The sequence below is a fragment of the Podarcis bocagei genome (genome assembly GCF_964188305.1).
Source record: "Podarcis bocagei genome assembly, chromosome: 11".
Taxonomy (NCBI): Eukaryota; Metazoa; Chordata; class Lepidosauria; order Squamata; family Lacertidae; genus Podarcis; species Podarcis bocagei.
The window spans coordinates 17,134,651-17,203,598 of NC_138136.1; the positions used below are offsets into that span (position 1 = coordinate 17,134,651).

Below are 68,948 nucleotides of genomic sequence, written 5' to 3' on the forward strand. Positions count from 1 at the left end.
TCCTTTAGTCTATCTTCGAGTCAGGGGAGAAGCATTTCATGCACCCTCCACACAGCAGCGTTTGCAGGGCCTGTTAAAAGGTTGGTGGCAGGAGCCCCTGGCCTTGGAGTGGTGGCCTGTAGGTCAAACTCTTGGCCAAGGTAAAGTGGGAGGGCACACTGTGTAAGTTCATGCTTTACAGTTTCCTTTCATTGTACCTCATTGCCCTGCAGCTCCTCAGACCCTGTTGGACTGAAAGGGTTACATGCTAAGGCCTATGCCAACTTTTCCTACATCTGAAGTTCAATAAAGTTGTGGCCAATTTGAACCCATACCTTGGTCTTTTGTCTCATGCTTGGGGAGGGGGCTGGGCTCCACGGACAGGGTTCAGCGCAGGTGCTCGCAATAACTGCAGATGTGCCCTTCTGCAGAAGCATATCTTCAGAACCATGCTGGGAACAGCAGTATGTGTAGCTAGGCAAAGGTCCAGTCGTGGCCGACTCTGGGGTTGCGGCGCTCATCTCGCTTTATTGGCCGAGGGAGCTGGCGTACAGCTTCCGGGTCATGTGGCCAGCATGACTAAGCCGCTTCTGGTGAACCAGAGCAGCGTACGGAAACACCGTTTACCTTCCCGCCAGAGTGGTACCTATTTATCTACTTGCTACTCACACACTAATTTAAAATACCAAATTCTTTGCTTAATTTAAACTAGAATCGTGCAGGTTCTTAGCTGCATAAAATTGTGGTCAAGGTTCCTGATGTCTTCAGGAAGTGCACAGGTGGGACTTGAAGGCAATAACCTATTGCTACCATTGTTCCCCACAACTAACTTTAGAGCTCTAAACTAGGTTATCTGTAGAGAAGCGCCTTCACCTGTATGTTAAGATCAGCTTTGGACTGGGTTACCAGACGTCCCCAGATTTGCAAATCTGTCCCCAAATTTCTCCCCCGGAATGTCCCCAGATTTGCAAATCTGTCCCCAAATTCCTCCTCCGGAATGTCCCCAGATTTGCAAATCTGTCCCAAAATTCCTCCCCCGGAATGTCCCCAGATTTGCAAATCTGTTTCTCCCAAAAAGACACCTAGCAGATAATGTAAGGAACATAATAGACATTTTGGAAAAGCTAGAGGTGAATATAAATACTAAAGCAGTATTGATTTTTGTGGACGCGGAGAAAGCCTTTGACAATATTTCTTGGAGTTTTATGATAAAGAATCTTCATGGGATGGGGGTAGGCCAAGGTTTTGAGAATGGTATGGGTGCAATATATTCTGAGCAAAAAGCTAAGCTGATTGTAAATAATGTAATAACTGAGGAACTTAAGATAGAAAAAGGAACACGACAGGGGTGCCCAATTTCCCCATTGCTTTTTATTTCAGTTCTGGAGGTGCTGCTGAATATGATTAGAAATGACCAGCAGGTCAAAGGTGTACAGGTCGGAGCTAAACATTACAAGTTAAGAGCATTTGCAGATGACCTAATATTGACTTTGCAAGAGCCAAACACTAGTACGAAAAAGGTGCTAGAAATAATCCAACAGTTTGGCCAGGTAGCTGGATTTAAGCTGAATAAACAAAAAACTAAAGTTTTAGGAAAAAATTTAACAGATATGGAAAAGGAGAAATTCCAAGAGGAGACAGGGTTGACGGTGGTCAAGAAGGTGAAATACTTAGGGGTTTATCTGACATCTAAAAATTTGAATTTGTATAAGGATAACTATGAAAAATGCTGGTCAGAAATTAAAAAAGATCTAGAAATATGGTCAAATTTGAAATTGTCAATGTTAGGCCGAATTGCAGTGATTAAGATGAATGTATTGCCTAGAATGTTATTCTTGTTCCAGACCTTGCAGATTCTTGATAAGATGGAATGTTTTAAGAGGTGGCAGAAAGATATCTCGAAATTTGCCTGGCAGGGCAAAAAGCCCAGAATCAAATTTAAAATATTGACAGATGCTAAAGAAAGAGGGGGTTTTGCCCTGCCGGACTTAAAATTGTACTATGAGGCAGCAGCGTTTTGCTGGCTGAAAGAGTGGATGCTCCTCGAGAACACAGACATTTTGGATCTGGAAGGTTTCAATAATGCATTTGGTTGGCATGCATATCTATGGTATGATAAAATTAAGCTGCATAGTGCCTTCAAAAATCATATTGTCAGAAAAGCATTGTTTAATGTTTGGATAAGATACAAAGATCTGTTGGAAAACAAAACCCCCAGATGGATGTCTCCGGTGGAAGCTAAAGCAGTGAAGAAACTCAATATGGAGGTCGGATGGCCGAAGTATTGGGAAATTTTGGAACAGGAGGGAGATAAATTGAAATTACAAAGTCATGAGAAAATGAAACATAAAGTACGAGATTGGCTCCAATATTACCAAATAATGGAGGCTTACAAACAGGACAGGAAAATTGGCTTTCAGGTGGAAAAATCAAAATTAGAGACTGAATTGTTAGAACCCAATACTAAGAATTTATCAAGAATGTATAACTTGCTGTTGAAATGGAATACACAGGATGAGACAGTTAAATCGGCTATGATTAAGTGGGCACAGGACATTGGTCATAACATTATGTCTGCTGACTGGGAATGGTTATGGAACACCGGTATTAAATTCACGGCATGTAATGCCTTAAAGGAAAATATTATGAAAATGGTTTACAGGTGGTACATGACCCAAGTCAAGCTGGCAAAAATCTACCATTTGCCCGATAATAAGTGTTGGAAATGCAAAGAGACTGAAGGTACCTTCTATCACCTTTGGTGGACGTGCCCGAAGATCAAGGCCTTCTGGGAAATGATTTATAATGAAATGAAAAAGGTACTTAAATGTACTTTCGTTAAAAAACCAGAGGCCTTCCTCTTGGGCATTGTTGGCCAATTGGTGTCAAAGAGGGATAGAACTTTCTTTTTGTATGCTACAACAGCAGCAAGAATACTCATCGCAAAGTATTGGAAGACACAAGATCTACCCACTCTGGAAGAATGGCAGATGAAGGTGATGGACTACATGACATTGGCTGAAATGACTGGCAGAATCCGTGATCAGGGGAAAGAGACGGCGGAAGAAGAATGGAGAAAATTTAAGAGCTATCTTAAGGACTATTATAAACTTGATGAATGCTAGAATGTTGAGATTTTTAGAAAAAAGGGATACAGTAATATAAGATTAAATTATAGAAAAGATTAAGATGACAGAGGTTGGAGAGGAATATTTAGAAGTTGCTAAAAAACTACGGACATTGGGATGCAGAAAGGGGGGGTATGGGGGAGTCCCGGAAAAGAGGTTTATGAAAAAACGTTATGAAATTATACGTGTTTGTATGTCTTTTTAAATGTTTGTTTGTTTTTTAAAAATTTGTAAAACCAATAAAAATTTTATAAAAAAAAAAATAGATGCAGTCAAGGTTAAATTGTCAAACAGCAGTGCATTTCAAGAGCATTTATTTGCAATCATAGTTAAATACCGTGTTCTACAATTCAGAATTTTGTTATTGTCTTTTGATCCTTATTCATGTTTTTGAATACTGCTTATAGTTTTCCTCCTAATATATAAAAATTGTCTAAATCAGATTTGCAGATCTGCCTCTGGGAAACGTGGCAGCGGCAGCCTCAGCAGCCCGGAGCCAGCCTGGTAGCGCAGTTGGCTCTGGCTGGCTTCAGGAGCTGCTTGCTGCTGTGACACTCACCATTTTTCCTCTCTGGAAGTCCCCATAGGATGTGTCTTGTGCGTAACACATCATATGGGGACTTCTGGCAAGGAAAAATGGTGGGCGACACTGCAGCAAGCATTAAGCAGCTCCTGAAGGCAGCCAGAGCCAACTGCGCTACCAGGCTGGCTCTGGGCTGCTGACAGCCACTGCTGAAGGGGAACCAGGGACGTCTGGCGGTACAGGTCTCCTGCCCCCTTCCCCCTTTGTTTTGACTGATCATGGGAGGCTCGGGAGTCGTGGCCAGCCGGCCGTTGCCCAATTTTTTAAAAACTGTGCATTTATGTTTCACAGGGTGCAAAAGAAGTGCTTTGCACCTTTATCAATATGCATGTGTGCTTGGGCCCAGGCTCTTTTGCCTCACCATCCCCACTACTGACTCCCTGTTGTTACTCAGCTTCAAAAAAAAAGTGTCCCCAGATTCATTGAAAAAAATCTGGTAATCATAGCTTTGGAGGCCTCAGCTTCTATCACCACCAATAAGATTGGCATGCACTAAAGGCAATGCCTTCTTGGTGGTGTCCCCTGCTCAACTATGGAACTCCCATTCCAGCAGTCCTTAAACACTCAATTGGTCAGGGTGTCCTTTCCCTAAGGGCCTTAGCGTTGTTGGTTTTTTGACATTTCTGACCTGTTTCATTTTATTTATAAAGGTATTGTATCCGAGAGATTTGTCTGGCATAACTAGTTTTTGAGAAACCCATGCTGTGTCTTACTAATTACAGCATCCTTTTCTATTACAGCTCAAAGAGCAACTGTTTAAATATCTATTCTAGGACCTTTCCTGGTAACAATGTCAAGCTCACCAGTTGGTAGTTACCTAGGTCTTTCTCCCCTCCTTTTTGAAGATGGGGACATCATTTGCCTGCCTCCAGTCTGCAGGGACCTCACCTGTTCTCCAAGAATCCTCAGAGATTATAGACAGAGGATCTGAGATTAGATTCGCAAGCTCCTTAAGTACCCTTGGTTAAACATACCATTTCCTATTTTCAGTCTGAGATTAAACAGTCCGGCAACAGCTGTATCACCAGAGGTGCATGTGAGTCATGTATCAGTGCTGAAATGTACATTCAGCTGTTTTAGGTATAAGTTACCTGATCTTGGAACAAGATCTCAATGGACTGCCTACGCAGGCCATTAGCAAATTATTCAATGGAGTGGGTGGCAAAATAAGAGAGCAATCATTCTGCAGATTGTGATTGGGGTGTACGCTATAAACAAAATACTAATGGCTGCAATTCTATGATTTTCAGATGGATTCAGTGGAGCAAGCCTTCATTCATATGCTTGGCAGGTCTAGGAATTGTGTCTGTAAGGTATTTTACATTTGAATGACGCCACTGAAATTTGATATAGTCAATAATAAAAACTAATTGAGAGAGAACTAAATGTACTTATGGGGAGTCAAACGATACAGGGCTAAGTTGGAAGGAGTTCAGGTTGAGTAACTTGCGCTTCACATTCTAAGCCCCCACGGAAAGAAGTTTGTCTGTTAGCTACATATGCAACACTTTAGTAGTTGTAATGCGTTACATCTATTACAGCAAAATTGGACTAATCACTTCGATACATAAAAGCTTGCCTTAAAGTGCCTTATATAGACGAGGCCTGACCTTTATGATACAAATTTCATTTCATTTCACTGTCAGCTCTTACATTTATTAATGCTTAACACAAAGTATTTCAGAAATATTACCTGACAATTTCACAGTGCATTTTATTCATGCCAAGGTTTCATCTTCGCTACCATTGGCTTGGCATATTACAACTGCTAGAGAGCTATTATTTCAATATGAAGGTCACACACACACACACCCCTGCCTGTATAACGAACTGTAAGCTTCATGTTTTCTAACTGTCTCATCTAAATTCAATACATTACTGACATAATATGTTTTCCTGAGTCTTTTCACACCTGGTTCATTTGGCAAACTACATGTTCTGGTGATTATTTCATTATCCATGGGGGGTAGTCTTACTCCAAGCATTGTTCAGAATGTTCCAAACAATAAAAAGACCATTGGAATGATGCCAAGAATTTTAAATAGCATCTATGTTCCATCAAATGTATTTAGTCCCTTAATAAGAGTTTCTCTTTATAAACCTTGGTACTGAAATGGAAAAAAATCACCATCATTTCTGCTATATATTCAAAAGTTCCCGTAGAAACTGATCAATAGGAAACTGGAGGTTTTGATGAAAAAGCTATGGTCAATTTCCAATTCAATTCTATCGTTGCCTTACTTCATCAGACTAGCATTCTGCTGTATTTCAGCTGCTAAATGTATTTAATTAATCCTGAGCCTGTCAGTTGCATATCTCTTGATAATTATTGCAGTTATGTTAAATTTTAAACAATTCTTTGGCTGTCTTTCATTTCCATAACTATTCTATATATTGATTCAAAGTCAAGACCATTGCTCTTGGTATTATCTACCTACCTACCTACCTACCTACCTACCTACCTACCTGTTCATACAATTCTATGGACAGATAACAAACTGAAATTGAAATTAACCATTTGTTATCACATTTCCAAAATATATGAAGGGTGCTACAATATTGTTGCATGGTTTTTCGAATGACAGCTTCAATATGTATAATGCTTATTTTGCATTTATAAGCAACCGCAACTGAGCTCTCCTAGGACACTGAAAAGCTAGACAGCTAGAAACTAATAATTATTTATGTTCAATCTTGCATCATATACATCATGTAAAATGCTTGAAATTTGCTATTAACCCCTCAAATACAGTATTAATTTTACAAAAAAACAAGTTTGGGTTGATAATTATTTAGAACAAGAGCCAGCAAGTGAAATACAAGGGAAAGTATACAAAATTATCCATTTTATTAAAATATTTATCCCTTGTGCTTCCCCCCCCCCATTGTTTATTTACCTCTCATGCCTTGAAGAAATCCAATCACAGTGTATGATCAGCTTCAGGGTCAGTAGCCCAAAAGTAAGTAAGTATTTATTTAGCTGTTTACTTGTAAACCCCTTGAGTTTTGGATTGGTTCTTTACCTTCTCTAGATTCCAAACTGGCAACATTTATGCATTTCTAACAAAATCTATTTATTGCCTCCCAAAAAGGTGGGGGGAGATGGCAGTGCAAAGGAAATATACAATATAGTTGATAATCGTTATTTCAGTAGGTTAAACTTGTTCAAACTCACACTCTTAATTTCTTCCATAGCTCTATTTTCCAAATATGTAAAATTGTCAATTTCTTCATCGCTGCCATTTCCCTGTTTCCCTGTTTAGTATTTCCAATGCCTTGCCTGTATATTTTTTTCATTAACTAGCCAATTTCAGAAAATGCAAATTTATCAGCATTTGGAGTACCTCTAACTATTCCCCGGTGTATATATTTAAAATAAAACACTCGGCTATGCACCAGTTTGTGCTAGTTCTGCAAAAAGTGGAATACTGAGTAGCTTCTTCCCTTGCTACAACACATACTCGTAATGTGATGTGTGTTGAAGACAAAATTGTTATTTTTATGTCAAGCAGGGGGGGGGGGGACTTGCAATATTTCACCAGCGCAGAAAACAATACAAGCCTTTTGGAAACAGTAGAAATTATTATCTGCCACCAGCAAGGGAAACACAAGGAAAGAGGAGCCTTAATTTATAGAATACAAGTTGGAAGATACCCCAAGTGTAAGAAGATGGGAGGTCCAACCCCTGCAAGGCAGGAATCTTGAAATGCAGGCATATTTTGCTCCCCATGAGGCTCAAACCTGCGACTCTGAGATTGAGAGCCTCACGCTCTACTGACTGAGCTATGCCACCTTAGGGCTCATCAACACTTACTTTTGTTCTGCATTTCTAGACACAGGTTTCCAGGACCATGTTTGAGCCTTTCTTCTTCTTCTTCTTTTTTCTTTTTTGCCCTGGCTCTTTTCCTGTGAAAATCTGCTCACTACCACAGAAAACAATTCCACGGAAAAACTTGGGAATTGCCGTTTGCTCCGCTAAAGATCAGTGGAGACTGGGTTTTCCTGGGGAAAGCAGGGTAGGGGAGAGTGAAGATCTATGCCTAGAAAAGTATGGATGACACCTTAATGTGGTTGACTATCAGTCTCTCTCTATATAGGAAGATTCCTTTTTTTTTTTATAAAATTTTTTATTGCGTTTCTTTCCATAGGTAAACAAATTTGTTTGAACAACAATATACAAGAAACATTTTCCATATATATAAAAAAAAAACATAGAAAAAAGAAAAGATCATCACAAAATTTCTTCGACAACTTTTTTGGACCTCCTCGCATCCTCTCAGCATTGCGTTCATCATTCTAACCAATTCAGCAATTTATTATCTTATTTCCCGACTTATTGTACCTTTGTATTTATTATGTTACCAGTTTCCAAAAATTTGTAGTTTAATTTTAACACTTTTAATAAACATAATATTTTGTTTCTAATTTGTCTCATTTTTTCCCCTCAATACTTACTTTATCATTTACTTAAAATAAATTGCAGAAGCATAACGTTTCTTAATCGTGCACAGTCTTAGCACTCAAACAACTTATAATGTTTTTGCAAATAGTCCTTAAATTTTTTCCAGTCCTCCTCCATTGTTTCTTCGCTCAGATCTCGAATTCTGCCGGTCATTTCTGCCAACTCCATGTAGTCCATCAGCTGCGTCTGCCAGTCCTCCAGTGTGGGTAAATCTGGTGTCTTCCAGAACTTTGCGATAAGAATCCTAGCTGCTGTGGTTGCGTACATAAACAAGGTTCTGTCCTTCTTTGGCACCTTCCGGTCCACCATGCCCAATAGAAAGGCCTCTGGTTTCTTAGAAAAGGTATATCTAAATACCTTTTTCAACTCATTATGTATCATTTCCCAAAAGGCCTTTACTTTCGGGCAGGTCCACCAGAGGTGAAAGAATGTTCCTTCTGCCTCCTTGCATTTCCAACACTTATTATCAGAAAGATGGTATATTTTAGCCAACTTGACTGGGGTCATGTACCACCGGTATACCATTTTCATAATGTTCTCTTTCAAGGCACTACATGCCGTGAATTTCATACCGGTGTTCCATAACCTTTCCCAGTCCTCAGACATGATGTTGTGTCCTACATCCTGTGCCCATTTTATCATAGCAGATTTAACTGTCTCATCCTGGGTGTTCCATTTAAGCAGCAAGTCATACATCCTCGAAAGTACCTTAGTCTTTGGTTCTAGTAACTCCGTCTCCAGTTTCGATTTCTCCAACTGGAAACCCACTTTTTTGTCCATTTTGAATACCTCTTGAATTTGAGCATAGTGTAACCAATCTCGCACCTTACCTCTTAATTTGTCCTGGCTTTGGAGCTTCCAATTGTCTCCAACTCTTTCAATCAGTTCCCAATATTTTGGCCAATAGGCCTCCATATTGGGCTTTTTTTTAGAAATCTTGGCTTCCACAGGTGATAACCACCTCGGGGTCTTGTTTTCTAATAAATCCTTGTACTTCATCCAGACGGCAAAAATTGATTTTCTGACAATATGGTTTTTGAACAATTTATGAACCTTCGCCTTGTCATACCACAAGTATGCATGCCAACCATACACATTATCAAACCCCTCCAGATCTAGGACATCGGTGTTTTCCAACAGGAACCAATCCTTCAACCAGCAGAAGGCTGCAGCTTCATAATACAACCTTAAGTCCGGCAGGGCAAACCCCCCTCTTTCTTTTGAGTCGGTTAATATTTTAAATTTTATTCGGGGCTTTTTGCCCTGCCAGACAAACTTAGAAATATCCTTCTGCCATTTTCCAAAACATTCCATTCTGTCCACGACCTGAAGGGTTTGAAATAAAAATAGCATTTTTGGCAAAACACACATCTTTATAGCTGCGATTCGGCCTGACAAGGTAAGTTTCAATCTTGACCAAATATCCAGATCCTTTTTAATTTCCAACCAACATTTTTCATAGTTATCTTTAAAAAGATTTAAATTTTTGGTGGACAAGTGTACCCCCAGGTATTTCACTTTTTTAACCACACTTAGCTCTGTCTCTTTCTGATACCCCTCTATCTCTGTAGGTGTCAAATTTTTGACCAAAACCTTAGTTTTTTGTTTGTTTAACTTGAATCCCGCCACCCGACCAAACTCCAGGATAAGTTCCAAAACTCTTTTTGTGCTAGATACTGGCTCCTGTACTGTCAAGACTAGGTCATCTGCAAAGGCTTTCAGTTTGTATTGTTTCGCTCCGACCTCTATACCTTGCACCAACTGGTCCTCCCTAATCATATTCAGCAATACCTCCAGAACAGAGATAAATAGCAGAGGGGATAAAGGGCACCCCTGTCGTGTCCCTTTTTCAATTAGAAGTTCATCCGACACCACATTGTTCACTATCAACTTGGCTTTTTGCTCTGAATAAATTGCTTCTAGTCCATTTTCAAACCCCCGTCCCACTCCCATCCCCTTCAAGTTTTTCTTCATAAACATCCAAGAAATGTTGTCAAATGCTTTCTCCGCATCAATAAAGATTAAGGCAGCCCTTGTGTTTCTAATTCTCAACAATTCCAATATATCAATAATGTTCCTGGTATTATCAGACATGTGTCTACCAGGGAGAAAGCCTGCTTGGTCCTTGTGAATTACTTCGTTTAAAACGTTTTTAAGTCTACTTGCTAAAATGTCTGCAAATATTTTGTAATCCACATTCAGGAGTGAGATGGGACGGTAGTTCTTGAGCTGAGTCTTTTCCTTCTCTGACTTAGGAATCAATGTGATGAATGCTTCTTTCCACGTTTCCGGTGCCCTTCTCCCCTCCATAATCTGGTTGCAAACCTCCAACAACGGTTGTATCAAACAATCCTTCAGAGTCTTATAATATTTGGAGGTGAGACCATCTGGGCCTGGAGATTTGCCAAGTTGCATATTTTGGATGGCACCTTCAATTTCCTGTTGAGTTATTTTACTATTGAGAATTGATCTTTTATCTTGACTTATTTTAGATAGTCCATTTGTCCTCAAGAATTGGTCTATTTCCGATTCTTTCTGAGGCCCCTGTGCATAAAGTTCCTTGAAGTATCTGTGGAAGCACTTTCTTATTTCTTCTGGTTTCTGAACTATTTTTCCTTGAATCTCCAGGTTTGTGACTGTGTTTAACTTTTGTCTTTTTTTCAATTGCCAAGCTAACAACTTTCCACATTTATTTGCTGATTCAAACGATCTTTGCTTCATTTGTTTAATTTTCCACTCAATCTCTTGATTAATCAATTTCGAATATTGTGCTTGATGGAATTTAATCTCTCTTAGCACCTCTTTTGACTTCGGATTAGTTCTCAACTTTTTCTCTCCTTCACTTATTTTCTCAAGAATTTTTTCCTTTTTTCCATTCCAAAATTTTTTCTTTATTGTATTCTGTTGTATCAGAAACCCTCTCATTACAGCTTTGCTTGCGTCCCAGATTATTCTTTTCTCCACCGTAGTGTTCAAATTTATTTCAAAGTAGTCCTTTAGCGTTTTTTGGGCCTTCTTAACAATCTCTTGATCTCTTAGCAAGGTGTCATTCATTCTCCATCTGAAGGATCCAGTTGGGAAAAGTCTCAATTCCATTTTTAAGGCGTTATGGTCGGAGCAGGTTTTTGGGCAGATTTCCACTTTTCTCGTTTTCGGGGCCAGCCCTCTAGATATCCAAATTTGGTCGATTCGTGTCCATGACAAGTGGGCATCAGAAAAAAAGGTTCCTTCTTTACCCAAGGGGTTCCTTGTCCTCCAGATGTCAATCAAGTCCATATTGTCTGTCATTTCAAAAAAGGTTTTAGGGAGTCTGCCGTCTGTTGTTAAATTTTGATTTTGAGATTTGTCCATATTTGTAGACACCACCCCATTCATATCTCCCATCACAATAATATTAGAATAGTCCAGGTAGTCCATCATTGTCTCATGCAGCTTCTTATAAAATTCTGATTTTCCATCATTTGGCGCATAAACTCCTAATATCAAAATCTTTTCCCCTTGTGTTTGGATTTCAATTGCGAGAATTCTTCCATGATCATCTTTGAATAAGAATTTTGGTGATAGGTTCTCCTTTGCATAAATTACAACACCTCTTTTTTTGACTTTGTCTGATGAGATAAATTCTTGACCAAGTCTTTTATTAATTAATACTTTCCTATGGAGCCTGGTCACATGTGTTTCTTGAAGGCATATTACATCCAATTGTTCTTTTTTCAAAATATGGAATATCCTCCTTCTTTTTTCCGGAGAATTCCCGCCATTTATGTTCCAGCTAAGTAGCTGCAGAGACATCTTGTTCTATTTTAAACGTTCTTAAGATGGGGTGCCTTCCTTTTGCTCAGATCCCGAGGGTGCAGGCGTTGGCCCGCTTTCAGGCAATATTGGTGCTGGTACAGCTGGAAGCCAATCCACTCCTTTTTGGAGATCTTCTCCGTGGTCGTGAAGGAACTTTTGGTTATCTTCAGGTGTTCTAATTTTAACCTTCCTTTCTTTGTAGGTGAAGGATAGTCCTTGTGGAAACTCCCACCTATAGGGAATTGCGTTGTATCTCAGCAATTTTGCTAGTTCTGAATAGGTGGCTCTAAGATCCAACAGCTGTTTCGGGATATCTCTATAGATTTCCACCCTTTTGTCTTGTATTTCAATTGCTTTTTTGAAATGAAGACCTAGGATCTTATCCCTCTCTTCCTTTGATCTTAAAATTATCAAACAGTCTCTGGATCTATCTTTCTTTACCACTCTTCCCAGTCTATATGCCGAAACAATCTTAAAATCTGTGTCTTCCTTTAAACCCCAGAACTTCGAAAATTCTTGTGTTAAGTATCCAATCAAATCTCCTTGCTCAAGTTCCGGGATGCCTCTCAATTTGATGTTACTCTCGCGATTTTTCAGTTCCACCATTGACAGATAAACTTGTTGTTCACTCACCTGTTTGTGCAGGGGCTTAACTTCTCCTTTTATTTCTTCCACTTCTTTTTGTAGAGCTCCCACTTTCTGGATTGCTTCTCCAGCCAATTCCCGATTTTCCGCTGTAGCTCCTTGCAAGTTCTCTATAGCTTGTGTATGCTGGGAAACTTGATCAGTCAATTTTTGAATCGAGGAAGTTGCTTTATCTATCTTCAGAGACTGGTCGTCCACCTTCTGGTTTAGACTTGATAGTTGCTCCAATATTTGTTTAAGTAGTGTATCCGACCCACCTGCTGCCATATCTTCCTCAGTGGACTTCTCAGTTGTTTCCCTTTGTTCCCTTTGGGTCACCAGTACAGCTGGAACCGACGATCGGCGTCCTTGGGTCAATGTTGTTTGTAGAAATTGTGCTGGCTTTCTTTCCTTTTCTTTCTCCTTAGCCTCTTTAGATTCCTTAGCTTTAGATGCTCTTGTTCTCCCTGCACCACTCATTACACATCTGTCAGTGTTCAAGGTCAAATTGTCTATTGTTCCATGGGAAAGACAAATTCAATTATAAACAACCGGTAAAGTGGAACTCAAAACAAAAGTCAGTTCCCAGGATCTTATAATCCGAAAGCCCTGTAGGGGGAGTGCCACCAAGTTTCAAAGACAAAGAAGGAAGTAGTCCGCCATTAAAGTTCCAGAAATTTTTGGCTCAGTAAGTTCAATATCCAAAAGTCCCTTCAAAAATTCAAAATTCCCCAGAGCACCTTTTAAAGTTCAACAAAGTTTCACAGGGGGTGCTTGCAACAATGTCCCAACCAAACTTTCCTGCTCAAATGTATCAATTATACTCCAGCAAAGTTTTCACAAAATTTGCAACTGTTTCCGCAGTTTAGCACAGTCTCTCTCTCCGGCAGCCCGACGATCTGACTCTTTAAAAATCACCCCAGGGGGGGGGAGGTAGGAGGAGACCCCCCGTTACTCGTTCTTTTATGATCAAAGTCCCTTTCCACCTTCAGTTCAACAGTAAAAAGGGCAGATTTAATAGCACGAAAAAGTTAAAGCTTCCCAAAGTCCCGTTTCAAACGCTTCCGCTTTTAAAAGCGTTGCTTTGATCTTGTCAGCAATGTCGGAAGACGGACTTCCCTTTTTTTCGTCTCCCGCTTTCAGCCAAATTTACGAAATTATTTGCCAAATTTTTGTCCCCTTTACTCACGGGTATGTTACTTGTAGTTGGTGTTGATTTTAGGAAGAAGGATCAGCGCTCATCTGTAACAGCCGCGCGGCTTCACTTCCGCGGAAAGAGCGATGAACTCACAGCACCGCCACCCCTCCTTCACTCCGGGTCTCCTTACGGGGTCCCTTCTGTGTTTTCGGAGCAGCTTCTGGTGCCCGCCGAGTCCCACGGCCACGGGCTCACTCTACCCGTGGTTTATCTTGATGGGTCGTCGCTATGCCGCAGCGAACGACCCTTTTCCGCAGAGCCCCTCTTCAGAGCTCGAAGAGGACCGCCATTACAGTTTCGCGCCGCCCCCGGAAGTCTCTATATAGGAAGATTCCTGCAGGGAAGAATCATGCCCCAGCAGGTGACTCAGGGTTAGCATTAAACACAGTTGGCTCTGTGGCACAACTGGATTTAGGATCTAGCACAGGAACGTGTGCCAGTTTTGAGAGCGTTAAAAAAAAGGCCAAGCCTATCAACTAAATTATTTTTCAGGTCTGTGGTTCTTCAGATTGGTGGGTATTCTCTCTGCATCAACGCCAGTAATTGGCTGCCATGGCAACTTGGCCTGCAGTTTTCATACCAGGCAGGTCATAACAAACCAGGGAGGGGCAGGGGGAAGATGTATTATGCACTTTTTTTTTATTAATATCCTATTATCTTGTACCTGTTTTAAGCCTGTCCTTTTCCAGTTCTCTTAACTGTTTGATGTATTATGTTCCTCAATTGCATCTCTATTTTTCCTATAATTCTTGACCCTTATTTCTTTCTTATTGTAGGTCTAGGGCTTTGTGTACTAACCCTTTGTACTCTTTTCCTTTGGCTGTTATTATGATTTAAATCATGTATACCAAGAGCAAACTTATTATCCTAGAATGCATCCTTATAAAGTCAAAATGCCACCATCTATGTACAGTACAAGAGAGAATGTCCTTGTCTCTATTACACTCTCATAGAGATACATTGGGGGGAAGCTTCACTATCATTTTGGCACCAGATAAACCTATTCTTATTCTTCAGTCTTATGGGTGACTTTAATAATATTGTTAATTGATACCTAGTTCAAGCTTTGCTGGAGTTTTTTTTACAATTGTTATTAAAACAATGCACAATAGTGATGCAATATGTTATGCTTTAACCTAGAGTCACAAACCAAGCCCTACTTGTGTCTTCAAAACTACCTTTGAAGTTCGTTTAAATGCTTTTTAAAAATAATCAAGAACATGGCTTTCCCTATTCAGTCTTAATTTTTGTATTAGTGCAAAGTAATCTTATTTTATAATATAGAATAAATTACAGAAGACCTGCATGACTCTAGTCTATTTTCTTGAAAGACCTTTAGACCCCTAATAAATATTTGTTGTTGTTGTTACTACTACTACCCACCCTCCACCAGGTGAATAACCCCACCCAACAGAAAAAACTGCCACATGCAATGTAAAACCATGATTATGTTTAACAAATCACAAGTTAACCGTGAGTTGCTCTACAGATCAAGCCATGGCTTGTTTCTATGAAGTGTGGTTCATTTTCATCTCCTTTTGCCTCATGCCTTTGTAGTTTGGTGAGCTTCTGTGGTAGGGTCAAATAAACCATGGTGATATGTAATGCCAAGCCAGCAAAACAAAACAATGTTATAAGACAACATACCAAAGTTTCAGATAGTGGTTTGTTTGCAGTAAACTAATCAGAGTTGAACTGATGGGCAGGGTTCATACATAACACTAAGCTATAGTTTAGCATTATGTGCAAACCAGGCAAGTTGGAGATATCCAACATTGGACATACTTAGAGTAGGCCCATTCAGTAAGTCTACTCTATGCCTAATGTTGGATATCATCCAGATATATACTAGCTATCCTTAGTTCAGTCACTGCTATTTGCCAGTTAAATCAATTAATCACTATTAAACAAAAAGACTGCCTTTATCAATTATTGTTTACATCACTATATATTAGCTATGAGTTTTATGCACTTTGTCAAACTAATAGAGGTTAGACCAAGTCTAAACGAGTGTGCCACTAAGCCAGGCTTCCTCAACCTCGGCCCTCCAGATGTTTTTGACCTACTCCCATGATCCCTAGCTAGCAGGACCAGTGGTCAGGGATGATGGGAATTACAGTCTCAAAACATCTGGAGGGCCAAAGTTGACAGAATCAGAGATAGAAAACGGCCATAATGCATGGACAATGGCATACCTTCACCTTGGTAAGAAATAAATTTTGCAAGCCTAAGTTAGATACTCCATATCTGAAGTTGTTAAAAACTAGAGTACCATCAGTAATTACTTTCAGCTTGGTATTTGAAGGAGTAGCACATGCCACTACAAGCCTGTATCTGCAATGAAGTCATGAAATATGCCTATTGATTCTTTTCATAGTTGTGTACAGACTTTAAATTAAAAATTGTTAGTGGTAGTGGATATAGGTCAGTTGTCCCTTGTAGTCCCTTATCTTCACAGTTTCAATGCTGTAGAAAAGATGGAAGAGACAAGTAAAAAAACTACCTTTATTTTTTCTTCTTCATCTGTTACATATTTTTAAACAGGGATGTGTTTTATTATTCAGACATTCAGGCAATGTTGATTTCATTAGTTTAGACAGGGAAAAAGCATATAAATGCAAACATTGTTGGCTTAACCTGAACATAACTGCATAACTTACTACTGACCAGTTGTGTGTTGCGAGGACAAGGTCTTCCTTAGCATTAAAGTGGAGTACTTAAAAATATTGCTAAATAGCCATGACTAGATTCTGGTCTTTGCAGTAAACAAACAGGTTTTATATTTTTTTAATCTTCAAGTCCATAATTGGATTATGTGTAAGGAGTTCAGATCATATAAACACTGTACAGGCCAAAGAAACCCTTGAAGATGAAATCGAACAGGTGTATGATAGGATACTGCATGTATTTACAAATATTATGAAGAAAAATTTGGTCAAATACTGCAAAGAAAGTGTTCACATTAGGATGGCTACCTTCTCAGCTCAAATAAAAATTAAAAACTCTCATTGGGAGTTTAAGACATTATCAATAATACAAACAGGTAGAGTGAAAACTTTCGACCAAGTAATATAGTCTAAGTTTTAATAGGCCAGGTTCAAGCTTGTATACCAAGGATTTACTAAAGTCATTAACAGCAACAGTGACAAACAATGACCAGATCTGCACAATGTGTTCTTATGTGCACCTAATTTCAAGACAATGCACTGCACTTTTGGCTGTTAAGGGGAAAAAATAAATTACAAAACAATCCCTGTAAATGCAATAATGAATCCAAAGGTGTGCATTTATCGATTTTAATACACATTTTGAATGTTACCACAAGATATTAAAAATAAATAAGTATGCCCAAAGGCATGCACTGATAGACAAAGTTATTAAAAGTTAGCTCTAGGAGGCTCTTTTTAAAAGGAAACAAACCATTGAGTTTTGGTCAACAAATCTGTCTAGCCATTTTACTTCCTTTGCTCCATTCTCCACATGATGCTGGCAGCTAAACATGACAAAAGCACACCTCTGTCATTATGGCTTTAAATGAAACAATGGGGGGGCTGCCTTTTCTACTGAACAGTTCGCTTGTTCATAATACAGGCACTTCAAGGAGCTATGAGGAAAGTACCTGACCAAGGCTATTAACTGTTTCTTAGTGTCGCAATATTTCACCAAAGCGTAAGAAAGTTCCAGGAACCCCCGGCTGTGATCAGGAACTAAGGACTAGCATTCATTAAAGGCAGTATTACATCCAATCCATTTCTTCTCTTAAATCAAATAGCAAAATAATTTACAAACATACCTAAATTTTGTTACATGGCACATCCAGACCTTCACCTTGAAACTTGTTATTCAGCACTAGCTTTTGATTAATTTTTGTTGAATGTATTCCCCGATTCATGTTCACAGTTATTTCCTTGTAGTGTGTTTTTTCATAACTCCTAAGCATCTTTCTGTTGAAGTTTCAGCCTTTGTGTCGGACATAACTGGAAGCACAACTTGCATTATACAAACATTATTTCTGTACAAGCACTATTGCCACTTCTACTACACTGCATTTCAATTAGAGGCACAACAAAAGCTGAGTTTTAAATCCAGATTTTACCAACAGTGATTCACCTGCTCCCCTAGAAACCACAGCACAGACTTTTGGCATCAGAGGACTCCTTCTCTTGCTTCTGTCTCAGTACCACTGGGGCAGTGACTGTACCATGTTTTCTGATAGGATTTAATGGTAACAATTTTGCAAATGCAGTACCTTCAAAGCAATGGGGGAGGGGGAAATCAATGCAAGTGTTACTGACAAAAGAAATCTTAAAGCAAGACGTATTTCAAATGTTTGGGTAGTTATGCTTTCATGTCCATTGTTCTCTGAAAAATCACCTGCTTTCGGTATGGCATCAGAAAAACCTCAGCACATGCCAGGTTTACGAAATATCTGGTCTTCAGCTAATCACTGCTAATGTTTTCTATGACAGTTTAGTTTTGCTGGAGGAAAGAGCAGCATTTTTTCCCCATTGGTCCAGTATCTTAGTGGTCAAATATATACTCATGTGGACACAGATTTAAAGCTTCCAGAAGAGATGATCCAAACTAAATATGTTGAACCACCAAATCAAAGCAAGTATGAGGACCTTCTCATCGAAACAGGGGTGCCAGAAAAACGTGTGGTCACTAATCACGATATAGCAGATGAGCAAGTAAGTAATTCCCCATGGTCTGCCTTCTTCCAAAGTCATTTGTGACGCTGAATGGTTTTCCTTTTCCTTCGCTTGAAAAAACAGCAGCACCTGCAATTGTGAAATGAAAATGGTCTTACATGCAGAACAAGGCATCTCTGAAAGAAATATCATGCTAATCTAAATACAGTTAAGAAAATTAAGCCAGTTCAAAGCAGGTTAAAGACAAATCACATCGACTTATAGGGAAATAAGTGTAATAAAGCAGACTTCTAAAACATTTCATCATCTGATATCTATGCAGATGGTGCAATGAAGGTGGTATAGTTATGTGGAATCAACATCTAGGAGGAGAAAAATAAGTACAACACAAGACAACAGATCCCTGTACATTGGTTTCATTAGCTACTAACAAACAGTATATGAACTAGGCATGGCAATGTTTGAACATAAATCTGTAGACATCAGTGGGCATATTTTGTGTGGCTTTGGGGGCTGGTTTATCTGTTGTTATTTTTTAAACATGTGATGCCGTTGAATCTTTTGCTTTTGACTTAAGCAACATGTGTCTGAATCAAGAGAATGGCTTGTAGGAATGGCTTTCACTTTTTAAGGTTTTGTTTATATAGTGAAGAATTACTTATATAGCCTCTTTTACCATTTGATAGTGTTCATGCCATCAGTAAGTGATAAATGCTGACAGTTACACTATAGCATTATGGGTAGCCAAACAGGAAAGAGAGGTGGTGGATGTTTGTACCAGTTTATTCACTGGTGTCATAACGTTCCATCCAACTCTCTCAGGTCTTTATACAGAACATGGAGCAGGCAATGTCCCCGCTCTAGCAAAGGAATAGAACAAGAATGTGTTCCTGCCTTTGTGCAAGCAACCAAGCGGCTTAGGCATTAAAGTGTGAAATGTCAAAAGATGAACATTACAGCAAAATCCTGAATGTCTGAGTAAAAATGACACTGCTAACTTCTAAAACATTGCAAAGTTGGGGATCTCTGCCCCATGTCCGTTCAGTATTCTTTAACATCAATACAGAATTGTAACTGCATCCTGTAGTATGCTTCAAAATAAGTCCCAGGATGACAAGCAAAAATCCCCTTTTCCCCTTTCAACAGCCTATACAGACTATGCTACAGAACATGAGACCCATTTCTAAGTATTAGAGAAAAGGCCACTGAAGACACAGTATTGTCTTAAGAGACACGGGTCGTACAACTGACCACACTCTCCCTTACTGAGTGTGAATTCCCTCTGTTCACTTAAACTTGGCACCACCATTAATCAGGGTTCATGCTAACCCCAGTAAGGCCAGCAGAGGAAAAGTGGGAGGCAAATTCACACTCAAGAAAAGCTGCCACCAGCCAGTGTACTCAATGATGAACAGGAAGGTTCAAAGGGTAAGACAATGTATGGTTTGCATACATTATATGATCTGCATACTCCCCTTCATTCGAGGATCACAGGGTGGCTTACAATATAAAAACACAAAAAATACATACCATCGTAACAAAGAAAAACACCACCCTTCACAGTTTAAAAGGCCATAGACTGTTTAGTTGGCCAAAGGCCTGGAAAAGGAATGTTTTTGCCTGGCACCTAAAGATATGTAACAAGGGTGCCAGGAGAGCGTCTCTGGGGAGAGTATCCCCTAAAAGGGGAGCCAACACAGAAAATACCCATTCTCCTGTTGCTGCCCTCCCGAGCTCTTGCGGAGAAGGCACACAAAGAAGGGCCTTATATGATGGTTGCAGGATCCAGGATGGTTCATATGAGGAGAGGTGGTCCTAGAGGTATTGAGTTCCTCAGCGGTTTAAGGCTTTCTAGGTCAAAACCAGCACTTTGAATTGGGCCTGGAAACTAACTGGTAGTGCAGTAGGAACAGCAACCTGGCTGCTGAATTCTGCACCAACTAAAGTTTCTGAACTGTCTTCAGAGGCAGCTCCATGTATAATGCGTTGCAGTAATCTAACCTAGAGGTTAACAGAAGTTAAGCTATCCCTGTGTCCAGATAGGGGCGTAGCTTGGGGCACTAGGCAAAGCTGATGAAAGGCACTCTGCGCCACCAAGACCACTTGAGCTTCACACAACAGCAATCGATCCAGGAGTACTCCCAAACAGTGTACCAGCTCCTTCAGAGGAAGTGTAATCCCATCCATCCAATCTAGGGAACCACCCATTAACAGTGCCTCAGTCTCGTCATGCTAAAATGACAGTCAATTTTGGAAGGCTTGCTTGAATGAAGATATTATGCAAATCCAAAAGTGATTAACTTTGGATATATTAATAGTAGCCCAATTTCTGATTATAGCCAACTGAAAATAGGCTGAACCCCAACCATATCAAAGGGGCTTAATAAAATCTGGGTGATTCTGAGAAGCATAATTCTAAGTATTGTAAATTCAAACATTGTTTAACCTCAGTGGATTTGACTAATCTCTACTTTAAGTGGTTTAGTACTGTGTATTTTATTCCTGCTTTTTTGTGTTTTGTTCTACTGTTTTATTTGTGACTTTGGGTGCATTTTTATTTCATTTTATTTGCTAGACCACCTTTGTTATTAGGTGACCCAAAAATAATCTAGTGAAATAAAAAAATATGAGGAACAAGGAGGGCACACCAGGTTTGGGAAGGCTGATATAAACAATTATCAAAACACATTACGATAAGACTTGAAGAAATTGATGCTAATACATGCATAACACTATCCTCAACATCACCCTGTTTATTTGGACAAATACACATTTCATAAAACGTTGTAACTGCTTTGTTTGCATTAAAAAGATATTCACACAACTGTAGAATACCAGTTGCAGCCAATGATATGCTCTTAACTATAAATGGTCACTAGAGGGCCTCGCTTTCCCATGTATAACACAGTTACTATTCTGAGGCGTTCTACTATCTATCCCCTTTGAGGCCGAAATTCCAAGTCTGTGAGAAAAGTAGATATATACTCATGACCTGTAAGACAGAAGCAGGCATTTATAGTCTACATGAACTTATACTGCCCTAGTTCTAAAGGCTATAAAATGATTTAGGACTTAATTGCTTTGTGCAAACAGTAGTTAACTATTTTCAGGACCTTTGTTCTCACTGCAGGCAAATGCATGCAAAACTAAACTGCCCTGTGCAATGTCACAGGTCTATAATATAGTTGATTTAACAACTTGTCTGCTCCCCACCTACAAAGTAAAGTGTCAAATCTTGCCGAGGCTCAGCGCCAAGGCATGGGAAAGGAAATCTCCTTTTCCCTTAACATCTCTGTATGTGACCTTTCCCATCATTTACTTTTAAGATGTGCCTGCACTTCAGGATTTTCCAGGTCTATTTTATAGGCTTTTAATTTCTTGTTGCTTACATCAACTTTGGCTTTGGTTGTCTAATTGTTTTCAGGAGCTTTTCCTCCTCTCTTAGGCTTACAGTCATCAAATTCTGCTGGGGTAACTCATCTGTTTCTTGGAAAGCATGCTAACCTTTTAAACAACAACAACTACTGAATTTCTATATGCCTGGAAAACATGATTGTTCCAGCCAAATGATGGGGGGTGTGGAGATACAAATATGCATCAAAGAGCTGCAAAATAAAGCCACAAGCCAGGCTTATCTAGATGAGACAGCCTCAAAGTACTTTGCAGGAGTACAAAAACAGCTCAGTGAGGACTGTGCCTGCTCAGTGGGTGCAGAACACACTGCCTGTTGTAAAGAAGGTGGTCCTAAAAACATGGGGAAGGGAGAATGAAATATTCTGGAAGAGAGCATGGCTGACTGTAAACATGAATAGGAGCACTGCACACTGCAACATTTTATTGGTTTCACATGCCCCTTCTGTCTCTGATATTCAATTTGATATTTCCCACACCATTAAATAGCAGGCAGTAAACATTCCACTCCTATTCCTATGCCTCTAAGGGCTGGTCCAGGCCAATTCCCAACAAGTAGGCAATATTTGTAGAAAGCAACAAAAACAGACAGCATAGCTCAGGCTGAAGGGGGAAGCAGACCCCAGATGCACTCTTGGTGGCAGCTACTGATGCTCTTTTACCGGGCTTGTTGTCAGTAGTTGCCAAGGGACCAACCTCCTGACATGAACTCCAAGAAATGCCCAACCAGGCTGAATCCTGTTGCCAGGCCTACAACTGATTTTTTAAAAACTCAAAAAACCCCAAAGGGAATTTCACAAAAAACTCCAAAGTATTTAGAATTCCACCTGAAATATATGTTGCGTTTCAAGGTGACTTCCTTTCCAGGTGAACAAAAATTTAGATACCGATTGTAAACTATGGTAGCCGAATTGATTTAGAGCTAAGAAAGCCAGTCAACAATTATTTATATTTTCCAAAGGACTCCAAGTGTGAATATTGAAATACTACAGAGACTATGACAACAGGGATAACAGTGGGTTGTTAGTAAGCTTATTTGTCCATTTACAACAAATGAAGGACACACACGCATACAGAATACTAGAAGATATTCCAAGAAAGAAAACAAAGAGAGAGACAGATTTAGGAAGCAGAATTTTAAGAAAGGGCTACCCGGGGGGGACGGGACCCTGAGAGGATGAAGTGAGAGCATAAAGAGCAACATTTGGTCCTTTGTCATTTCCTCCTCCTCACATGCAGAGCCACACACCTACGAATCTCCTATTTCCCACGTTTCCTCCCACTTTATCTCATGTAATTACTAATGGGTGGTGGAAAGGTACGGTGACAGACAGACAGGAGCAGGTGACTCAAATCAGTTACCAATCAAACTGCCAAGAAGAGGTCGGATTGAGCTAACAAATAGATGTAAAGATTGGCCAACATCTCCATCCTAATAGAAAAAGCAGCTAACCCACCTACCCAACTCCCTCCCCTTCCCCACTCTTCTCAGTACTGAGAAATGAAGCAAAGGATAGTAGCTGTCAGGAAGGCATGCTTCCTAGTACTGTACATGCTTCACCACTTCAAGGAAAAGGGATACAACGTGGGGAAGGAACGCAGAACATGGGCATTTCTCCAGCATCTCAAATGAACTCCACCTCACTGCTCAGTCTCAGAGAGAATAAAGATGAAGGATTATAGCTCAGAGTAGCTGTTTTGCATGCAAAACATCCTGGGTTCAATGCTCTGCAACACTAGGTAGGGCTGGGAGAGATTCCTGCCTGAAACTCTGAGGAGTCACTGGCAGTCAATGTAGACAATATTGAGTTAGATGGACCAATGGCCTGACTCCTATGTTCCTTTCTAGCCTTCAGTTAATCTCTAAACTGGATCAATGTTTCTATAAGATACAGTGAAATTGCCTGGGAAGAGGGAGCTCCTTTCATTAGTGAGAAGAAAACTGGTGGCTTAGGCTGTGAGGCTTTGAATCAGGGTGTCTGAATGAATTCAAGGCAATTTAACTCATGATTTGAATCAGCAAGAAGAAGAAAGTATGAAGATGAAGCTTGCCGCTGATTCTGCATCAAAACAATGCTGTAAATCTGACTACTAAACTATGTTATTTTACAGTTAGTACTTTTACACTTTTCATTCTTACCACTAGACTTTGCATCCCTTTGCCACACAATATATGCACTGCAAAGGTTTTCTTTGTTTAGCCTAGAGACGGAATGCTTCTAAAATATTCTTATATAGTCTTTCTTATAACCAGCACTTATTTAATACATTAATGGTGCAATCCCGTGGGCATTTCTCCCTATTGCACTTAGGCAGTAAGTAACCTGTCACTCAAGGAACTACCCTTTGCAGTTTGGGAGGGTTTTTTTCTAACTCCTCAGTGTTGGTGGGGGTTTTGGAACAATGTGAGAAGTTGATCCCCCCCCCCCCAAGCTGGTCTCCATTGATGTCTTCCAATCTAACTCTAGGACATAATCATAAACAATATCCAAGGTTATGGAAGGACTATACCTGCCACTGACTCTGCTAGCATTACAACACCTATTTGCACAGGCTTAAAAAAAATTGCTAGCATTAGTTTGTTGTTTTAAGGAGTCCTGCTGACTCCATAATGTATTTTTTTATGATTGAGCTACCATTAAGTTTGTTTTATCTGTTCTGCACAGCTCTTAGGTCATCTGTACTTTAATTGATTAGTAACCTGCCCTAAAATCTTGCTATAGGGCTGAATAAAAGTATATTAAATAAACAAATAAGGTGAAGCAAAAGCTGTGGAACTGCACATGAACAATTTCCACATGTACACAATAGTTCACAGAGACTTGACATATACACAGTTCAAGAAGAAATGTTCTGTAGTCATTTGCACTTCCCACTACTGTTGACATCAACATGAGCAAGAGCCAGCATGAAAGAACTTCACACATTCATCCCAGGTTTGTGCAAAGATAAAGCTAGCTGAGAGCTCATTTGTACTGAAAAGGGATGACTGCGATACCATATGTGATGCATGTAAGGATGTCATCAGTGATAGGATCTTTTCGGTCAGTGCGACAATGCTTCTTTTGAAATGCATCTTTGCCTGCTCGTTCTGCACTGCATGGAAATTTTTCCTAGGCAGGCGCAAAACTTTCACTTCAAATTGCAGCCAGGGCACACTATTTTTCTGACAAGATTTTGCACAAAGTCTGATTATCATTCCCAGTTCTAAATAGGATATATTATTGGTCCATCCCTCAAAGCGTTTTCTTCTCTGAATGAGATGAACAAAGCAGTATTTTCACTTTTATGATTTATTTTATTTGTCATGACTATTGTGTACCTGACGCCATGCTTGTTCTGCAGCTTTACTGAGGCAGGTTTACACAGCAATGTATTTTAGGCTGTGACCTCTACCAATATATTTATGTTCACTTGTATATTATTATAGCTCATGTTTAAACAAATACACTGGATTATGTTGTTTTAACCTTAATATGCCTCAAGAAAATGCCCCTGTGTCTCCCAACTGTCTGGTACAAATACCAAACAACGTAAGTTTGACAAGCTCTTCCACCACTTTAGAAAATCTGCCATTTAGTTACAGGGTTAGTAAATCAGTATGATAAAAATTAGCTTTGTGCACAGATTGCATTCAGCAATGAAGTCAGGGAACACGCAAAAGTATGAATTTGAGAAATGCAAATGTACACAGGTTGAGCTATCAGTTAGCAAATAATTACCAATGACTAAACTTTCATAATTATCTGCTATAACTTAGTGGCAATAGTGCTTTAATTGTTTATGATGTTAGCACCTAAAAAAAATAGTCTGCCCTCTATAATGGCATACCAATAGGTAAACTACTGCATATAATCATTGACATTAAAACAAAAATTTAGAAGTATTAGATAAAAGTACACCAAGATTTGAAAAACAAGCAGAAACAGAAGCAGGCAAAAGTGCTCCTCGATAAGGTAGTAAGTTTCTCATGTTAAAAAAGACCAATAGCAAAAGCCATTAGAATTCATTTGTAATGGTTTTCCAATTGTACTTTGCTCTTGAGAGCTCTTTTGTTTTTAAAATGCTCTGGAGCCTTTTTCTGCCTGCCTGCACTTTAGAACTCACCACATGTTCAACACTTTCTGGCAGCTAATACAAAGAAAATACAAAGGGGAAAGAGAATCAGAATGCTATCCATTGTAAAAGTGCTGCATTTTGCATATATAACATAACACCGAAGTTATCAAGAACCGAAACGATATTTTACAGTACAACAAATGCACAAACTTTGCTTCTTTGCTATGCAATTTGCTTTGCAAAATTTTCAATGAGGGTATAATTATACCCTAAAAGTGTCCCATGCTCACATGCAGAGGGGTTATTTTAGGTGTCAATAAAGCCCTATTCCTTTTACCACTACCACATCACTGGCGTATGAAGATCTTGAGTTATTTGGAGTTAAGAGAAAAGGGTACTTACATGGGTTTATGAAAAGATGCACCCACCTCCAATTTACTGTATTAATCAGGTGGAGGAGGGAAGAAATATGCTCTGTTGAGTCCCTAGAAAAGTGGCAATAGTGCTTTAATTCCCTAGAAAAGGGACTCAAGCTGCAGCCTTCCCTAGAGAATAGCTGCACTCATTTGCATTCTTTTGGGTAAGTAGTTTTGAGAGCTTTCTAAGTTAAAAAGTGACAAATACAAGCAGCGATTGGATATGAAGCACTTCAGCTCAACACGCACGGTCACATGTACCTTTGGGGGCCCTGTGATTTGAAAAGCTGCGTCTAAAGCGCACCATGAATGCCCCTACTGGGTAGTACTATGGCACTGCCCATTTTAAGCAACAGAAATCCCTCCCGTGTCAAGTATTTGTTCCCTCCAATCAGTCCTATCTTGAGAACTAGGTACTGAAAAACTAAAATGCTCCTATGCCTTGGAGGTTTTGTGGAAATAACAAAACCTCAATTTTTAACAAGTTTAAATGCAAAACTATTGAAGCAGTTTGTGATTTGCTAGTTAAAGTCATGAACTAAAAATAGTGGAAATTACACTTGAAAAGACAGACTAACTCACACATTCAGTACTACAATATGTGATGGTAACATAGCGATTATTTTGTATAAGATAATACGTACTTTGTTTCGTCCATTACTTCCACTTCTGTAGGGGCTGTGATGGGTGCATTTGAACGTCCTGCAGTAGGATCATCTGTGTTGAGCTCTCCATTTGTTGAGCTTACAACCTGCAATTACAAGTATTTCCAAAAATCATACACTAGTAAATTCCCATATTTGGTGCAATATTTGTTTCACAGCATAAGGAGCTGAAATTAGTATATTAATGCATTACTTCTAGGTTATAACTATTTTTCCATTCAAGCCTCGTGCATAGTTTTACTAAACTTTCTCCAACTGCTTGTAGAAAAAGCCATCTACAAAAAAAATGACTAGTTAAAGGAGGAAAAAGTGAAGATTTAGCAATAAAGGATTTGCCGTAAATTGCAACAGCTATTACTATGAAGTACAGCTTTAACTTCAAGCATTGGCAACATTCAGTGGCGCCTCCTGTGGCATCTTGTAAATGCCAGCTGAAAACTTTTCTATTCTGCCAGGCCTATGCAGGCAATGGTTTCCTGGTCTTTTTCCTGAACTTTATTGTTTTTTCACTTGTTTTAAACTTTGCATGTTTTTATGTACTCTTGTTTTTACAGTTGTAAACTACTCTAATATACTTTTGTAATATAAGAGTATATAATTATTTTTATAAATAAAATAAATTCTACAAAAGGGAGAATGAAGGCTTGTCCTATGAATGTCTTGTGAAGGGCCATTTTAATGAAGGTACATGCCCACAAAAACATAATGAATATGATACCAAACACTCTTCAAGCCTTTTCTGCTTCTGAGTATACTTTCACCCTAATAAACAAGCGGTGCAATTTCTAACAAAGGGCGGAATTAAACATCACACTATACCAACTTCCTGTGTGTGCAAGAATTTCGCATGCCAGATGGAATGATCTCCTCTCTCCCTTTCTGTGTGCCGTTCTCCCACCCCGCCATAGCCAATTTCTAGGGCGCAGCAATGGGCCCCACTGTGAAAGTAGAAGTCCTTTTGCACAGGGCTTCCACTGGCAGGAAATGTTGTGTTAATCCCATCCATAATATCCAAACATCTGCTTTGCTTGCTACATGCCTCATGGTACTACCAAAGATCAGGAAAAAACTTTGGGGGGGGGTGTATTTCAAGAAATAAAATTGATATAAACCTGACTTGTTCCTTACAAAAACCACAAAGCATCAGCCAGTTTTCAGTCTTGCTGGCTACAGGGGTCTGTTTCACCAACACATTCTGTTGAAGGAATGCTCTTCATGAAACAGTACCCAACAGGACTGAACCTCACCACCCAGCTCATCATTAGACATCACCTAGTTGATGGATAGGGAAATGGCAGGTCCAAGATTGGTCTGTGGACCAGCCCTAAAGCAACAGCAAACTGGGAGCCTATAGTAAAGGTAAAGGGACCCCTGACCATTAGGTCCAGTCGCGGATGACTCTGGGGTTGCGGTGCTCATCACGCTTTATTGGCCGAGGGAGCCGGCGTACAGCTTCTGGGTCACGTGGCCAGCATGACTAAGCCGCTTCTGGCGAACCAGAGCAGTGCACGGAAACGCCGTTTAGGTACCTATTTATCTCCTTGCACTTTGACGTGCTTTTGAACTGCTAGGTTGGCAGGAACAGGGACCGAGCAATGAGAGCTCACCCCGACGCGGGGATTCGAACTGCCGACCTTCTGAACGGCAAGTCCTAGGCTCTGTGGTTTAACCCACAGCGCCACCCGCATCCCACAAGGAAAGAAAATACAAGAAAAGAAAAGCCTATAGGCATGTCTAAAATATTTAGAAAAAAAACCCCAAGTGAAATCTACCTCTCACAATAAATGTCTGGATAATTTGCTGGGGGGGAGAGAGAACCATTTTTAAAAAGACCTTTTATAAGTGTTTCAAGTTACTGCAACACAAGAACTGTGAAAGAGACAATTCATCAGAGCTATTCAGCTGACATTTTCAGGAACTAAGGCAAACTTTTGTAAAACAGGAATGTAGGAGGCTAGCTAGTGAAACACTAACAATGAACGGTATGTTTCTTCCAGAAATCAAAGCAAGTGAGAAAAATGGACAGTCAGAAGAATTTTCTTTTTTATGTCTCACATTGACAAGTCAAATAGTGTTAGACAACCAACAAATTTCTCTCCACAACTTGAATCATTCATTTGCTTTAATGGGAGCTAAATAGACAGAATAAAACTGAAGACAGATTTCCCAAAGCTCCATAACCACATGTTTGGGACTTTCAAAAAACCCTAATCACTACCAACAGATGCTTTGCTATTCTGTACTTACTAAAATGATAGGTAAATGAGATCAGTGAACTATTTTGAATGCATAAGGTCAAGGGCTAAAGCTTTCCATTTTAAGATGCTTTCAGGTGCTTTATAACCGCCGAAGTTAATAATGTAGGCCAATATCTTCCAACACGATAAAACTATTTTTGAGGCAACAGTACATACCGTCCACAAGAGTGAACACAAAGAACATTTTGCCACACAAGGCTGACCTGCTAGTGATGATGGCAGGTCCTCAGGTCGTAGGAGAAGGGATGTGTTCTGTTTAGAAGTATACATTTCCATGAAAGCAACACTAGGTTCCCATTCATAGTTCAAAGAGACAACCTATCTCATTGCTCTGGTACTGGGACCTGACCGTCTCATGCCGACTCTTGTGTTTGTTTAGCACTAGTAGCAAGCAATACTGCTGTGCCAGTAAACAATGCTCTCTGCCTGATTCATCTATACTGCAAAGAAGATTATAAAGAATGGATTTGCTAACAGCCTCTTATGTAGGATCCTAAATGTTTGCATGTTGAACAAGCAAAAACACAGCACTATAAAAAGGTTACTGAAATCAAGTGGGATAGAACTGCATAGCTATACTCTATTTGCTGGAATAGGCTATTTTTTAGCTGCAAATGGCACAAGCCTCTCCTGTGCTGAAGTTAAACCAGAAGCACATAGGCTGCATGCTATTGGAATGTAGTCAAGATTAAAGTTTCAGGTGTCACTACTGAATTAGTTTACTTAAAAGTTTTTCTTCCTTTACAGAAAACTTGTATTTGAGATCTCCCACAAGTTGCACATTTTTATTTCAATATTATGATTCATAATAGCTATTCACAACCTTAAACTCCAATTTTGACTATGAACATTTTATTTGGAAACCCAACCCAACCACTCATTTCAGATGTTACATAACGAAAGATAAATACTCCAAGCTCAAACCTAAAATGGTTCAGTTTGTGTGAAGGTAAATTTATTTATTATCCAGGAACCCAAGAACACCCAAGAAGTTCACAAGGTGAGCTTTTGCAAACATAAGCAGCAAGCCCAACAAGATGTTAAATTTATGGGCTTAATTCTTTGTATGCTTTGTAGAAGGCTCCTGTAGCAGTTTCTGGTAGCTGTAGTCAGGAACTGGAAACATCTAAGCCATTCAGGAACCTTCTTCAAAGCTCACAGCAACAGAACAAGATTTAAAATATGTCAATGAGTCATATCCAAGGACATCTCTTTTGTAATTTACTACCTAATTTGAGATGCCCCGAAAAATACAAACCATCATGATTCAACACGGAATAAGGAGTGAATGGGATATGTTTTTAATTATTTGCTAGATTTATATTCCAGCTTGCCATAAAAAAATGTCCATGGCAGCTAGAACTGAAAACGCAATAAGAACTTAAACCTAGACTTATTGCATTGCACCTACATATTTCAATGATTCTGATGTAGTCACATATCAGTCATGGCACCATGACTGGACTAATTTCTATAGACAACCGCTATAAGACTCCAAGCATGTATGGGAAAACTCACCAATTCACTGCACAAGCACACAAAATCCTGACCAAACGAATATCTTGAAGAATAGTGCTTATAACACATTTATATTACCAAATCATTTATAGGAAGATCTGCCACAAAATATTGCAGAAACTTCAAGATTAGCAACTTGCAATTTGTTCCTTTTCCATTAAAGCAGGTCATGGAGGTGTCAGACGACAGCGACAGTCATCTCATTCCCTATAATCACCATTACAACACTAGCTTAGTTCCCACCTTTGTCACTATGGCTGTAGCAGAGAACCACTTAACAGACTCTACTGAACAAAAGCAATGAGATCTCTATATAAATGCTAAGTCAAAATGATTCATTTGTACTACTGTGAGGAGTGAGAATGCTCTCACCAAAATTAGCAGCAAAAATAAATGGTGGCATTTGGTGTTTTACAATGTCCTTCATGAAGATCAGCAGTGCCTGACAGTTTACCAGTATCAGAAAAATACTTGTGAGTGCACTTGTAAATTACAACAGGCATCCCTTTTCTTTACACGGATGTTCAACTCATGTTTGTTTTTTTTAAAAAAAACCCAATCTTTCCTCTCAACGAGCCAGCTTTGGGATATTATTATTATAGTATTGGATATGATAGTAGGTATTTTGGATTGATAGCTGCAATTCCCTCCTGGCAAGGGAAGTGGATCCATTTGGATGGGCAACCCTTAGAGACTGATGGAAAACATTCCTTCTGAGCTTCTTCTCTGGCATTGTGCAGCCCAAGTGGCTCCTTGGTATTCTGAAGAGCTATGGGATTTGAAGCAAGCTGGATGACTAGAGTGCAAGAGGTACAAGTCTCACCATGAAGCCAACCAAATGCCCATAACCATGCATACCATGTGGCAGTGCAAACAGCAAAGAAGTCACATTTCACAGCCTGCATTGCATCATCTAGTGGGCAGCAAGTTGAACTATCTTGCATGGTCTGGAGGTTACAGACACACTGGCTGCTGTTAACAGACCGGTGACCATTTCAGTGACCAAAACTGACACTTTTACAAGCACCAAATAATGTTCATTTTGCACTTGCAAATAATAATTCACTTTGGCGCTCCATGCCCATTGGCATTAGGAGGGTAAAGGTAAAGGTAAAGGGACCCCTGACCATTAGGTCCAGTTGTGACCGACTCTGGGGTTGCGGCGCTCATCTCGCTCTTTAGGCCGAGGGAGCCGGCGTTTGACTGCAGACAGCTTCCAGGTCATGTGGCCAGCATGACTAAGCCACTTCTGGCGAACCAGAGCAGTGCACGGAAACGCTGTTTACCTTCCCGCCGGAGCGGTACCTATTTATCTACTTTGACGTGCTTTCGAACTGCTAGGTTAGCAGGAGATTAGGAGGGTACCCACACTTTAATGTTTTCAGCAATTGCTGAAACCATTTTTGTTTAACTAAGTCTACCAAACATGTAAATGTAACAAATATTTTAATCTGTTGTTTTGTTTTATAATGTGTATTTTAAATCCTGCTCATTTTATACTGGGGGGGAAATCAGGCTCTCTAATTTTTAACATCTGCTTTTATCATTCATTTCAATGCATATTTTATATTTTATGCAAACTGCTTGGAGATTTTGATGATTAAATGGCAAATAAATTTTCTTAAATAGTCTCTGCCTGCTCACTGTGAACTATTGAATCCCAGTTCTGTCTCAGCAGCCATGAAAATCGCTCAGTGTGGGAAAAGCATTTCGCTTCTATTGTTGTCTAGTACTTGAGACAACAGCATGCTTTAGCTAATCGTGACTATGGCTGGACAAAAATATGTCAAGAAAGTACCTTCTTTCTGTATCAGTGATTTGTAATTATCACAGTGTCATTCAATAATAAAAAGGAAGACCCTCAATTATCCTTGTATAAGCATTAGTGAAACGAAGTACAAGGGTTGGTAGGATTATGGAAACAGCAAGATTAACCAGTGGACCAATATGATTGCAATTAAAGAAGCAAGAGCTACTCAGGTCCTTATTTTAGATGGGGGAAAGGGAGAGCAGAATCTTAGAGAGCTTCCCATCTGCCACTCAATTTTCATGAGGAATTGGAAGCCCATTGAAAAGGGTGAGCGGATTTCAATGATTAGCTTTTATGCATACTCATTCTGTATTTACTGTGAGAAGATTGCTCAATTTTGTCATCAATACCACTAATACGAATTCAATCCCCTCTGTTATGATGGAGCGATAGATACACTTGCAATGAGAAAAAGCAAGCAGAGTATAGATTCACAAGCTACTTTTGAACATGCACTCCAATTCAGTGAGAGCCTTCTAAGTGGAAGATGTGAAGGAGATGCATGTGTTCAAACCTCAGCACTGAAATACTTTACATCCAGACCCTGCGTTAACAAAGGTCACTCCTGCAGCACCCATGTACCACTTAAGAGTTCATCTGTTCTTGTGGCACTAACATATCAGTTACATGAGGAAATGGAAAATGCAGCAGCCAGGCATCCCATTTCCTGGCTGTTTAACAAGAAACACCACTAAAAGAACCAACAGCACTAATAATATGTTTGGGGTGGAAGGACATCTGCACAAGCATATTAGATATATAATAGCCTACTATACCAAAACTTATTCCTGGTGGCATAAAGTTTCTTTACGTACATTCCAGTAGCACAATATTTTGCAGATATTCTAAAGTCCAAATTCATTTGGCTCCAATGTTATTTCTATCACTACCACTGAGTGTCATTCCATCTGTCAACTCAGTCAACTATACCAAACACTCCCCCCCAAAAAAAAAATTCCAGATGAGTATTTTTCTACAAGCATTTGTAGAAACGAAGTCAAATTTTGTGTGATCTTTTTTAGTAGGGATATTATCACAAAAGGAGCGTGGTTACAAACTTGGTTATGAAGTAGAATTTTCAGCAGAAAACTACACACATGGCGCGTGTGTCCAAGGATATAAAGATGTGGAAATATTCATGCAAATAACAGAAAATACCTGTACCGAGCCACCATGTCTGTCAGCTGCTAGGTGAGCTCTCAAGTGATGGGGATTGGCCTGATGGGGGTCCCAAGCTGCCCTGTGGTCTGTCGACTGCCAGTTATACAATGCATTAAGCATGCATGGAAGAGGAGGAATAAGAACCCAGAACATATTAAACACATCATGCGGCTAATCAGCTGTATTCTACATTAAAATAAAAAAATCACAGGAACACAAGGGCATCTATGCACATGTAGCATTATGCATACATATGTATTTGAATACAGAAAGACACATGTTTAAAGTTTTTTTAATATATACAAAAAGTAAGTAATTGAAAATGTTCAACAAAAACTTCAAACATGAAACCCCATGCAGAATAGGAATACTTGGGGACATTTGGGGCAGGATAAACTTTGCTTTCTAAAAAGCTCACTTGAATGAGGCATTCTTAAAAACTGAGATCTACAGTACTTCCATAGCATGCACACTCAATACAATACAGATTGTCATAGATACATTGAATATTTGAAAGCTAACATTTAAACCTGCCAAAACTGTTTAATCCAAAATTTAAAGCAGAAGTTAACATGAGAAACTTAATGTGGTGTTTACACTAATGTACTATTTAATTTTTCTATACAAAATGTAAGAATAAAATGCAATTATTTTGACAGATCCACATTTTTACTTGTGTGTCAAGTCTATTAAGTACACTGAGTCTTGAGCCAGGCTGCACAAACCTACTCATTTCATAGGCACAAGTTACTCTCGGTTTACTTTTGGAAAAAAGCTATCTGTCCTGCTGAAGGAAATAATAGAATAGATGTAACCAGGCCAGGCTGCTGCCACTAGCTTTGGTTCAAAAAATACTGGCAACTTTGAGCTACAGTTAATATTTGATAGCATATGTATTCTTAATCAGCCCTTGTTGTAAAGATAATAATATAATTCAAATAAAAATGACAGAGCAACTTCAAGAAATACAAAATATGTGGGGACAAATTCAGCGTAAGGCTAAGCAGATTACTCCACCAGAGCAGGCACTTCTGATTGCCTGATGGAACAATCTGCCCTCTCTCCCCCACATGCAGTGTTCCAAGATTTCTTTAGGGGGAGGTGGATGCCCCATTGAGTTAGCTAGCATGGGCTTCCCCTAGCAGGGTTTGTTAGCTGAATCCCACCCACAAACTCTAGAGAACTCCATGAACTATGGGCAAACACTGAACCAATTGTTTCAGGAACAGCTATAAAATTATATTATACACCTCAACACTTAGATGCTTTTGGTCACGGCCGCAACTCAATTAGAATTTTTAGCAACAAGTATAATACCTGAGCTAGAACCATTCCCCATCTGTATGTTTGACTTCTATAGAGCTCTTGCTAAGAAAAGATAGCTAGCAATGAGAGCACAGGGAAATCTAGGTATTTCAAAACCTTTGCTCACACCTGAAGTTCAAGCTGTGTCTAAAGACTTCATATCATTCTTAACAAGAAGCTGCATTCTGGAGACTGGCAAGAAAGCAACCTTCAACAACAGTAAATGGATCAGGGACAGGTGAAAGGCAATGTGTGCCCTCCTTCCAGGCCCTCTAGGCAAAATTCTCCTCGCCCCTGGGTTTAAAACATGGTTATCATTACACGGGTAAATAACAGTAACCACAGAGGACTAACCAGAGTTTCCTCTAAATAAAATTTTAAAACTGAGTTTGATGCTGGCTTCAAATCCTATTTTAATAGGAAGCCTTGTTAACCATAGCAATAGTTTAAGTCAGCGCTGATGTAATGATTAACCATGGTGAAAGCAGGTAAGAAAATTCAGTCTGAAAAAGAGGCTGGTGTGGAGGGATAATGATCCGATATGCACTATCTTTGAAGCAGCTCTTCAATATGCCTCCACTGATCCAGGAAGTCTCTCTCACACTTCCTTTTTCTCTCCCTCCCTCATGCTGACAATAAACCTAACTACATAATAAAGCACTGAACAGTACATACAGAATTACATACAGAGAGTATATTTATTTAAAGAATCAAAAGCCTTGTATGAATAAATACTGTACTAAGAAAACAACATCTGTTTTACTGGAAGCATGAACTAAAGCAAAACTATGACAGTACAAATGGCACACGTTGACAGACAGCATACCTGATTTTTCGACTGTTGCATCTTATCTCTGTGAGGATGTGCTTCTCTGTTGGAAGATATTGCAGGATCCGAATGGATTGAACCCACTGGAGTAGGCTACAAACAATACATTATGTTGAATACTGGCAATATAACATAGTAGGTTTCAAAGTTACCAGCATATATTTTGGAAAACTGATTGAAAGGGCATCTTAAGTTTCATGATATTAAGTCAGTCACAAGCCTTGAAGCCTTTGGTAAGAAAGAATTACTATCACACAGAGGTTTTGTAAGCTAATGACGTTAATATATGTGAGTAAGAAGGCTAGTTACTTTGTGGCCCCACCTGCAAGACTAACGTGAGGTTAAAGTATTCTTTTTTACCCTTTCAGGACACATATCCTTCCAAGCCAACTTACACAAGCAGCAGAAATGCACACTTGGAGAAGAGGGGGGCACAACAAGCAACCTCAGCATATCTCAAGGTTCTACCCCATGGGGCAGCTGAGAAGTGGGGGGAAACTGACAGTCCAGCTGGAACAGAAAAAGCTCCTGATGTCTTTTTCTCTTCTCTGGAATCGTTCCCAAAGGGCAATTAATGGAAGATGGCAAGGAGCGAGAGAAGGGGGGCAATTCAACTAGAGCAGGTTTTCAAAACATCAGACGTACACTTCCATTACACAGTTTAAACTTAATACCAGAAAGTAAAACACAACATTTTACTGGAAGGCTAAATGCAGGCTATCTTGATAGTTGCTTCAGTTAATGCCCTACATCAGAAAATGTAGCAAGAGGCATCTAACAACTAGCAAGTTACACTTGCCATTTAACCCTATCTGAATTTTGTGGATTTAACATATTGTGAACACTGTGGCTTATGAGAACAAACAAGTTGCCCTGATATGATTAAACATACAGTGGTGCCCCGCAAGACGAATGCCTCGCAAGACGGAAAGCCCGCTAGACGAAAGGGTTTTCCGTTTTTGAGCTGCTTCGCAAGACGATTTTCCCTATGGGCTTGCTTTGCAAGACGAAAACGTCTTGCAAGTGTTCAGATTTTTTCTTGCTCCCCCCCCCCTTTTTCTAAGCCGCTAAGCCGCTAGTAGCCTTTTAGCCGCTAATCCACTAATCCTTTAATATCCGCTAAGCCTTTAATAGCCGCTAAACCGCTAATAGCGCTAATCCGCTAATAGGGTTGCTTCGCAAGACAAAAAACCGCTAGACGAAGAGACTCGCGGAACCGATTAATTTCGTCTTACGAGGCACCACTGTACGTGTTTTATAGGCTACCATACTGTCAAACTTAAAGAACATGGATTTCAGAGCTAGTTTCTGTAAACAAGACCTCATTAGGCTCCTTTGATTAGACCAACCAAACATAACAGAGCGGTAGATATATACAAAGGAATGTGAAACAGGATATAGCTTTTGCAGTTCCTACTGCTAAAGTCCTGCTTACAGAGTAAATAGTGTCCTCTACACACTCAGAATGCAAGACAAATATAACCCAAGTATTCTTTTCAAAGAGAGAAAGGTCCTATGAAATATCTGCTTATGGCTTCAGAAAAAAAATTAAGGTAATAGAAGATACAATAGAGTCTCTTCTATGTATTTGCCATATTGCAGAAAAGTAGCTTATATGCTAGCAGATATTCTGTCATGAGTTTCAGGGACATTAGAAGAGTACTTGTTAAAGTGTACACTTACCAGCTGTTTACCAATCCAGTCATATTCATAATCAAACATATAGCCCTTCCGATCAAACAAGTCTGTAAAGAGCTTTCTTAAGTAGTCATAGTCTGGTTTTTCAAAAAAATCTAGTCTTCTCACGTAACGAAGATATGTAGCCATTTCCTCTACATGAATAAACAAATAATTTTAAATATCAGTAAAAACAGAGACCTGCTACTCTAATCCTTAATTTAGTTTTCAAATACAGAAAAGTATTTTTACAAACTGGAATTTAATGCACAAAAGGGGACTAAATTTTGGCAATTGACTGAACAAAACACAATGCACTATATGTGGGAGTTGCCTCTGAAAATGGCCCAAAAACCTCAGCTTGTCCCAAGTAAGTCAACAAGACTGTTAACCAAGACAGGAATATGTGATCATATTGTTCCAATGGTTTGTCATTTTCACTACCTTTCAGTCTGTTTCCAGGCACAGTTCAAAGGGCTGGTATTAACTTTTCAGGGAGGTGCGTTCCCAAAATACCCTATCAGATGTTTATTAAGGTTATCAGCTTTGGAGACACCACAAGTTTTGTAAGATGTTTCATAGCCAAATATTTTGCCAATTGTGAGATCGTTCTCAATATGGGATATTGGACTCTTAGCAATGAAAGCCCTTTTGCAGCTGCATAGTTGATTTCTGAGATCTCCCTCATGAATTCACTGCATGTCTACCAGCCACCAATTGCATGGTCAGCTTCATAAAATCTATTAGAAACAACAGTTCCTCTTACACAGTAGGCAAATGAAAAATGTGGGGGAGCACAGGAAACAATGAAACCTGTTTCCTCACCAATATGCTAAACATTAATTAAACCAAAATGGTGAAGGTAAGAGTCAAGAGAAAATATGCACGACTGACATCACAAATATGCCCATGGTGTGGCAACTTAATTTAGTGAGCAACTTAAATTTGGCAATGTCAACTCTATACAGACAGTTCTTTTACAGAAGAAATGATTACCTGGAAAGTTCTCACACAGTACTTCTATGGGGGTTGCTCGCTTTGTGTCTCCAATTTTCTGATACCGTTCTTTCAGTGTATCTGCCTAAATTTGAAAAGATATTGAGTTGCTTCAGAAATATTTTATGAAACTATGACAATACTTGAGCAAACAAAATTCAAATAATTGGCATACTACCTTTAAGCCTTGCCATGGAAGACTGCCTCTTAAAAAATACATGAACATATGACCTAAAGCTTCCAAATCATCTCTTCTACTTTGCTCTGGAAAAGTAAAGTTAAAATGTTAAGACTCCAAGTTCTGAACTTATTCATAAGAAAGGAATGATACAAGATGCACAGCTACAAAAATATATTTGCTATGTTCTACAGCTTTTTCTCAAGTATAATTTTAGGTAAAAAAAAAATCTTGGTTAGAAAACAAATTATTCTTTACTTATCAAGCCTTTAAAAGTGTGGAAATATGGAGTCTAAAATTAACTGCTACTGCTCTAATTAAATTATATATTTAAGTAAAAAAGAGCTGCTTTGAAAATGGACTGTGTTGTTGCCATGTTATAGCAACAAACAAGATATTGGAGGATTAAACCTGCTAGAGTGGTGTTCTAGAAAGCCAGGACACACTATTCCAGCTCTCCATATTCCTGAATGCAAAAAATGAACTCTGCCTATTGATTTCAGAAACATGTGCTTCTCTTCCCCTCCACCCGCCACCTTTTTTTCTTTTTAGGGAAGTGTGGAGAGTTTCCAAAGGCTGAATGCAAAACTGCTCACAGCACCCTTTCAGGACCAGGGAGTGGGAGGAGAATAATAGCTGTGAACACCGCTTTTAAGTTCCCCCCAGTTTTATGGCTGTATTATGAAAGGTGCCCACAACACACTGTTCTCCCTTCTGAAAAAGCAGTGAACTACATACATTGGCTTCTGAAAGCACTTATGAAACTGCCATGATCCCAGTCTTACACAAATTCCAGATCAAGTCAAAGAGAAAGCACCATCTGCAGTTCTTAAAACACTTTTGAGTTGTTTGGATCCAGGAGATTTATTCTCTTTCTACAAAATAATAAAAAGCAAGCCACATCCTCCAAAGCACAACCTTTAAAACAGTGGTACACATTTAACCATATGAGAGATGAGAGGCTGCCTATTCACTTGAAATCTTCCAAGGTCGTGCTATAGGTGTCCCTGCCCTCAGTTTAGGCAATTGACAAGTGGGGATAAGACACTTTTCTGTGGTAGCCCTTCATTTTTGGAACTCATTCCACAGAGCTCTATGAGGCACACAAGCTTATATTCTTGTACACACTAATTATCCAGGGCTTTTACTTAACTGGATCTTTACTGCTGCTTCTTTTTATGTAGCACTGATAGTGGTTTGTTTATTTTGATTGTTTCATTTCTATTGTTATATTTACCGTATCTGTTTTGAATTTTGTAGCGTGAGCTATCTTGGACACAAAGTTACAAAACAGTTGCTATTAGCATTGAGTTGTATGATGAATCACAGCCATCATGGTTGGAATAGGAAGGAAAAAAAGAGATAACTCAAAATGAAAAGGTATAGATGGTATGGTCCAAAGGCCCATGTAGTACAGTATCTGTTCTCTCAGTGGCCAACCAGAAGCCAATGGAGGGCCCACAAGCAAGAAACGAGCACAATGCACTCACTATGCACCCCAGCAACTAGTATTTAGAGGCATACTGGACTAGCAGCCATCTATGGCCCATCTATGTGCTCCATCAATCCCCTTTAAAAGCCATCCAAATAGGTGGCTATCACTGCGTCTTATGTCAGTGAATTCCACAATTTAACAATATGCACTGTGTGAAGAATTACTTTTTTGCCTCTTCTGAATCTTCCACCATTCAAGTTCATTGGCTGACTCTGGTTTCTAATATGATGCAAGAAAGAAAAATAATATCTCTACTTCTCCACTCAATTTTACACATTTCCATAAGTAAAGGTAAAAAGGTAAAGGACCCCTGGATGGTTAAGTCCACCTTACTTGTATTTTATTTAAAACGAAAAGCCCCATACATTGTAACATTTCCTCATACGAAAGCTGCTCAAGTCCACTACTTAAACACAAAAGCAAGTATTTTTATGCTCAACATGCACTTAAGTACCCTTCGATAAAACAAATAAAGCCTATCTGAACTACAAAAACAAGTCGTTTGCAAAAGTGATTAATATTATGGTCAGAATTCTAGTGAATTGGTTAAGTTTGTGTTCTAAAAATAAATACATACCTTTTCCTAAATGTGTATTTATACTCATGTATCTAGCAGTTCCTGTAAGGCTTTTGTGTTCTCGGTATGGTATGTGCTTCTTTGTCTCTGGATCTATATATTCTTTTGCCAAACCAAAATCTATAATATGAATAATTTGTTGAGTTTTGTTTCCTGGTCGTCCTATTAAGAAGTTTTCAGGTTTTACATCTCTGTATATTAAGTTCTTTGAATGAACATATTCCATTCGAGAAATCTATTAAACAGAATGAAAGAAAGTTTGTTTTTTTACCACAACTATAGCAGAACAAATAAAAACAAAAAAATGCTATATCTTTTCTGTCTTGAAAAAACATGTTTCTTCATGTGTCAAAATAAAAATGGAACCTCTTCTTTCATTGAAACTTCTAGCTTTGGTTGAGTCTGCAACAGCAGGCACTCTTTTATGACTAGTGAGCAGCTAAGTGGCCTAGCACGAACAACAAAACACATGGACTCCCAAGCCTCTTTGCTGCTTCCCAGTCATTTTGCTGCTGCTCTACGCTGAACTTAAGCCATGGTTTGATTTAATACATCATCTACATCCAGGCTGTCTCCAGACAAGCTACAAACTGTAACAAAACTTTTCCCCATGATCTATGATTGATGGTTTGCCTAGGGAGACCTGAACCATGAGTCAATGTTCTGATAACACGTTAAGCCAAACTACAACACAGCAGCAAAACATCTGAGAAGCAAAGCAGCAATGTTCACTTCTTCGGGAGTACACACTTTTGCTTTTTAGTGCTGAGTCACTGTGTGTGTTTCAATTACTCTTTGTTAAACTAAGTAGTGCTTGCATTCTGTCCATTAAGATTATTAGGCAACCACTTTTAAACTTTAATGCACCTAAGGAAAAAATGGCCAAGATGAGTGTGTAACACTTCTCAGAAAAAGGAAACTTGATTTTGAGAAAAAGGCTGCAAGATTTATTGTGAAGAAAATGGATTTGTGATAAGAATTCAAACCTGCTTAATAGAACCCCAGCACTGCCTTGTAAATTAAATGGGTGCTGAATGAACAGACCTCAAAATATTATGAAAATCTGCACCTGAATTACATAATGCAGAAACTGGTACTGAACGCAGAAAATCAGTTTCTAGGTAGTACAACAATTAAAATGAGCCTGAAATATGAAGACAGTCCCAAGTGAAATCTCAAAAATCCAGACAGGATAAGGTCCAAGGAGGACTCCTGTGGAAGAATAGATTGCAGGGGGGGGGGGCAGTTGCATTGCTGTTTGGTCCTTTCCATGAATAACAGAGACAGAGCAATACAATTCACAAAGTTCAGATTTTCTACGTTCAAATGTTTTTCATCAGTGAGCATACAGCATCCTCAATTATATTTCATGCTAGGTCTAAATGTAATGGTTTGTTTATTAATGTGTTTAGTTAAGTATAAAGATGTGGCTTGGATCCAGAGTAGCCCCTCACAAAAGGGCAGTTTGTAAAAAGCAGAGGTTATCTATAGTAAAAGAGAGATGGGAGGCAATATTTGCTGATTCCTCCCCCCCCCCTCCATTTGTCTTCCAGAATATTTCAGAGGTTCTTCCAACACTTTGAAGCAGGTTTTTATTGGAATCTGTGTGAATCATCTGCCCTCCTTTCAATGACTAGAACTCTGCTCATAGGACCTCCATAGCCAACCCTTTGTCTTCATGACATCTAACAGTACCGTTCACAGAGAAATACAGTGGAAAACAACCCTAACAAGTTTTAAGCAACCAGGTGACACATTATTTCTGCATTTGCTCAAGGAATATCCAGCTAATACTGAATGGACCATTATTTTAAAAAGAAAATAGAAGTATACTCACCAACTGTATGGCTATCATAAGAACAGTTTTTAGAGAAAAAGTCCTATCACACAAGTCAAATAAATCTTCCAAACTAGGTCCCAGTAGTTCCAGCACCATAGCATTATACTTGCCACAAGGGCCAAAATAGTAAACCTGAGGTATTCCATCTGGGAAAATGAAATGAAACAGTCATTTCAACACACTTTTGTTCTAAGAACCATCTCACATTTCAACTGGAGAATAATGAAGACTATCTTACACAAAGATTTCCACAGACTTTAAGCTACTTATCACTATTAAGTTTCTTGTTTCAGGAAATATTTGATTCACTAAATAATTCTTAAGTTCTCCCTTTTCATTGTAGTTTGGGCTGTACTTGAAATATTATACTGAAATACTAGGTTTTGTAATCCTAGGAATATGCAGACTTAAATGTTGGTATTTAATTATTTGCTATGACAGGTTGCCAGTAATTGTGCACAATAACTTAATTTCAAGATAAACATCCACACACAAGGTACACAATGAACTTTATGAAGCCCAATCTTATGGTATCTTGCAAAGTCTAGCACATTGTCTACTTAACGGCTGTCATGCACCACTGCTATCAAGATAAAATATAAAGTTACAACCAATGAATTTTAGTATTTTTACCAGAAGATGCTAGAATTTCTAGCATTTTGCCCATGTCTATACAGTGGTGCCTCGCAAGACGAAATTAATCTGTTCCGCGAGTCTCTTCGTCTTGCGGTTTTTTCGTCTTGCGAAGCACGGCTATTAGCGGCTTAGTGGCTATTAACGGCTTAGCGGCTATTAACGGCTTAGCGGCTTTAAGAAAAAGGAAACAAACTCGCAAGAACTCGCAAGACATTTCATCTTGCGAAGCAAGCCCATAGGGAAATTCGTCTTGCGGAACGACTCAAAAAACGGAAAACTCTTTCGTCTTGCGAGGCATTCGTCTTGCGAGGTACCACTGTACTGAACATTGTCCATCAACTTCTGTTTGCTACAACAGAACCAAGGTTCTGCGGATTTCTAAATCCTACAAACTGTATCTATGGAGCTCAAGAATAAGCACTTCACAGTGCATGAGATCAATAAAGCTAACCTGAATCTAATAATACATTGCTCTTTCAGAACATGTGTAGTTCAGACCTAAAACATTTATCTGGTTTGAGTCAGTGGCACTGAAAAGTAAACAATCCCAGTGGCAATTTTATGAAACATTATCTAGAAGAGCATGCAATGGTGTATGGGCGATAGGCCTGCACTGTTATGCAGCTAACCATGTCTACTCAGAAATAAGTTCAACTGAATTCAATGGCACTTGCGTGGAAGTAAATGGTGTTGCAATTACAGCTTTAGATAATGCTCAGAGAAGACCCATTGAAATAAATGAATCTAAGTTGGTCTAAGTTGGCTATCACCATATGGATATAGGCAGATAATTCTATTGTACATCTCTTACTATCATCATCATCTATCTGTTATTACTATCAATAGTAGTTCAAAATCTGGACTAAAAGCTGTATGCCTGTGTTTATATAAAAAATGCTGTAAGACCCCAAATAAACTGTATTTTCCAACAGCAGATATATAAAGCTATAGTGCTTCCTAATGCTCCTTAACCTAGTGTACCAGTTTTCCTTGGGCAAAGAAAAAGCTACAAATGGTTTGTGGTGTATTTTATTCAAAGCATGTTTCAGAGAACATGTTTTCTGTGAAGAGCCTGTGACCCATGGAAAACAATCAAGTGCCATAATCAAAAGTAGGCAGTGCCTGGGGGGGGGGGAATCAGTGGGAGTGGTATATTTTATTTGTGGCCTCTGTTTTCAGCTACCCCTCCCCTTCCTTTCTCTCTGATCCCTCTGTCAGTGTTGAGAGAAAATATCGAAGCTCAGCAATGGAAACCGCTTGTGCAGAGATACCAGAGGTTGCCTGCTTTTCCCATTCAACCTTTACCCAACTAGCTACAGAACATATACAAACTTCTACATCAAGTGGAGCTGAAAAATTAAGAACAAGCCTAAACCTATTGTCATATGGGGCTTTTTCATCTTTCTTGCAATAGGTAGAAAGTGTGTGCTGGCTTAACAACGCTCCATTAGTCAGCAAGCAGCAGCAATGTCTTCTGCAGACACTTCACAGAAAGGCAGGCCCTGTTGGCAGCAAATCGCTTCCAAATCAGGTGAGCTTCCCCATGCATTAAGATGGCAGCTGGGAGCCAAGTCACATTTGCTCATGAAAATCCAACACTGCACTTGTTACTGGTGCTGGCCAAAACCTAATGACATCAAGAAACGGATCCTGACAAGATCAGATACCAGGTACATCAAACAAACAAAAAAGCTTCTTCACTGGAGGTATTTAAGCAGAGGCTAAATGGCCAACTGCCTGGGATGCTGTAGTTGTATGCTGCATTGCAGACCTTGCATTGAACAGGATACTATACTAGATAACCTCCGAGAACCCTTTCAAATCTAATTCTATAGTTCTAGTAGCTGAAGACAGTTTCAGTCACATGCCCTACATTGCATATTTTTGATGCTTTGGGGGGATCCTCAAATGTAGTTCCCCATCATGCACCAGTATCACTATGCTGCTTTCATCCCAACACAACAAAGTTGGGGAACCAGTGGGCTGGATGCAGCCCATGGATCCTCCCCCTTCCAGCCCACAACATCCACTCTTTGTGCCACCCCCACCAGCAGGTTTTAGGCTGAAAAGAACTTCTTATTGAAACCAATAGCTGGCTTTATTTTAAAGCCCAATTATGGTATGGGGGCTAGACTTGTAGAACAGACCCCCTCAGTAACTCCAAGTTGTTTAGGAAAGTGTCTGAAATCTATCTATATGATACATACAGATAGAGGATGCTGCTAATGAGCAACATGCAAAACATTTCTACTGAATAATATATACAGAGTACTTCATCATATTAAGCTGTTTTGTTGTCAAAGTTAACATCCAGTTTCTTGTTCACAGAACTATGAACTAAACATCATCAAAATACAGTAGAAAATACAACAAACAACAATGCCCTCTGATACTTCACTACCGTGGTTCAAATTTAGGCGGCCGACAAATCTCCTAACAATGTCAACTAAAAGTCTTTTGTAACAGCAGTATAGAAGATATAATCATAAATGGTTTTGTCATGTACGTATGCTAAGCTCTTGTTCTAGATGAAAAATATTAGCAACCTAAGTTGCATTAATCTGATTCTCATATCTCATTAAATCAGTTAAAATGAAATGTGGTTTTATGTGAACAAGGAGTATGCTTGTGCATGCTGCTAGATCACAGGCATTTTGGTTTTCCCCAGTTCCTGCTGCTGCCACACTGGCAAGGAAAGCAGCAAAACAAACCATAAGTAAAGAGCAAGTGAATAAACCATGAAACCAGGTTCTGTCAAAACAACAAGTCAGGCTATGACTTATCCAGCACAGCAGGAGTGGAGAGAGACGTGCCTGCAATTTCAGGATTGTATACCAGCATTCTGCTTGCTCTTGTTAAACCACATTTTATTTTAACTCCAATTTAATATGATTTGCAAGCCAGGCATTCATCTACTGCAATTTGGGCAACAAAGAAAAACTGGAAACTTCATTTTCAAACACGCTGTGATATATGTTGGTCATCTTGGGTTTTGGAGAACATGCAACATCAGCAAGCAGAACATGGAATTGATGCAAAACCTGTAAGAATGCTCTTCGGCATACTATTTCTTACATAAATCATAGCAGCGTATTGGATTTGCAATATAATTTCAATCTATTCAAACCTACTACCTCAGGGGTTACCACTATAATTAAGGACAATGAGGACTAAACAGTACTGAAAGAAGTGGCAAGAGATTTGGTGAGGCATAACTAAATAGAAATGAGTGAACAACCAATTCCTACTGCTCCCAGAACACTAGTTTTGACATCTTTATTTCAGTGGATTCCAGGTGGATTTTTAAGAACTTCAGACTCGACAAATGTACAAGGCAAACACTTTCTATTCCCTGCATTTCTGGCTTCTTGGTTCCTGTCATTCCTATGGGGGCGGTGCATTTTCTTATGATACGCAGGGTAGAAGTTATCCAAAGAGGAGTACTGTCTAAATTTATTATAAGCTACTGTGTAGCACCTTGTTCTAGGACCGATTTCCATGATAGGCATAAAATACACACATGGAAGACAGCCAGTAAAGTCTGCACCCGGTTCTGGTCATGGAGAGCATATTTTCTGAACACAGCTGCCTCACCAAAGTATTGCACTTTGGTCTTTGAGCTACATTTTATACTACTAACGTAAGGTCAAACTGAATGTTATATACTATATTGGAATTAAATCTCAGCAACACTTTCTCCAAAGCAGCCTTGCAAGGATCGGGGTAGCTAACTTTCACTGGCAGATGTTTTTCCTCTGAAAAATGTATTTCCATAGGGTAAACACATATGCTGAATGCTAGCCAGAGTAAAAGAAATCTGAGCGATTTCAACGGAAAGTTGTCATCAGGCTAATGCTAGATGTAGCTTCAATGAACTGTGTAGCAAGTACCTGTGACTATTAATATAAACCAAGGACATTAAATATACTTGTGTGTGATAAAATGCACAAATATTAACATATCAAATTGTGGGACTTTTATTAACCAATCTATATCCTCATTATTGTAGTACTTCACATTATGCTACAACTTGCTAAATTATACTTACCACCAGATCCTAACTGCTTGTAGAATCTGTATTCCAAGTGCAGCTGTGGTGCTCTTGACTTCATTGGCTCCTGAAGAGACCAAGATTTTAGATTTTTAAAGTCAAGTTCTCAACGCAACAATGTTAATGAGACTGCTATCTGAAGAAATATATTTCCAATTTTCTTTCAACCAAAAGAGACTTTGACAATATTTACTTTCTTAAATCCGTTTATCACAGTGCAATACTGATAATACAATATTTACACCTCTTTTAATTTGTACTCCATACTGCATATAGAACTGTCATTTCAAAACTGTTTCTTTGGGATTAGGAAGAAACACTGGATGCCAAAGGCAGAATTAAAATATATGCAATGTCTGGAGGTGCTGTTAATTTAGCAATTACAGGCGTAGAAATCTCAGTTTCAAAGATACACAAGCCACTAGCAGCCAGGAAAAGCATATGGGCACAAACATGCACCTACTGCAATAGTATCCCTCTTCCAAGGCAAGCAACTGTTTTGAGTGCCCCCTAACATAAAAATCTCACGTTAGGTCAATGTACACAGTATTTATTTTCTCTTCCTTGATCCTCTGAAACAGGGAGGACCACTCCCCTCCCCTTTTCTGAATCTTTTCTAGTCTACCTTTTCACCAGACACCACTTCTGTAAAAGGGTGGAGGAAGAGGAAGAGACAGAGATGATTTCCTTTCACAGCCAAAATCCCCAGATTTTATCACACAGCTAATGGCAAGGGATAAATCAAAGTGTCTGTGCTTTCCCTTTGGTTATTAACAATGGGGGGGGGGTGCCCAAATATGTGCATGTCCAAAACTCAAGGCATTAGATACAATGCCATGTAGAGTAACACTGCTGAAATATAAAGATCAGTAACACTAAATAAAGTATTTAACAGGAGCAAATCATAGGCAACCAAAAAGCTTAGAAAATATGGAACAATACTACAAGGGGCAGAACACAGATCTTCAGTGAAATGCTGGCACTCTTGACCCAATGACAAGACTGACTAGAAAGGGTCAGCAGAAGCATAGGCCATATTGTCAATTATTATTAATTTATTTATTCCCTGCCCATCTGACTGGGTTGCCCCAGCCACTGTGGGTGGCTTCCAGCGTATCTAAAAACATAATACTGTAAAACATTACACATTTTAAAAGGTTGCACATGTTTTTCAAAGCACTGAGAGAAACTACCCAGATAATCTGTTTAGGTATGAGCTTTGTAATAGCAAGAAGTTTCTTTTTTTAGTATTTATCACCAGGACGTTAAATTAATTGCCATTTTCTGTAGGGCTGTGGCAGAGGGAATGAGCATGTGCTGGTGTTCCATGTTGCCAAAAATTGCTTGGAAAAAATGCTGGGCCCACTGGAGTGCAAAGCCAGTGCTGAGCCAGTCATCTGAGTAGTAACAAGTAGCTTGAAAATATTAAACTATACATATTAGCAAAAAGGTTTGATGAAAAGTATTTTAACCATTGGTATACTGAATAATAAATGACTTGCTGTTTCTTGGAAAAGTGGAAGTAGCTGGCAACTGTGCGATCTCTGAATAAGGCCTGTAACTCTTTCATTTTGGATACAACTTGTTGAAAGCAAGCATTATTTAGTTAATGAAAATCTAAGAGCTTGTAATTATTAATGAATGTCAACTTACCAGCTTAATTGCCACATATTCATTTGTATACAAATTTTTTCCTTGAAAGATAAGAAACAAGAATGTCAGATTTCATACCTCTGTAATATGTATATATAGATATAGATGGCAAAACATCTACATTGAAATAAAAAGTTGGTGGAACTTGCCCATTTGCTTCAATATGTAAAGTCTGTCAAACTCTTATTGACCATGAAAAATCAACATTTTATTAGTATACTATCTATCTGCACTGGGTATTAAATACAATAAAGCTAGTTAAAGAAAACCAATGTGCAGCAGCCGACAGCTTCAGACACACACTTGTTCCTTGAGCTATTTGTTTATCTCTCAGCATTGAAAATTGTTACTTTAAGAAGTAAAGCCTCTTTTAGTTTGTACAGATGGGAACTAACAATTACACACACAGAAAATCACACCACACAGAAAATCACAATGCTTACCTAAACACAGGCTTAGACTCTAGCTTTCATTCAGTGAATGAAACTAAGATCACAGAACGGGGGATCTTTCACTCCCCACTTGCACACACCAGTGCTGCTATAAAATCTATTTTGGAAATTGGATGAGAATTGGGAATGGTTTACGGGGCTGCACAGGAATCTGTTGCAAGTTGCCCTCCCCCCGCCTTACATAAATGAAGGGGCAATTTAGGATCCAAGGCATAGTAACTGTATAATCGTATCTGCATTTTATTAACACACAATGATGAACTATGCAACCAATGAAATACAATACAGTTTAAAGAAGCTTAACTGATTATTCTGAGCATGCAATGTTTATTAATTGTCTAGTCAACCATAAACAATTTCTGAAAATTATTCCAGTATGAACAATAAGCAAACCTAAACAAGTTAGTGACCTTATAACCCTCTTAAACTGTAAAGCCTTGATTAAAGTGTTTAATTACAACTCATATCAACACAATTTTCCCTAATAAGTTAGCTGGCCTTTAATTAAAATTATATAGAGATATCACAAAAGGTAGCTAAAGGATTGCAGAGTTCTACCTAAACAACAGGAGAGGGGTTACTTTTTTCCACTGACGAATGTAAAGTAAAAATATCAAAACATTGCACTTTACTTATTAACATAAAGTTACAAATTCCAACAGAAAGACAGACTTTGCCTGCTTTTCCCAATAATGTTTATGCCACTTAACTGTTCCATGAGTAGCTTAACTTGAAAGGACAAGACTGTCAATGATCATAAATTGTATTTTTGCTGGATTTACTTTTATATTTCTAGAACTGAAACAAATGTGGATATTTCTAAGTCAATGAGGAGCACTTTTTTATCCCAATAATTTGTATTGTTTCAATACAGTATAAGGACAACAAAACAACTCAAACAGGAAACATTAGTCCAGTTACACAGAGTAGACTCCACAACTTTACAATCACAAGTCCATCCCGATTGTGCAATCTATGAGTACAAAAACAAAAATCCCAGGGACACTACTTATTGACATATCCACAGGAGCACTTAACTTTGATGGGCAATTATTTTAAATAAGTGACCAGTTCAGCATATATTTTAATGTTAGATAGAACTACTGAAGTTCATCCCTTCCAAAATTTAGTTTATTAACTATATGTTCCATTAATTGATGTTTCAGCATATAGTCAAAACCTAAAGCTATTTGAGGTTTATAGAAAGGCAAGACAACAACAACAAAAATAATAATCAAGCCTTTCACTACCAACAACACTTTGCTATTTTATCTATAAATAACAATAAGTTAGAATCACTATGAAGCCTTTAGCATGAAACAAGAGGCTAGATGAATGCCGACATCATCAAAAAAGGGTTACTCATTTTTCCTCCCAGACACCTGCCCCATAAACCATAATCTCAGAAGATAGTCATATTGGGTTCAGGTAATGCAATTTTGTTGCACCATAGTAGCTGCCAAAAAGTAAGCATGGCCCTCTACTGCTTGGACTTATTCTTGTGTCAGTAACAGGTGAATATTTTGCTCATAGTTATATCCACCATCAAGAGTCTTTCATCCTTGAGGGCTACTGGCACGGCTATGGGAGAAATCATGTAACCCTGACTACTGATATGATTGGGACATCCATATGTTATTGATGTGATGTCATGAATCTGTTTTTCTTTTTTGCTAACTGGTGTGTCAACAAAATATTTTTCAGTTAAAGTGGGAGAAATTTTGTGAACCAGAAAAGAATATTTTATTGGCTCATGGCTTCTTTAAGAAATGGTAGAAAGTAGCATAGGTGAGCCAGCTGTTTCCTGGCTTCATGAGCAGCTGCTCAATCATAGCCTCAAAGGTTATGAGAAATGTGGAGCTGGAGCTCCTTAAGGAGTTGGAGCAGAGCCCTTTCATTAGCTTTATCATTAATCATACTCTGAAGAAAAAAATATACTAAAGCTTTTAGTTTCTAAATCTAAACACATTTACTAGGAAGCAAGTTCCACTGAACACAGTGGAATTTGCTTCTCAATAATATACATAGGTTCGTGCTGTAAGTCTTCCATGAGGAAGAAAAATATTTACTAAAACAAAACACATCATAGGCAACATGCAAGTGAAGGAATGAGTTGTGGTCTAAAGGAGGAGAGATGAAGCTCTCTGTCCTTTCCTCCCTCCAGCAGCCTCTTCTGTTTCAATGCTAGGCCTAGAGGAGAGTATTTTGCTGCCTCTACATCCAGTGTAGAGTTCAAAGGGGCTTCCAAACAGAAAGATGGAACGCTCTATCCCATTCACTAGTAGCCCCCTGCATGTGTTTGCATGTGACATGGAATATAAAAAGTACCCTTCACCAAATTCAGTACAGAAACCAAGGGATGTGCTATTCATCTCATCCTGTGGGATGCACTTCAATGCTGGATGTGGAAGAGGGAACTCTACACCTGGCATGAAAAATAAACCTGTAGTTTTATTTGGCCTATTTCTTATGCATAAAGTGTGACCCTCTGATGTCAGCCCCTTTTATAAGTAGCATGCTAGTAATTTGTGGACTTGTTGGGAGGCCTGCATTTTATATTTTGTGAAAAGAGAATCAGTTTGGGAATAGAATGAGAACAGCTTCCGAGATAGATGTTCTTTTAGGCACTATTGCAATGCAGATGGCACTGGCACATGTGCTTAGATAGTATGGCTTGCTCTTATTCATTTCATTACAGAAGACCACTTTATAGAAAGTACTCCTTTTTCTAATCGTAAGACATACCGTATTTTTCGCACCATAGGGCGCACCGGACCATAGGGCGCACCCAGTTTTTAGGGGGGGGATTCAAGGAAAAAAATCTTTTTTCCCCCCCGCAGCCCCAAAGAGCAGCGTACAGGCTGCACACAACCTCTCCCTGCCGGAGAGGTTGCACGCAGCTATGGAGCAAGCCAAAGCAGCGGGCGGGATGGATCCCGCTCGCTGTTTTGGCTTCCCCTTTAGCCCCGTGCAGCCTCTCCTTGCCGGCAGACACTGCGCAGGGCTAAAGAATCCATAGCCCCGTGCAGCCTCTCCTTGCCGGAGGGGCTGCACAGGGCTTTTCTGGCTTTACTGGGAGGTGGGGGGATTCCCTCACCTCTCCCAAAAGCCCGCAGAAGCCATGCAAACCCTTTAAAGAGATCGCGGCTTCTCCTGGCTTTTCTGGGAGGTCGGGGGGATTCCCTCACCTCCCGCAAAACCGGCAGAAGCCACGCGCACTTTAAAAGGGCTGCACGGCTTCTCCTGGCTTTCCTGGGAGGTGGGGGGATTCTCCCACCTCCCGCAAAACCGGCAGAAGCCGCGCGCACTTTAAAAGGGCTGCACGGCTTCTCCTGGCTTTTCTGGGAGGTGGGAGGATTCCCTCACCTCTCGCAAAAGCCCGCAGAAGCCGCGCAATCCCTTTAAAGAGATCGCGGCTTCTCCTGGCTTTTCTGGGAGGTGGGAGAAGGGACTGATGCCGCCAGTCAGTCCCTTCTCCCTCCTGTTGAAAAGCCCGCAAGAGCTCACGGAGCTTGTGTGCGGCTCTTGGGGGCTTTTCCCGCCTGCCTCCCCCCTGCATTCGTTCCATAGGACGCACACACATTTTCCCTTGCTTTTTAGGAGGGAAAAAGTGCGTCCTATGGTGCGAAAAATACGGTAGATAAATTTAAAGATGTATGTGAAACAAATTTGGCAGCCATCTAAAAAAAATAAAAGTGGGATAAGCCTGCTAGTCTGACGTTAAAATGAAATTTGTTTCAATAAAATGTTTCATAGCAATAGTGAAGTATATACACTCAACATTTGATGTGCCTAAATTTAAAATCCATACTGAGGCATGGAAGCCACACAGTGGCCTTTGGCCTGTGAATGTTTCAGTATCACTTCTTTCACAAAGTTATTGATAAGAAACAGAAGGGTACAAATATGATCAGTATTGTCTCCTCATAGCTCCAGTTTGATAACTGATCACAGCTTATATAAATGAAATTAGTACACAATACTTGTTGGTCTTTTTTCCCCTTCTTTTTTGCATAGACAGTATTTGTTGATTGTATGTGCTTATATTTATAATAAAAGCTCGAACAACCAATGTGATGATTATTCTGCTTCTAAAATTTTGAGCTAGTAACTTAGAAATATAGCAATTAACATATATTTAGCACCATGTTATTTGACTAGTCCAGACATAACAATACTGACATAATAAACCACAAGTTAATTAAGGGCACTGGATTACAAGCCCCTTCTTCTCCTGTGCTGCTTCTGCAATTTCTTTAAAACAGTTTCTCCATTATGTGAGAAACAGGGAACTGTAATAATGTCACTTTACTAACTAGAATTGAAGGGTGTCCCAAAGGAAAGTAATCTAGGTCCCAACCTTATAAGTATGAGGGCCTGTATGCTAATTGTTCTGGCCTTGCCCCACAGGTCCACCATCTTGGAGGGTGCCACATTATAGACACTGAACCGTACCTCTCCGTAGCAACAGGGTAAAGCAGGAAGTGGGAGAACACTGGAACACTGCCATATGTACTACGTGTAGGGGTGTGATGTCAGCCTTGCAGGCACAAAGGCCCACATGGTGGACTGCCCCAAAGAGCAGGGCCTCCCAAAAGGACACAGGTTGCACCACTACCGAGGGGGCAGTGATGTCATGTGCCGGGGAACTATTAAAAAAGAGTTTCTTTCCTTCTTTCAGCAGGCATTGCTAAAATGGTTAAAATATCCTCTTCAGCAGGAGATTCTGAGACACAACCCTACCTGAATCGTGGAGGGGAGAGTGTCTCAAAACCACCTGCAAAATGGGAGGAATTTTCACCAGTGGAAAGTGGTGGCTAGCCCATGGTGGCACCTGCAGGGAGACTTTCCAGTGTTGCGTTCCAAAAGTTGGGCCAGGGCAAGCAAGTTCAAGACCGTCTTGTCACTGGTCTTAAAGACACAAGTGGTTCTGGTAAGCCAGCACACTCAGGCAAGATTATTGAAAGTAAGGTTCACATAGGTGTCCATGAACCACCTATGATGCTTTTGTGCTATGCACTCTCACACTCCAGAGGGGCCTGCTGGGAAGGCTCCAGGGGCAGTCTGTTTCAATGAAGAATGCTGGTGGGAGGGGGACACTGTGGCTGCAATAGTGGCAAGGAGGGGTAGAAAGATAATGGGAGGGAATACATATGAGAGACAGAATGAGAAGGGAGGAGAGAAGGAAGGAGTGAGTAAATAAATAGAGAGGTGTGAACAATGCCCAGTCCCTTACCCAGCCCTGCACAGCCACCAGTGCAAGGGACCTAGGACTCTACGTGTTAAAAGTTGCCATGGCTGCAGCAGCAGGGCAGATGCCAGTACAGCCACCCTCTCTCTCCTCCCCATTTTTGGATGAGAGCCTGATGCTCAGTTTATGCCCAGTCTTCACAGGCTTTTGCAGAGCACTTGTGATTAATTCCATGGCCCACTAGGGGTCCGCAGCCCACAGATTGGAAACCTCAGAGCTACAGTTCCCCTTTTCAAACATAATGGGGAAAGTGATTTAAAAAAACCATAACAGAAATACTACGGTCAGGCCAGGAAAGCAGTGGGAAGCATACTGCGCCAATGCTCACACAAGGCTTAAAAAAACTTATTATTTAAAATAATAATAATAATGAATGAATGAATGGTGAATTAATCCAATACTGTTAAGTCCAAACCTACCCATTCTTTAAATAAAATGCATAGCAATGAAAATAAGGGCCAACATGTAAAAAAAGATAGAATGCCACTTCCACTCCTGGAATTCAACACAAATCAAGACCAACGAGGATGGAAGATCCAATGATCCAAAGTTCAATATTCGATATTGTACCCAAAGAGCCAACCTGCAATCTATGTACTCAAATGAATATTCCTACCACAGCATATGGCATGGATTCATTCAAGGGTCCAAAAATTACATTCCCAAGGTATCAGAAATGTACTGCCTTTACACTATGCTGACAAAATCTATAGTAACTACCAGCAGTCATAATTCTGTACTATAGTCTAAATGAACAGACCTCATTATTTTGAAATGAAACAAAGTTAACATACAATACAGACTTGAATGTTTCAAAGGCATGTGCATCTACATTTAAATGAGCAGAATCTTACCTAATCGTAGCTCTCCGAAATTGCCACATCCAATTTTTTTCCCAACTCTAAAGTTAGGTCCAACCATTAACACTCCAGAGTTTGAAGAGCTGCTGCCTCGTGGATTGTGACTTGATCGTCCACTAGGCCTTGCCATTCTATCATCCAGTTTGTCCTTGTCTTTCTTTTTGCTATCCATATCAAGTTTACGGTACTCCACTTTGAACTTCTTTCCCCTTTCAAGACAGGCAAGCTCAAATGGGGTAAAGTAGAAATGGACACATCACTAGTTAAGTGCTCCAGCTAGTTACTGTGAGTCAGCAAGCTGCTGCTGGCAGTCACTGCTTGTGTATTCATCCCATTCGCAAAGTATTTTTCCTTCGTAGTTGTTACAGGAAAATATAATATCAGTAGATCTTCTATCAGCACCATTTACTGGTTTTTAAAGTGCTTCTGTAACAACAACAACAACAACAACAACAACAACGTTTATTAATCAAGCATGTAAGGACAAAGGTATACAGGTAAATGTATAAATTACATACAGCATATGATTAGAAGTTTACTGTTTATTGGTTCAACAATAAACTCACAAAATATCAGAGTTGTGTGCATGTTGTTAAATGTATCACCTACATGTTACCACACAGTATCTACAAACAAAAATATACGGGTGTGAACAACCAATTAATAAATCTTTGTAAAGTCTAAAACACACAAGTCACGAAATTCAAACTGATCTCTAGAAATGTGCTGAGCTCCAACATTAGTGCACATCAAAATAACACATTAAATAAGTAGACATACCACACACCATAGCACATCCCAAGAGCAGCTAAAGCTCCCCAAGACTAAGTTGCAAAAATCTGCTAAAATTGTTTAATGATTGAGCCATCAGACTGATGGAGCCATTATATAAAAATGCCTACAGTGAACTATTATTTCACTTTAAGTTGCAATAATACATTTTCAAGAACTAGCAAGAATAGGCTTTAAATACAGTGGTGCCCCGCAAGACGAATGCCTCGCAAGACGAAAAACTCGCTAGACGAAAGGGTTTTGCGGTTTTTGAGCTGCTTCGCAATTTCCCTATGGGCTTGCTTCGCAAGACGAAAACGTCTTGCAAGTTTGTTTCCTTTTTCTTAACACCGTTAATACAGTTGCGACTTGACTTCGAGGAGCAACTCATAGAACGCGGTGTGGTAGCCTTTTTTGAGGTTTTTGGTGATTTTTGAAGCTTTTCCAAAACTTTTCCGACACCGTGCTTCGCAAGACGAAAAATTCGCTAGACGAAAAAACTCGCGGAACAAATTAATTTCGTCTTGCGAGGCACCACTGTAATAGCATCAATAGGATGCAACAAAGTACAGTGGTATCTCTGGATACGCACACCTTCAGTTGCGTATCCTTCAGGTTGCAAACGAAGCAAAACCGGAAGTATTTTTTTCCGGGTTTCACCACGCACACATGTGGAGAAGTGCTCTACCCCACGCACATGCGCAGAAGTGGTCCCTCCAGTTGCAGAAACCTCAGGATCAGACTGGAGCTCCGAACCGGATCCCATCCGCAACCAGAGGTACCACTGTAATATATTATTTCAATGTCCTCCTCTATCCCGCTTCGTGCAAAGCCTTCTATTGTGGACTAATTTTTCCCCTCTTTCCTAAAAGGTCTCTGAGATGTTGTAAAATATAATTTTAGAAGGATTCTTTATGTTCACATTACAAAATCTGTTGGACATACATAAATTCTGCAGTACCAAGTGTGAAAGAAAATTATTACAAAAACACTCTTGGATCAAGTGACTTTTGGGGTCAAAAACTGCCAAAAAGTTGAATATCTAAAACACTAACTTTAAAACACTAATTCCCCTACATGCAAAGAAATGCCGAGAGGATGAGACCAATAGTGGGTCCAACAGTCAAGAAGGCAGTTTCTGCATGTGCTATAGAGGGAAGTGAGGGGCAGATGGGGCTCTTCAACCTGGGAAGGGAGCCCATCTAGGAGAAGGAAAACTGATCCTAAACCTCTGCTGCCTTGCAGGATAGACCCTACACATATCCAGAATGGAGTCCTTAAGGCGGTTGGCTGGTGCTTTATACTTCTCCTTCCAGCAACTTCTGCAACCAAGCTGGTGCCAAACGGATTGCTCTGCTTTGGACCACATCAGCAAGGCTGCTGGGCAGCCCAGGACCTCCATACACACTCCCCAGGTTTGAGCTCTGGAAAGGTCACTTTGATGCTGCTAACACAATGATTTGACTCCCTCACCCACTGGGCGCACTCCACTGTCAAGACAGGCAGGTGCCAACAACAATTTAAATCAAGACAAAACAAAATACTAATTACAGAACATCTATCTTCTAGATGAGTCCTCCAGAATGGGAATGAGGAACCTCCAGCCCCTGAACAATACTCTTTGTCACCTCTTTAAATCAATCTCCAGGCCAAACTCAGTGTCCCAAATCCCTCTGGAGAAAGGGAGGTGAATTTAGAGAAGTATCTTGACAGCAAGCTGGATAAATCCTTAATGCCTAACAACGTAGAGCACAACTTACATTTTTTTTCACAGCCCTAATTCTATCCTGTTGTCACTGGAAAGTGTGCTGTTTATAAAGTGCCATATCCCACTGGAATGATACCCACAAGCTGAATAACTAAGCAGCAGGCATTTGATGAAAGGAAAGTGAATTCTGATATGTGAAGTAATGAGTCATCAAAATGTAACGAGCAGAGACCAATAATTCCAAAAGAAAGGAAATGAGTTTCCAAGTTTTAAATGTTAAATAACCTATTTCTCATCAACAACTGACATCAACACTTGTTTAAAAAGAATAAATATGAAAAAGAGGAAGAAAAACACCACCACCATAGAAGTACTATGATGCTCTGATGCTATTTTCAGATGCTTATCATTACTTTAATTTCATTGCCAATATAAGTAAAAAAGAACAGTTTAGAGTTGGAACTAGATTTCAAATTTCTAGGCAACACCAGATTTTTTTTTAAGGCACCTAGGATTTCTCCTAGTATTACTATAGTATCATGCAGCTTTTTCCATAGTAAATTTGTCTCTGAACTTTTCATCATTTCAAAGCATTGCTTGTTAAAGTTCCACCTTTCCAGCACACCACTTCCTGAAAGTTATGAGAACCAACATCAAATTACATAGATCCAAAAGCTAGTGATTTTTCTTACTATCATACTGAAACTATTACACAATAATGTGTCTCTTCTTTCCAAACAATTCACTTTGCTTGGCTGTTTCTCTTTATACAATTTTTACAATGAAAGCAGCCCATCTGTTGGCTACTCATTTTAATTCCCCTCCCCTAAACTCCTAATACATATTCTCCAGACCCTAGACCAGACGTTCTCAACCTTGGATCCCCAAATAATGTTGGACTACAGCTCCGATCACCCTTGCAGGAACAGTTGTGAGGGATGATGGAAGCTGTAGTCCAACAACATGGAGACCCAAGGCTGAGAAAGGATGGGCTAGACATGATTCAGATCTTCCAAATTTAACAAGAAAAAGGAAAATGTGGTGCAGAAATGGAATAAGATTTTAAAAGAAATTTAAAAATAGGAAAGCAAAAATATACAAAGAAAATAATAACAGATCTATAAAAAGGGAGGTAAATTTTTTTGCTCCTATAGGCAGCTGGAGGCATCATGCCAGTGGGTGTATCTGGAGCTAGATTGCGATGGGGAGGAAGACAAGTGAAATCCCCAAGTGTCTTCTGTTTAGCACACTCCCACTTAATAGCAAAATTCAGTATGGGGGGGCAGCTTGGTCACCCACGGTGGATCACACTTAAGTCCTGCACACATGTGATCTAAAGCAATCACTAATTTTTACACCTGACCATAATTCCTTATAAAGAGACAGAATTTATAAGTCATACTTACCCAATATAATGTTCCAATATTGATACATTTTCCCCCATCACAATTCACACATTGTTTTATTCATAGATGAATTCTGTAAAAAAGAATTAATTTAACATAAGCAATCAATCCAAAGCAATTTTGATGCTGTGACTACTCAAATCCATTTGGCCAGATACTGAAAAACACACCAACAATAAATATATTTTCCCCAGGAAGTATGGATTATTAAACAGTCATACTTTGGACTCCCTGTATACCTTGACATGCTCCTATTTGCCGATTTCTCCACAAATATTGAGTATTATGAACAAATACATAGTACATTTAGCCACTTGCTTAGTTGCATTTGGAAAAGAATATTTTCAACTGTGTCCTTCTATGAGTGGAAGGCTCTTGGAACTATAAGAGGCCCCTACTAATGGAAAAGGGGAGGCAAATTTTGCCAATTCCCACTTTCTCATGCAACCTTCTGCAACATATTCTACGTTGTTATGAAAGGGTGCCCCAAGGGGATGGAGGGGACTCTAGGAGCAAGAAGGAACTGACAAAAATTGACTCACCCCCAGCCTGTTACCAGAGGTGTCCAATGGATCAAAAGCTCTTCTGCAAAGTGAAGGGCACAACTGAATTCCATCCACTGTCACTAAAAATCAGCTTCCATTTCATAGGTATAGAAGGGAGTCAATACAACTATAATATTTAAAGAGAGTGCCAGGAAATTACAGGGTAGTCAGATTAACACCAGTTTCAGATAAACTGATGGAAAACATTTAAAATGATCAAGCATATAAACGAACAAGTCCTGTTGAAAAACAATCACCATGGTTTCTACTAAGTACTGTCTCTCTACTATGTTATGGTTCTTTGGGGAGTGTCAAAAAGCTTGTTGAGAAGTATGATCCAGTATACACTGCATACTTAAATTTTTAGAAAGCTTCTGACCAGGTTTCTCACCAATGGCTCCTGACTAAATTCACCAGTATGGACTAGGAATTGGCTGAAGAACAGAAACCAAAGAGTAGTAATAAATGTACAGTATTCACAGTGAAAGGATGCAATTAGTGGAGTGACTCAATAACCTGTATTAGGAATAGTGCTTTTAAATATGTTCATAAACAAACTGGAGTTACAAATTAGTAGTGATTTAGCTTTTGTTTCTCCAAATAATGTAGTGTCACCCAGAAATCTGGCTAACTAAGAGCTCAGAAAGGATCTCTCTGAACTATATGAAACGAACAGAACCAAAACAAGTTAAAATGCAGTTCAAAGAAAGAGTAAAGTGATACAGATGGCAGAGATCCTAACTTCACATATAGGGTCTGAATTTGCAGTGGTTTCTCACAGAAGAACTCTTTGGGTTATGATAGGTAGCTCAATGAAAATGTTGCCTCTGTGTGTGTGTGCGTGTGTGGCAACTGTGAAAAATGCAAACTCTATGTAAGCTATTAGGAAGCGATTAAAAACAAAACTGCTAGTAACAAAAACTCTTTATACAAAGTTATAGTGTGACCATGCAGTCCTTGGAACATAATGTACGGTTTGGGTCACAACATCTCAGAAAAGATATTGTAGAAGTAGAAAAAGTATAGAAAAAGCCAACCAAAAGTATCTGAGGGCTGAATCAACAGCCCTATAAGGCTACATGGGGGAAATGAAAATGGGATGGTTATGAGAGAAATTCATAAAATCATGTATGGAGAAAGTGGATAAAAAGGATGTTTCTCCCTCATAATACTAGACTCAGGGGCCATACAATGAAACTGACTAAACAGGGAATGAGAACAGACAAAAAGAAGTATATCGTCACACAGCGCATAATTTATGCAATTCACTGCCACATACATGGTGTTAGCCATTAGTAAATCGCTGTAAAAGATAGTCATAGAATTCATGAGGGATAATCCTATCAGCTGCTTCTAGTCATGACTGCTATCCAAGTTCATAGAAAATGGTGATTCAGAACTATTAAGCTTCATTCAGGTCTGTGGTGTGCCTGTGGATTTGTGTTTGAAGACTAGTACATACAGTACATTCAATACAGTGGTACCTGTGCAGTTCAAAGAAAGAGTAAAGTGATACAGATGGCAGAGATCCTAACTTCACATATAGGGTCTGAATTTGCAGTGGTTTCTCACAGAAGAACTCTTTGGGTTATGATAGGTAGCTCAATGAAAATGTTGCCTCTGTGTGTGTGTGCGTGTGTGGCAACTGTGAAAAATGCAAACTCTATGTAAGCTATTAGGAAGCGATTAAAAACAAAACTGCTAGTAACAAAAACTCTTTATACAAAGTTATAGTGTGACCATGCAGTCCTTGGAACATAATGTACGGTTTGGGTCACAACATCTCAGAAAAGATATTGTAGAAGTAGAAAAAGTATAGAAAAAGCCAACCAAAAGTATCTGAGGGCTGAATCAACAGCCCTATAAGGCTACATGGGGGAAATGAAAATGGGATGGTTATGAGAGAAATTCATAAAATCATGTATGGAGAAAGTGGATAAAAAGGATGTTTCTCCCTCATAATACTAGACTCAGGGGCCATACAATGAAACTGACTAAACAGGGAATGAGAACAGACAAAAAGAAGTATATCGTCACACAGCGCATAATTTATGCAATTCACTGCCACATACATGGTGTTAGCCATTAGTAAATCGCTGTAAAAGATAGTCATAGAATTCATGAGGGATAATCCTATCAGCTGCTTCTAGTCATGACTGCTATCCAAGTTCATAGAAAATGGTGATTCAGAACTATTAAGCTTCATTCAGGTCTGTGGTGTGCCTGTGGATTTGTGTTTGAAGACTAGTACATACAGTACATTCAATACAGTGGTACCTTGGTTTAAGAACAGTCTAGTTTAAGAAAGATTCGGTTTACAAACTCCACAAAACCGGAAATAGTGTCCCAGTTTGAGAACTTTACCTCGGTCTAAGAACGGAATCCAAACGGTGGAAGGGCGGTGGCGGGAGACCTCATTAGGGAAAGTGCGGCTCAGTTTAAGAACGGACGTCCGGAATGGATTACGTTCGTAAACCAAGGTACCACTGTACTCACATTGATTTTAAATGTACTTTAATTGCTTATATTGTTTTTTTATTATATTACAATTTTGATTCTATGAAATACAATACAGGTAACTCACAACTTTCACAGAGGTTAGGTTCCGGGGTGCCAAAATTGCATATAGTCAAAAAAACTCCTTGAAACTGCTCCCGAACAAGCATCTTACCTTCCACAGCCAGCACACCTAGCAGGTCTTACCCCCACCCCAAGCATCACAGAGAACTTTTAAGCTCTCTGCCTTGCTCACCAAGCTCTGCAATATCTCACAGGGTCTCACAGAAGCCTCTCAGAGCCCAGTAAGCAAGTATGAGACCTTAAAAGATCTTTCCAGTCCAGGAAAACCCTGCACAAAAAGAGCATTTTAAGCCCTCCGCCTTCCATGCATTTAATTTGTGTGATTTCAACCAGCTGGTCTTCAACCGTGTAAAGTTGAAATTGCACAAGTTAAATGCATATAAGTTGTGGGTTATCTATACAGTATATAACTAATAAAAGCGATAAAAATAAAATCAGAAATCATACAGCATCTAGCACAGTGCATTGCAATTGCTACAACAGGCAGAAATCATTAAGTGGTCCACCAAGACCCTCAGCAAGTTTCAAATGGCCTATGGGGGAAAGGTTTGGGAACCACTAGTCTAACACCACCTACAGACAGAGGTACTGAAAACACACACACACACACACTTGCACCTCTCCCTATTTCAGCACCTTTCCCCTTGAATTTATCCAGCACTGGAGTTCCACTGGGAAGGAAAACTCTAAACCTGAGAGTGGTATGTTACAAGCTGTAGAGGTAAGAGTTGTATGTGGCAGAATGGTTCAGCAGCACACATGCCCTAACGCTGCATTACATTACATTACACACACTTTAAATGTAGTTAGGGAACAGATCATATATTTGGAAGACATGGGCCTTCTGCCATCACTTAGCGTCATGCCACTTTAAGCAAGCCAGTGTGACACACTCTTCTGGGTGAAACACTTATCAATCATTGAATATTCCATTAGGCCAGGCATGCCTTTCTACTGGTAAGTAGCCTACTTTTTCAACTGTATCATGGTGTATGTGGTGTATTCCGTACATTTATGGAATGTAAACATTGTCCTCTTACATAAGGAGTGCAGTGGCAATTCCGCCTTACAACAGCGTTCTGATTTGGTCTAGGCTCAAAGTTGTCAAGTGATTTCAGTTAATTTGCCACATTTAATCCCAGCACTCTGTCCACCATTGATCTGCCTATGCAGCGATCAAACAATGGGCAAATATTAAGCTTTTCTGTTACTATTCTAAATAATGCTTTTTCTAAAAATAAGTAAATCACAAGTTAACTTATATAGAAAATTGTGATTCAGAACTATCATCATAGCAATATGTTGATAATAAATGCATGCAGAGAAAATATAAAGTATTTAATAATATACATTGGCACTTTAGCATTTCTGGCACTCTACAGAGTCGATATTTACAATAGCATACAATACAATGATTCAAGTGGGTTTTTATGATGTATATGTCTGCATGTGTCGAATGAGATCTCTGTAGATCTGAAGCTCTCACTCATTTCTCCATACAAATAAGATTAGCATGCCTACCAAAGTCAGCAGTATGCAGAGGTAGTTTCTGGAAATGTTAATAAGCTAACAATCTTATGCATGTCTACTGAGAAGTCCTAATGAGTTCAATTGTACTACTCCAGGTGAATATCGTGCACAGAATTCTATAACTAAATCATAACTTGGGGGGTGAGACAAAGAGATAAATAATCACTATGGATGAGAGCTGGACAAAAAAACCTGACTATGACATTTCACTTACACACACTAAATGATAGGCAACAGCAAAGTTTTGCTTGAACCCTTTTGTAGAAAAATTAAGTTATGCAGCAAGTATTCTTCTAAGCAATTACTGTGAGGTGAGCCTGTCTGACAATGTTTTTAGCCAATGAGAAGTCAGAGCTGTGATGATAAGCAAGTTATTTGACTCCAAGGCAACAAGAATTGCTGATGGGAGGGTCCTAAAGAGATGCTGTTTTCACTTCCCATTGGGTGCACTTTAGAGGCTTCTGTCTTATTTTCTAGTCCTCAGAATCACCATAGTTTACCCTTCCTTTTCCCTTAGTAACCAGGATGAATCTTTCCCATGGGTGGATTTATCTGAGATCAGGTAATCCCTAGAAGTTGTTTTCTTAAAATACTACTAGTTTCTTATGTCATTGTTGCATGGCCAAGCCTCTTCTTGTATGAAAATATAATTCTGGGAAAAGCTTCACCAAGACTGTATTGTCCAACTGTCTAGTTTCTACAAAGTTCATATTGTTTTCCAGTTGCTCTTCCTTCATGCCTTTGTAGTTTGGTGAGCATTTGAGGTGAGGTGATGAAACAAGCCAAAGTTAGAGGAGAGTGATGGGTTCAGATGTAACACCCAGCCATAGTTGAATCACACCAAAGTTCACAAGCCAACCATAGATACTGTGGTTTGTTGGCAGCAAACAAACCATACTTAAGCTGTTGGGCAGGATTAATACATAATGCCACACTATAGTTTAATACACCATGGTTTTATGTGAGAACTACAGGCCAAAGTTTCATTATTCCAAGACTCTAGTGCTAGTATCTGTTCTGCAGAAGTTACCTCAACCATTACTTTTCAAGATTACTTCATGCTACACTTTCACCAGAATACCCTCAATTTTTTAAAGCATCAGTTTCAGAAAATATGCAAGGCAGCTCCATAACTTGTAAGAGCAAAAAAAAGATATGCACAAAGAGGCCCTAGCACTAAGCAAAAGGAAAATCCATAATTGATATTTATCTGTATAATTGTTTGATAAGAATGTATTATTTTGATTTCTGGTATTTCTTGAGATCCCACATACAGCAAGTAAATTACTGAGGACTGAAGCTTTTTCAAAAGACAAAGAAGTAGTCTTTAAGCCAACTTGACATTTCACACAAAGGAAGTTTTTATGCACTGAGGTATATGACATGCAAAAATTACAGGTAGAATTTTTTAATTGGACAGGCCTTCAGCTGAACGCATGCTGCATTTAAAGCGTATAAACTTTTGAGGGAGAAATAAAATATTCACCTTAAGTACCCTATAGTGTTTGCCATTCACTCTTACTGGCTATCCAGTAGCCAGCACAGTAGCTTAATTAACCAATCTTCCAAGCAGAGGCATAGGAGCAGGCCTACAGAAAAGAGACCTCTTAAGTATTGTTTACAAGGCTGCAATCAATTATTTGCAGCTACGGAAAATGCCCAGCAGCCGAGAAAGAATAAATATGGGCCTTACAGGAAATGGGCATTGCATTCAAGTACAAGGCTCGGCCATCCAAATGGACCATCCTACCTTTGTATGCTGGGGAGGTGGGGAAGGGAAAGGCAACAACCACCACCACACAGCAACACAAACCGCACACATGCGGCATCATGGTAATAAATCCCGTCTGTTAAGGGCTCGTCCCTCCTAGGGAAGAGATTAGGTTGCTAATTCCCTTCTGCTTTCTGGTTGGAGGAGCAGGCAACCCCGCTAGCCTTCGCCCTCGTCGCCCCTGCCTCCCACCCCCATTAACACTCCTCCGCAAGGCGATGGGCAGATGCGCCAGCCTGTGTGCCTGTGTACGTACCACTGCTACCCTCATGTATTATGCACATACACACAATTCCACCCCCACATGCACGCGCACACACAAAAAATACGCACACTGATGGGGGGGGATGGAAATCACACCACACTCCCATACACAGCACAACAACAGACTGACTCACGGCGATGAAACCCACGTATATAGATAGCGCTCGTTGTCCCCACCCTTATAAGCTCCAGTTGGGACGCGGGTTTCGGAGCGAACCTCCCTTGTGGAAACACAAAACAAGCTCCGGGAGTCCCAGCCACCCGCAAGGTACGAGATTCCCCCTTCCCTTCCCCCTCCCCGCAATAAAACACACACACACACACAACACTCCACCCTTCTCCTCACAAAAGCAACATGCCTCCCAATCCACAGGCGAGGCAGGGCCCCAATCCCGCCACGGCCATATTTCTACCACCACCTTCTCCACCTCCCATTGTGTACCGTTCGAGGAGGACCCCCCCCCCAAACCTCCACAGGAACCCCGCGCCGCCAACCGCCAACCCGGCCCCATCACACACACACCCGCGCGCGCCTGGCTCTCGTGAGGCGGCCGTACCTTGAGGGAAGGAGAGAGGTCTCGCGCGCGGGGAGAGGTCGCGGCCGACTCCGGCCTTGTCCTTCTCTCTCGCTGTGGCGGCGGCGGCTGAGGAGGAGGGGGAGGGGCGCAGGTGCCTCGCGGGGGCAGCAGGAACCGGGAGGGAAGAGAAGGAGGAGGAAGGAAGGTGGCGCTGCTGCTGGCGCTGCTGCTGAGGCGGCGAGCGGGCGAAGGGAGGCGAGAAAGGCAGAGAGAGAGAGAAAAGAGGGAAGGGGAGGAGTCTCCGCGGCTCCTGGCCGGCGCAGGGAAATAAAAGAGGGCGGACGGCGCTTTCGCGGGGTCGACAACAGGCGCCACGGAGCCGTCGCCTCTCCTGAGGCAAAGATGGGAGAGAGAGAGAGAGGGCGAAAGACTGCCGGGAGGTGAGGGACCAGCGGCGGAAGTCTCCCCTGTGGCGGCGGCGGCGGCGGCAAGCGGAGGCGGCCTCCCGCCTCGCTCCCGTCGCCCCGCCTCGCAGGCAACGGCCGCAGTTAGCTGCGCCGGCCGGCGGCCTAGGAGGGGCGGGGCTACGCCGAAGTGGGCGGAGACGCGCCCACGAGCCAGCCGGCCATGAGGAGGGCTTTTTTTTGTTGTTCTCTCTTCAACCCCCACCCCTCCCCCTCAAAAAAAAAAAACCTCCCCTCCCCTGCCAACCTCGAATTCGTAGGCAAAGTGGGCGGTGCCCGAGGGCGGGGGAGGTGAGTGACGCAAAAGGGGAGGAGCTTCTGGGGCGGGCAGGGCCGTGAGAGAATCCGCGGCGGGGGCAGGGAAAGGGCACACGAGCTGGTTGTGTGGAGTCTCTTCTCCGGCAGCCGCCTGCCTCTCCTCGCCTTGAGGGATGGGCGTCGCGGCCAATCAGCAAGCGCGCAGGGAGGACGTAGGCAAGGTGCTACGTTACGAGGGAAGCGGTGGGAAAGTGTGGGTTCCGTGGGAGGCGTGCAGTGGTTGCGCTGACTTTTACCCGGCAGCGCAGAAGCATCTGGCTCCGTTTGCGCTGTTTGTTTGGAAGTGTCCCAAGTAACCAGCCTTCCTATGGTTGGTGGTCAGCCAGTTCCTACTCAAGAGTAGACCCACTGAAGTTCTGGAGAGAGGGAGGAAAGTTTTCTATCAACTCTTTATCATGTTCATGGTTACCTAAAAAGCTTCAATTTTTTTAAGCTTTCCTCACTGGAGAGTTGCTCCAATCCCTCGATCATTTAGGGAGCCCTTTTCTGAACCTTTTCCAGATCTACTATACTGTGATTGCCGAAGAATTGATGCTTTTGAATTCTGGTGCTGGAGGAGACTCTTGAGAGTCCCATGGACTGCAAGAAGATCAAACCTATCCATTCTGAAGGAAATCAGCCCTGAGTGCTCACTGGAAGGACAGATTGTGAAGCTGAGGCTCCAATACTTTGGCCACCTCGTGAGAAGAGAAGACTCCCTGGAAAAGATGGAGGGTACAAGGAGAAGGGGACGACAGAGGACGAGATGGTTGGACAGTGTTCTCGAAGCTACGAACATGAGTTTGACCAAACTGCAGGAGGCAGTGGAAGACAGGAGTGCCTGGCGTGCTCTGGTCCATGGGGTCACAAAGAGTCGGACACGACTAAACGAATAAACAACAACAAAATCCTTTTTTGAGATGAACAGAACTGAGAACAGTATTCCAAGTGTGGTTGTGCCATAGTTTCGTTTCATTCCCTTTCCTAATGATCCCTAACACTGAATTCAACTTTTTCGCTACAACCTCGGTGTTTCATTCCTAAACAGTCACCATCAGTTGAGACCACATTAGCATACATGTGAAATTAGGAATTTTTTGTCCAATGTACACCACTTTACACTTGCTTACATTGAATTGCATTTGCCTTTTACTTCTCATTCACCCTGTTTAAAGATCTCTTTTTGGAGCGCCTGACAATCCCTTTTTTATTTAACCATCCTGAACAATTCAGGCACCCTACTACTCACCCCTAACTCTAGGTGATTTATAAACAAGTCAAAAGCCACAGGCCCCAGTACCAGACCTTTAGGGACTCCACTTTCTGCACCCTTCTGTTGGGATAATTCTCTGCTCCTACTCTGCTTCCTGTTCTGTAACCAACTATAATAAAGGTGTTAAGTTGGGTGCCAGACTTCTAACTCCTGGATCCAGCAAGTGTTAAAAGCTCAAGCCAGGTTAGCATCCTGGGTAATGGGCCATTAAGAGAACCAAGGATCAAGGGCTTTTGCAAGATGGCAAATGCGTAGGGACCCCTTCCCTCAACAGATAAAGCCAGAATTTTAGGGTGTGACCC

At 40.1% G+C, this 68,948-nt stretch overlaps 1 protein-coding gene across 6 annotated transcripts; it reads right to left on the reverse strand.

Moving 5' to 3' along the window:
* Positions 1–16,260: 16,260 nt before the first annotated feature.
* On the reverse strand, positions 16,261–59,481 carry CSNK1G3 (casein kinase 1 gamma 3). Of its 6 annotated transcripts, none has more exons than XM_081213784.1 (14): positions 59,405–59,481; positions 55,514–55,945; positions 48,957–48,997; positions 47,301–47,370; positions 42,614–42,762; positions 40,777–41,011; positions 38,705–38,790; positions 38,527–38,611; positions 37,537–37,685; positions 35,851–35,946; positions 33,723–33,812; positions 26,952–27,058; positions 25,940–25,963; positions 16,261–18,550 (listed from the first exon to the last, which is right to left on the reverse strand). In XM_081213784.1, exons 2-14 carry the CDS (start codon positions 55,689–55,691, stop codon positions 18,496–18,498), a joined length of 1,365 nt encoding a protein of 454 aa, XP_081069910.1. In that variant the 5' UTR covers positions 55,692–55,945; positions 59,405–59,481; the 3' UTR covers positions 16,261–18,495. The 6 variants fall into 6 exon arrangements, with proteins under 6 accessions (XP_081069910.1, XP_081069909.1, XP_081069913.1 ...); XM_081213783.1 differs by having other exon boundaries at positions 33,717–33,812; XM_081213787.1 differs by lacking the exon at positions 33,723–33,812.
* Positions 59,482–68,948: the final 9,467 nt, after the last annotated feature.

Coding starts and splice junctions, on each gene's coding strand:
- CSNK1G3 (XM_081213783.1), bottom strand. CDS start 55,691: ATGGATAGCAAAAAGAAAGACAAGGACAAACTGGATGATAGAATGGCA. Junction 42,763..47,300: donor CAAGCAGTTAGGATCTGGTG/GTAAGTATAATT, acceptor TCATTTTCCCAG/ATGGAATACCTCAGGTTTAC. Junction 38,791..40,776: donor AAATACACATTTAGGAAAAG/GTATGTATTTAT, acceptor TTACTTTTCCAG/AGCAAAGTAGAAGAGATGAT.